Raw genomic sequence first — 72,089 nt, forward strand, 5'->3', positions numbered from 1 at the left:
AAAACACTACACAGTTAAGAACTAATGACGAAATCTTCTGTGTTTCACATTTGCAGCACTTTATATGACCAAGTCAGTGTATCATACGCTCAGTTAGGGTGGCTGTGGTCAGAAAAGTTAGGTGCTTGCCAGCTCCTCAGTACGCAAGCACCCCCGTACCTCGCATTAGAGATTAAATACCTGTCATTTCTTCGTAATCGAAACACAAGGTCCCTCTCGAACTACCCCCTTTGTGCCTATTCGTAAAATAAAAACAGTCACGAACTGCTTCGCTGTTGCTGCTGCCCACCTCTGGAACGAGATGCCCTGACTTTGCGCACAATTCAATGCTTGATTTTTTTTTAGAAAAAAAAGAAGCAGCTGTAGCACTTCTTTCACTCACCCTCAAAACGTTTCTCCAAAAATTAACGTATATGGGCAATATCCCCCCCCCCTGTCAAATAGCGGAGCCAATGCTCCTTAGGTTCTCCCAGTTCCGACTCCTCCTGTTTTCCATCCTCTAGAGCCACACCACTTTCTTCTCCATTACATTCACCAAGTGTGTGATATCACGTCCTCTTTTTCTTCCTCTTTCACCTCTTTCTCTGATGCCCATTTTTGCTCGCGCTCATAGTTGTAACCTACTTTCCGTAACTTCTATTTAACACTAACATAGCGTCTGCTGCTTCGCTCGAGTAGACTGTATGGTCTGCATAGACTTTTTTTGTTTTTCTTGAATCGCATTTTGTTTTTTTCGCTTACAAAATGGAACACCTTCTAAATTTTTCATGCTAAATAAGGTCATAGAAGCATGTTCTTTGCCGAATATACTACTGACCAAAAACCGATTCTGCTAGCTGGAGTCCAAGGTTTTTGTAACTTATGCCTTTTGCACTCTTGCTGTGCTACTTCCAAAGAAACTTCACTAGTAACACATATTTTTTTAATATCTAAGCGAGAACCGTAATACCATTTTTCATAGATTTACATTTAAACTTTTTAACGTAGCAAAATACTTTCTTAAAAATTTCCATCCCCCATTCCACCCCTTTAGGGACAGAATTTTCAAACACACCGAAACACGTTTTTTTTTATTCATTTCTGACTGAGAAGCCAAATACCAAATAGTAGGAGATTTAGCTTTCAAAATCCTTTCACAACAAAATATTATCATAAAACATTTCAACCGACCGCCCCCCCCCCCCCATTTCATCCCTTTAGGGGCTGAGTATCCAACAACAGTGAAATGTGAATTCTTTTACTTCTAACAGAGAAGCCAAATACACATTTTCATGCATTTATGTTGAAAAACGCTTGCATAATGAAATGTTTCCATAAAAATTCTCATCCCATATTTCACCCCCTTATAGGTGGATTTTCGAACAATCCCTTTTTAAACAACGCCTACGTGATAAGATCAACAACCTTTGCAAATTTCAAATTTCTATCTTTAGTGATTTGGGTAGGGCGATGATGAGTCAGTGAGTGTGTGAGTGAGTGAGTGAGTGAGTGAATGAGTCAGTCAGTCAATCAGTAGGGACATGCAGATTGTACCGTTCAAGAACGACTACAAAATGTGTGATTTTTATCTGTTCTACGGTTATGTTCAATGCGTAATGTTTAATTTCTAAATATACAGGCTGTCACAGGAGGAATGGTCAACATTCAAAGATGTAACAGGGACTTGTTCATGTTCAGTACTGTGAAACACATCTATTCTACTGATCAAACGCTCCCAGCTCGTAAGGTACGCGTTTTAAAGCTCTTGTTTACTTGACTTTTGCTTAGAAATACAGTTCCTGTCATGTCAATGAATATTGACCTTTCCTACTATGACGTCCAGTACATAACATAAAACGTGTAGAATGCGTCGTTAGATGTAAGACAGGGCCTTTATATTACCCCAATAAATAAATAAAAGCAGCGTAACGTGCGAGCTGCGCAGATCAACTGACTAAGCGGTTGCGTAAGACCTTGTAATACGTCGTGGAATGTTAAAATACAGAGCGATTGTGTAGGCCTTTTAAAACCAAACATCACAGCCAGAATAATTTTTATCGGATTTTTCTTGCCAACCTCTAAGTCCAGTTCTATGCGAGAAATGCTATGAAGTTTTCACGAAGTTAGTATTTCCTTGTATTGTCCATAATATCACAAAAATCGTTGGTTAATAACAACACATTTATACATTTCGTCATCGGAGTATTCTGTTCGCTTTTGTTGTTGTTTTCTTGCGGCAAATGCTCTAATCCCATTCGGCTCACCCGTGTCCGTCATGCTGTAATTGTCGCACTATTAACTATTGGACTTAACTTTAACATTTTGCTCGCTCGTTCCTTCGCATTTACCGTCCCCACTGTCACACTTTTCTCCTCCTCAACGTCAGCTAATTTGACGACGTTAACAGCAAGCCATTGCGGCTGCCAGCGTGGGCGTTACACGCGATCTCTCGCCGCGCTTGCACTGCGAGATACGAGCGCGCTCTACCGTGAAGTAAAGCGCGGCTGCGACTAGTCCTCTTACCAAGTTATTTCGCGTCACGGTCTGGTCTATGGGTAAGATCCCAGAGTTAGTTAGTTAGGTTTAAGGAGTTCTAAGTTCTAGGGGACTGATGACCATACATGTTCAGTCCCATAGTGCTCAGAGCCATTTGTAGCCATGTTGCTTAAGAAGTTATGTGCTATAACATTTTCCTCCTCAGGCGGGATGATCCACTAATATGCGAAGCTTGTGGAATGCCACTTTCCGGACGATATACAGTGTCCACATGAAATCTACTTGATTTCCAAATGTTATTAAAATGTAGTGAAGCTAGGTACTTGCGGTTTGCGACATTATGTAAAGGAACACACAAAGTTTTGTACAAAAAAGTAACACGCTTATACATGGACTTGTTTTGCAAACCCGTAAAACGTCTAAACGATACACTATCTAAAATCTCATTCTGGAAACATCCCCCAGGCTATGGCTAAGCCATATCTCCGCAATATCCTTTCTTTCAGGAGTGCTAGTTCTGCAAGGTTCGCAGGAGAGCTTCTGTAAAGTTTGGAGGGTAGGAGACGAGGTACTGGCAGAAGTGAAGCTGTGAGGACGGGTCGTGAGTCGTGCTTGAGTAGCTCAGTTGGTAGAGCACTTGCCCGCGAAAGGCAAAGGTCCCGAGTTCGAATCTCGGTCCGGCACACAGTTTTAATCTGCCAGGAAGTTTCATATCAGCGTACACTCCGCTGCAGAGTGAAAATCTCATTCTGATACACTATCTAACCCATGCGCGCTCAAACAAGTCCCGGGCGCTGGAGGCTATTGCATCCACAATTCTTCTGCAGAGTTCATTAAGATAACGTACACGTGAGGCATACATAATGCCTCTCACATGACCCCACAGGAAGAAATCCAGAGGGGTCTAGAGAAAGAAACCCAGAGGGATTATGTCTGGAGATCGCGATAGCCACTTTGTTTGTCCATTACGTCCTGTACATCGATGTGGAAATGTTCGGTCCAGGAAGCCACGAACATGTGAACTGCAGTGCGGTGGTGCACCACACCGATCAAAGGTCACACTTGCTTGAAGGGTAAGAAACTGAGGAATAGCAAGTTGCTCAAGCACGTCCAGATAAACGTTTACTGTTACTACTGCATTTGGAAATCAGTAGACGCCCTGTATTTTAACATGGGTTTCATAAGACAACTCTCTGTTTGGCAGTGAGGGCAGTGTAACGGGCATTTTAAAATGTTATTAAGTGTAGAGTTATTTATCTGAAGTGTTGTGGGGCAATCAGCTTTGAGTGGATGACTCGGATCCTGAATTGTTATTAAGTGGTCAGTCGTCCACACTGAACAGATAGTTTTAGAATCTGTATTCGCTTGAGTCTCATTCCATTAACTAGTATCTCGAATCTGGTGCAGTACAGTTTCCTTGGACTACGAAGACGCCAATTTGATTCGAGATGCAAACATTAACTGTGAGATGAAAAGCGATAAGGACCTTTCTCCAAACGATTCGTGGATTTTAATGGCGAAGTAACTGAATAACTGATGAGTGACGAACCACGTTTGTGTCGACATAATCATTCTGAGAAAACCGCTAATGTGTGTTCTTGTGGAAACGTCACAGCAGTTTCGTTTATGAGAATAGACAGCGTTCGAAGTATGGACGTGTGTGTTTGCAACACATCATTTCCTGGCCACCTGCACGTGCTTACCCCAAGCGGATACTAAAGTCGCCTCAGCCGGTTTTCGGCTGCAGGGGGATGAGGGGTTTTATTCGGCCTGAAGAAGATACGCCGGTTTTTCTCTAGTCGTCCTAAACAGGAGACTGATGGAGCCGATTAGGCCGATTTTAAGGCGACTAATTTCCACATGGCAGCCCATATTTTCAACATCTGTTGCAAAGACCTGCCAGAAAGCGGCACCTTGCAGAAGCGCTATAAGCAGGAACAGGGATGACCAATGAGAATACCTAAACATTGCTCGTGATTCTGATTGGTTGAAAGACCTGTATGTTATTTTCATGCAGCGATTTGAAACTAGCGAAGTCGGGGAGTCGACCGGTAGTCTTGGTAGGATTGCGATGCCATGCCTTGGGCCCTGAAGGGACAGAGCTTCTGTTTTAAGACGGTTACCATTTCGGGAGTCTGTTGCTAAGGATCGTCGTTATAACGGCGTTACTTCAAATGGCTCTACGCACTATGGGACGTAACATCTAAGGTTATCATTCCCCTAGACTTAGAACTACTTAAACCTAACTAACCTAAGGACATCACACACATCCATTCCCGAGGCAGCATTCGAACCTGCGAGCGTAGCAGCAGCGCAGCTCCGGGCTGAAGCGCCTAGAACCGCTCGGCCACAGCGGCCGGCGGCGTTACTTTTTTGGTTCGGAAAGCATTTCACACTGCTTTGTCGTGCGTGGGCATAGAATTCTGTTTTCTCGAGGAGTGTTGCGTATAGTCAGCTTGGACTGGTTCGGTAGAAAGAGGCCTCAGAACAGCGTGGAGCCACAGGCATCTTGAATAAAGTGTGTGCACGCCTTTTTTTTGTAACTAATCTGTGTGTTTTCACATAGTTCAATAAATTTCACCCTGTATTCAGATACTCGCAAACTAGTTCATCAAAATCTACTACTTTGGTTCTGATCGCGACACGAATGTGACTTCGCCCGATGTCAAGGAACCTCCGAGGGACGGACGAAAACAAACTTTCATGTTGATGCCCAGTAAGGTCGCTGATGATCACGATGTCGAGCGCCATAAATCCAAAATTCGCAACATCGTTATATGTGAGCCGTGGCGCTCGTTACTGGCGCGCCAGTCTCTTGGATGTCCGTTATCGATCCTTCGATGTTTCTTGTCTTTGCTTGCCTTGTTGTTTTCCGCATTCGCGGGGCGAGTGGCAGTTGACGTTTGCTCGGGCTACCTGCTGAGACGCCGCGAGGAACGAGGTGGAAACGTATATGTGGGGTTGGTTGTACGCGGTCTGCCGGTTCAGCATGGGGGATGTGTGTTGGCTGCCTGCCTGTCTGCTCTCCTGATTTTGCTCTCCGTGCCTTACGACCGCCTAGCTTGGGTTGCTGGCTGGTGTATCCTACACGAGCCATACCGGACGTCCAGCAGAAGTTAAGCAGCCTTGTGTTTCTTTAAAGGAAAGGAGCAAATGTGTAAGACCTTTTGTAACCAATTTTGGTGGCCTCTTAAGTGTGGCCTTGGCGTTTACACTGCCTTTGGGGAGAGCTAATTCTTTTAAATTTAAATAGTTGGGGTTCCCTGTGCTTTAAAATCTTTTGGGGGTTTTATCTGAATTTTCTCTTTGGGGTTCCTTCCTTGAGCTTGGTTAAATGTTTACTAGTATAGCGGGAAGTGACTCCTGGTTAAAACTCGGCGAAGGTGTTTGATGTTACTGCCGCTTCCGGTATTTTTCTTTTCAATTAAGTGTTGTCATCCCTTCGAGCGACCTGGTGTCACTCCTCGTTAATTAATGCTGGTTTATGTATACTTAATTTTGAATCGGCCATTTGGACTAATATTTTGGAGCGCAGTATAGTACTAAGGCAACTTCATTGTATATCACCTTGTCCCCGGTCTAGTACCTTAATTTTCAGTGGCTCGAGTTAGCTCCACTACCGGTTTTACCGATGTGTTCCCTTCACAATCTTGTCTTGTATAAGTTTGCCCCATGTGTGTCTGGGAACACAGAGATGAGCTTTAGTGCTAGTCAGTTAATGGAATCTTCATTTTGGCTTGGCTTCCACTGAGGAATTTGAGTGGAGCGTAGTGTGTTTGATTTGTTTTTCATTTAATTACTGTAAGTTTGTTTATTTAATGGGGAGCAAGACATTTAAAGACTGTTGGTATTAACTCCCCTAGTTGCGGGGTGTTGCTAATTCGTTCCAAATGGCCGACTACTTATTCAATGGCAAGGCTGTTGATTAGTTGGTTACTGTGAGTACAAATTCACGCTATTTATTTGTTACCGAAATTGCTGAAGTCTCTGTGTCGTGATTCAATCACTAGCTACGTGTCTGAGCTAAACTGATATAAACCTTACATTGCTTCCTTAAAACTTGTTGCCAGCAGAAACCCCTTAAGACAACTAAGTTTCGTCACTGCTTATGTTAACATTTACTGGGAGCAGTATTTCATGTAGTTAAATTTTGTCTTAAAATGTGCATTTCTCTGATGTAATAAGCGAGTGATAAAAGAAAAAAGCAAAGGGGCCTGGTCCTTCCCATTGTGTCCGGTTTGTAACACGTATCAATATGCTATATGCAACAATTAGCACTCCGTCTTCAGGCCACAAGTGGCCCACCGGGACCATCCGACCGCCGTGTCATCCTCAATGAGGATGTGGATAGGAGGGGCGTGTGGTCAGAATACCGCTCTCCCGGTCGTTAAGATGGTTTTCTTTGACCGGAGCCGCTACTATTCGCTCGAGTAGCTCCTCAATTGGCATCACGAGGCTGAGCGCATCCGAAAAATGGCAACAGCGCATGCTCGCCCGGATGGTCACCCATCCAAGTGCCGGCCACACCCGACAGCGCCTAACTTCGGTGATCTGACGGTCGTTGCCATATGAAACAATAGCATACATCTAATACCTAGTACAGAAATTACACGAGCCCAGAGTCGAAATTACAAAATTCAGCCCACGTGGCCTCAACGATGGTTGAGCACCTCAACGACAAACCAGTCTGCCGTACGTAGCCCGACTGTCACTAGGTTGGTTCTAGCGACGGTGTTGCCCAAGATTCGCAGGAATATCGTCGGCCCTGCTGGGAAGGAACGGCCGTGGCTTGGCTGGCGTGCGCGTCCTTGCCGGGTTCCCACGACAGCGTGAAGGGCGGCCCGGTCCGGCCAGCCGGCCTGCCTGTGAAGGCTGCGGCGGCCCCTGGTCTCGCTTAGCAGCAGCAGCGGCGGTGGCCGCTCTTTCCGGCGGCCGTCGTCGTCGTCGCCGCCGCCGCCGCCGCCGCCGCCGCCGCCGCAGGGGCCCTGAGAAACTCCCAGAGGACTCCGCCTCACCACACCGTGACGGAGGCCCTTCACAACCACTGCCCGCGGGCGAGCGCACGGCGGAGCTAGCCTGCCTCCCATTCATGCCGTCGCACAGTTGCGCAGCGTCTGACATGCGCTGCGATTCCCACAGTCTTCGGCACACGCCCTGCCGCGCGTTCGTCAACAGCGGAGTTAACTTCACCTTTGAGTGGGCAGGCAAAGTGAAACTGGCTAACAAAATGTTTCATTCGATTTAGATATGCAACCCGACTTACGCAACTGCATTCGGGGTGGAAGATGTGAGTTGGGTTGCCTATCTAACGTGGACGAAATACTTAGTGGGCCAGATTTATTTCGCCTACCCTATATTTAGGGAGCTTATTACAGCGCTGAAATCTTGAAAGCCGGCCGCGGTGGCCGAGCGGTTCTAGGCTCTTCAGTCCGGACCCGCGCCACTGCTACGGTCGCAGGTTCGAATCCTGCCACGGGCATGGATGTGTGTGATGTCCTTAGGTTAGTTAGGTTTAACTAGTTCTAAGTCTAAGGGACTGATGGCCTCAGATGTTAAGTCCCATAGTGCTCAGAGCCATTTTGAACCAACCGTTCGTGATGCTCCGCGCTGTCCTTGTGGACACTTGGCTAGCTGCAAACAACCCCACTTCCTGGGTCAAGGAACGTCATGTGGCTGTACCAGCATGAGATACGTTTCGGCTTCCTACATGCGACGTAATACCCTCTTCTCACAAACAACCGTCCAATGAAATATCTGAATGAGTAACCCAATGTGTCATTTTTCCTAATACAGAGTGTCCCAAGAGGAATATTCAGTATTCAGGGATATTACAGGAACGCCCATTTGAAGCAAAAAGCTTCACATGGGCATACGCGCTTTCCCGAATGGTTTCCGAGACGGAACACACTTTATGCACATGTGGTTTAGGGCTAGTGGCGAGCACGTATGTCTCTTGTCCATCCAATCTCTTTGTCGTTTTACTCTAGCCTAATGACCTAGCTGATTTCAGCCTCTTTGCTCGGAATATCTTTCTGCAGTATACTATTTCGTTAAACGCGCAGTTGTCCATGGTATCCTGCGAGCGAAGAAGTGTGACAGGTTGAGAGTATATCATAGAGAACCATCGTTTACCTGTGTTTCTACAAGCTCTGTCTAAAATCGGCAAGTTACACTAATGAAGAATATGGCGTAGTATGTTTATGGTGCCTGTGATGGTAGTGCTCTTGATGCTGTCGAAAATTACAGTCGGCGCTTTCCAACACGTCGAATTACTAATCGCAGAGCGTTTAGCAGCGTTCTCAGGACACTACGTGAATCATGTACTCTGTCGAGTTCCCAGTTCCCTCCTGAATGTGTGGCTCAGCAACCAATGCAGTAACAGCAATAAACTGCTGCAATGACGCTGTGTAGTCCCATTACCAGTATATGGCGAGTTTCTACAAGTATCAGTGTCCCAAGAACACGTATATGGCGAACATTACGTGCAGAAAACTTGTACCCACTTCAAATGCAGCATGTGCAGAATATTAAATGACAATCCTCGTTTGCTTCCGTTAATTCTATTGTTTACACAGAATGGAATCAACGAGACACGTAATAATGATCGATGGTTACCGAAAAATCCACATGCAATTTCCAAGTTCGTTTTTCGATCAGTGTTTGGTGCGGCATGACCAGTAACACGCTGTTAGGGTCAGCCACTTTAGAAAAGCGAATCACAGGACAGAATTATTTGCATTTTTTTGGAAAATTCGTTTGTTGAACACCTCGAAGAAATTCCTTTGGCCACGTGGACTGCAACATTCTTGCAACATGGCCGAGTCCATCAACATTTTACCACACGCGCAAGGGAACCGTCTGAACGCACCTGCCCTAATCGCTGGGTTGGTCGTGGTAATACAATTAACTGGTCACCAAGATCGCCAGACCTTGCGCCATTAGATTTTTGTTTATGGCGTTGGGTAACGCCTGACGCGTACAAACGAAAGGTGAATATTTGAGATGAACTGGTTCGTCGCACCATGGACGCCGTTACTGTTATTTGTAAATCTGACAACGTGTTGAATAATAACAGGAAATAAATAATAATGTACGTTAAATGTGTTCTATCTCTGAACTCATTCGAAAAAAGGCATACGTCCATATGAATCTTTTTGTTTGAAACGATCGTTCCTGTCATAATCATGAACACTGAGGATTCCTCGTGGGACATTCTGTATACAGAATGTAGATCGCGTTACTTCTACCCACTTTTGTATATTAAAATATGAAGTGCCCTTTGAGCCTATTTTGCGTTTGTTGTTTATCGTCTTCATGTCGTTGCAATTTCAATGCTAAGAAATATATTAATTAATGCGCCGACTCAACCGACCGTAAACGTAGCAAGATACCATTAATGAGTCAGGAAATGCGCCAGCAATAAATGAGCAATCAATGTTAAAACCGGTTAGCCTTCTCCTGTTTATACTCTGCACACGAGGTGTAAGTGTGCTGGTCGCCTAGCCTGCCTAATTGGTATTTCAAATTTTTGTTTTAGTTCTAATTTTTCACTTTAATATCGTTGTGCAATGTTGAAGTAAAGGGTGGCACAGTTACAAGTTTGACTTCTGAAATAGAGTAAACAGCTACAACAATGGATAGTTTTGTGCAATAATCGATTGTTAGCATTTTTCTGTGAGCATTTCAGTTTATTTCATAAGTGAAGTTAGATGTTTGCCTTCGCGGTCTGCAAAACGAATTTTTTTTAGAGGAAAGAATTGAAATAGTGAAAGCATATGTGAAAACAGGTTCGATTAAGGAAACTCGGGAAAGTTTCGGGGTCAAGTATCCGGATAAAGGATTACCGGCAAAGAGTGCAGTATAGAGTCTGTATAAAGACTAGCGCACCTACAGAACTGTGCAAAACGTAAAACGACAAAGAATTGCTTCTGTTCGCACACCAGAAGCTAACGCAGATATTTTCCGAAAAATTATTCAGAGCTCGAAGAAGTCTACACGTGAATTGGCCCAACAGAAGAATGCAAGTAGGGGGAATTGTGGCAGTTGTGCATAAATTACGGGAGGATGACGGTCAGAAACGTGTAGATTACTGCATGTGGGTGTTGAATGACGTCAACGATTGTTTGTTAGACCCATTCCATTACTTTACGAGTGATTAGTTTCATCTTTCCGATTATGTGAATCTGCAAATCACGAGGAACTGGGTAACCGGAGAACCCTAACATTGTGTGTCAGCAACCCCTCCGTCATGAAGAGATCGGTGTTTGGTGCTATGTAACAGGAGAAGTTTGTGGCACAACTTGACCAGAAGAAGGGATCGGTTGGTAGGACATGTTCTGAGGCATCAAGGGATCACCAATTTAGTATTGGAGGGCAGCGTGGAGGGTAACAATCGTAGAGGGAGACCAAGAGATGAATACACTAAGCAGATTCAGAAGGATGTAGGTTGCAGTAGGTACTGGGAGATGAAGAAGCTTGCACAGGATAGAGTAGCATGGAGAGCTGCATCAAACCAGTCTCAGGACTGAAGACCACAACAACAACAAGAACAGGAGCACGCATCACTGGACTGATATTTTTTGACACTGCCCTCAACACGGTTGCGCATAGGGATATTTTTGATACATTTTGTGCTCAACTCACTGAATATGAAAGGCAATGCTGCGTCTTCCACCAAGATGAGGCAACACGCCTCACGTCTATGGTATCCCTGGAACGAGGCTATGACGTCTTCACTGAGAAACGAACTGTCGGCAAACATTTATGGCCACCACGTCCGCCGAATCCTAACAACATGTGATTTTTTTCCTGTGACGTCACTTGAAGAGAAAGGTCTATGAAACAAATCCACACACAATACAGGAACTGGAAGACAATGCCAACCGTGAAGCTGGCGCCATCGATATCCGAACTTTACTGCGGTTATATCCGATTATGCTTAGACATACAGAACTGTGTATTGATGTTTCAGGGGTTCACGATTCACTGTATTTTTCACTGTAAATAAATGTTAAGTACATCTCACCCCTTCGTTTCTTTAATTTCACAGCACTTCCTTTATACGAGGGCTATCCACAAAGTACATTACGTTTTGAAATTAAAAATAAATAAAGTATTGGAAATTTTTTTTATTATATACAGATGAAAGCCACACTTAAATATTACTTGTCTACATAGTTGCCATTTAAATTAAGGCACTTATCGTAGCGATGGACGAGCTTGGAAATTCCTTCGTCGTAAAATTCGGCCGCCTGCGCCTTCAACCACGTAGTAACCTCTTCTTGAAGCTGTGCCTCGTCATCAAAACGCTGCATAGCCAACCACTTCTTCATTGCTGGGAATAAGTGCAAGTCGCTCGGTGCCAGGTCGGGACTGAACGGCGGATGAGGAAACAACTCCCACTTAAAAGATTCGAGAACTTCACGAGTGGCATTTGCCGTGTGGGCCCGGGCGTTGTCGTGAATCAGCAAGATCTTTGAGCCCAACTTTCCCCTGCGCTTGTTTTGTATTGCTCTTCTGAGGTTGTGCAGAATTTGGCAATATCTTTGAGAGTTTATTGTAGTGCCTCTTTCCAGGAAATCCACAAAAATCACACCTTTTCTGTCCCAAAAGACAGTCGTTACGTGGTTGAAGGCGCAGGCGGTCAAATTTTACGACGAAGGAATTTCCAAGCTCGTCCATCGCTACGATAAGTGCCTTAATTTAAATGGCAACTATGTAGAAAAGTAGTATTTAAGTGTGACTTTCATCTGTATATAATAAAAAAAATTTCCAATACTTTATTTATTTTTAATTCCAAAACGTAATGTACTTTGTGGATAGCCCTCGTACTTACAGGGCCTACACCCTGTCCTATTCATTGTGGCCTAAACGTGCAGAGTAGGACAGTCACACGAGAAGGCTGTTTGTTCCCGTAGCATGTGCCGACAAGGCCACAATGCACCGGTGTGGATAGCCAATTGCAAGCGTGGGAGTGAAAACACGTGTGTAGTTCTGTTTATTCATGGGTATGCTGTTTAATCTGTGCAGTATGAATCTGAAATTTGCTTGCTTATGTGTCAATGGGTGGTTTGATAGGTTGTGAATGGTGGTGCTTGTGGTCGTCGGTTTCCTGAATACGGTGAAGTTGTGTCTGTTGTTTTTTTTACAACTGGCGGACCTCACATCCAACAATTTTAACTGCAAACACGGCCAACACAAGGAGCTGCAAATCAAAATGATGAATCCTTCGTTAACAGCCTGCAATGGCTCATCGTGTCAAATGCTTACAGGAAATATAAGAATATGGAATCTGCCTGTTGCTCTTCATTCATAGTTCGCAGTATATCGTGTGAGAAAAGGGCAAGCTGAGTTTCGCACGAGCGATGCTTTCTAAGACCATACTGATTCGTGGACATAGGCCGCTTATTCTTTACTCTTTCATTGGACAAACTCCATTTTGGTGCCCAGATCCCCGCTATCCTGACGAGGTATCGTCCGCACCTGTACGTAAGAAATCAAGTGGCGAAGGCGCCGCAAATTGCCCGAGACAGAAAGACGCAGTACCGGGTGTTCTTCATCGGGCCCGCCGGCATACAACGGCGCGTAATACAGCTACTCGCGAGACGCGATATTCCGCGGCAGAAGATGTTTGAGAAACAGCATCCTTCAGTGTTGAGACTCTCGAGGGAGATAGGAGTCCTATCAGCAGCAGTTCTGCCAACTCCGCGTCTGCGTGGGCACGAGGCTGAGCACCGAGCCAGCAATTACTCAGCGGCGGCGCGTGTGTGTGTGTGCGTGTGTGTGTGTGAGTCCATGTGAAGGAAGGCGGCTTCGTTTATCGCGGCGCTGACAACAAAAGCGCCGCAGTGGAACTCGTGTGACCGGTGGCGGCCCAACTCCCCCTGCTGCCTGCCCAGTATGTCGTCCTTCGCGATGACCTTACGCCAACGGGCAATACAACCACTTGTCCCACATTCTGAATGCCGTTTCCGCGAAAGCTTCAAATTTCACTGAACATCGAAGGGTACGCTGCGGATGCAAAAACCGTTTTGTATCAGTATTACAAAGGTACACAGTACGAGAGAAAACGTGCCGTAAAACGCAAAATAGTCTCAAAAGAAGGAAAACACGGGAATGGTATACGTGTCGATTCACAACCTGCTATTAGGTTAATGTAACCTATGTCACGTCGCATTCAAAGCCTACAACGAACTGTATTTGTAGAGCCGTGGCAGATAGCGGAAGTGGGATGTAATCTCGCAGATGTCTCAGAACATGCATCAGGACTATCAATGGGAAGCCCTCTCAGTGGCCTATTAGCTGAAATATTTATCAACCATATAGAAAATAAAATTCTGACACTAAATGATAACATCACAAGCAAAGTTAAATTCTATAAGAGATATGTAGAAGACAACCTCATTCTATTTGATGGTACAGAGTATGAAGTGACAAACTTTTCAATAAATTCAATAGCCTACATAAAAATATTCAATTCACCCTTGAACAGGAAGAAGACAACACAATACCTTTTCTTGACATAAAAATATCAAAACAGAACCAAAAGGTAGCTTTCAATGTTTACAGAAAACCTACTGGCATTGACACCACTATACCAAACTCCTCAACACATCCCTCCTCCCACAAAAAAGCTGCTTATAGATCAATGCTGTACAGAGCACAGATATTTCCACTTCAACATACAGAACTCCAACAAGAAATAGAAACCATAACATATACTGCAATAAACAATGGATCTGAGCCTTCTCTAATTACTAGCATGTCACAACAGATAAAAAATAAACTGAACAAACAACATCAAACTACACTCACAACTGACAGTGCCCCAGATGTCAAATATGTAAATAGTATCTGAAAAATTAGCAAGACTATTCAAAAACACAGAAGTAAAAATTAGCTTCAGCACCAACAACAACCTAAGTAGGAAGTTTATTCACAATATAAAACTACCAGATACAAGTCTTGATGCATCTGGCATTTACAAAATTACCTGCAGCCAATGTAATAAATATTATATCGGCCAAACAGGCAGAAATTTCAGAACCCGATTCAAAGAACATTTAGACTGCTACAAGCTTGATAAATGTAACAGATCAGCAGTAGCAACTCACATTAAAGACACAGGCCACCCTTTGAAAATCGAAGACAACATTGAAATTTTACACAAAATAGGAAAAAGTAAAAGAATGGATATCATGGAAGAAATGGAAAATTTCATACATAACACAAAGCATGGAGATAAAATACTTAATGAAATAACCGTATTCAAAAACTCAAAATTCTTCAACAGTCTTAAGCCAGTTCTAACTCAATAGATTCACGAAATGTCAATGTAAATAATCGACTAAAACCAAGAACGTCGATACACAACCTCGATAATCGATACAGACTCACATACTAAAGTCCGCCATCTTGTGTTGTGTGTATAACATCGAAGCAATTTGTGCAGTGGCATTCAGTGACAAAATATAATGTGCAATAGTGTCATGTCAATCAACAGCTCCGCCATTACACCAGTGATACAAGTGAAGCAGCGAGAGGATGTAACTGTAAGTGATTAACTGCCATATAAAAGCCTTTCACACTATTTTCGTAACACATAACTGATGCAAATCTATCTGCATCCGATACAGGCTGTGATATACATAGTCAACAATAAAGAAGAAAACCAACAGAAGATATCACTGACTTCGATTTCTAGATATACACTGTCCCCCTCCTTCCCCCCAAATGCCACACCAGCAGCTACAGTAAAAAACAAAGTGTTCTAGATTAATCTAGTTTAGAACTGTTTAATTTTAAGTAACATTTCTCGCTGTATGTATGTACAAACGCTTGAAAATTAACAAAACATGTTCGAAACGCGTTGCATTGTGTTAGATTAAGCATAAAATAAAAAACGACTGGTAGCAGAAAATTGAAATAAATAATTTTCCCACACAGTCTCAGTTTAAAAACATAGTCATTATGGCTGAAAATAATTATGCATCAGAAATGTCTCGTATCCTTGTAAGGAACATCGAGCAGAGAGAAGAATGGCAAAGGAGATTCGTATCCTACTAACGGCTTTGGCGAGTGGTCCGAAGTAAGATAAGTGGAATGAAGGCGCGAGTTTCTTTCGGCTGGAATCAGAAGCGCTTGGAGAACGAAGACTCTCGCGGGCTATTCTTTTCTAAAATCTTCACGGTATCTAATTCTTGTTCGTTCTGAGTAAACAGCCAGACTTTTCACAGTAGCTCCATTATCAGCAGCAGGAAAAGATAGTGGTTCTCAAGTCCTGACGGTCAAGGCAAAGATAGTCTAGCAACCTAGCACGCATACCTATAACGGGGGCAATTTCGACAGGTAAAACGTTTTACTACTAGGAAGTCCTCATTAGATCGACAGCATCAAAAAATATATGCAGTCAGCTATGTCTGTATCTCATTTCCATTCTCGTTGCGGTCTGAAATATCTTATTTCATTTCACAATATCAACTTGAGAACCTGCCGATACGTTATCCGTTTTATTCCATTACAAAGCCGATGAGAATTGTTTCTCTAGAGCCAAACAGTTTGAAGAACACACGTGGTCGTAGTATCCTCACTTGAGGCACAGAATCAAGCTGTCCCTAACCAAATAACCACAGTGTGAGATGTGAACTCTTGCATAGTTCCATTCTCTGCAGATTTAACCCCCCTCTCCAGTCCTCACCATCTTCTCATCTAGTTGAGCTGCACTCCGTCTTCTACGACAGCACCGTACATTAGAAACTACTCTCAAATTTAATTTTCTTTCATCCCCACAAAAATGAAGAAAAAAAGCTCACTATTAGCTGGAGGGACAGTCGAAGCATCTAGCTTGTGACGCTGCACAGTTCACGCTGACGATTTACTATAGCCAAGCCATTGAAACAGGTCATACATTAACAAACAAAAATACTTCGCCATCGAGACGGAAATAAACTGTTATATAATCAACAGCATTGTAACTGCTACGGCCGAATGACGATATCCCTATTTCAAGTAATAGTGGGTATATCAAAATGCGGCAAAGTCGGTGCTTACGAACAAAACATACCAAGGAAGCATAATATGGACAACTACAAAAGAATCAAAAGAAATAGCCAATTACTTTGCATATGATGTTCTGTAGAACTATGAAGTGCATAGAAATTTGCCGTCCCGTGAAATACAAATCTTAAATGATACAACTTACGATGAGCAATCATAATAAATGGACAAATGCATTATTTTGGGCTTAAAATAAATATGTGCATAACTGAAACTTCCGCTACAGATGTACAAAGTTTTCATTACTCAAGTCTTACTCAACCCGGTTTCGGGATTTCAGTCCCATCTGCAAGTGCAACTAATATAAGTACAAATGCACAAGTTAAATTAAAAGACAGCACGTCTGCCGCGCACGTTAATCAGAGGGAGTATAGTTAAACTACCTTACAAATGTATTTGACGTAATATGTAGGAAATAAGTCAGGCATGTACAATATTTTTTATACAAGGCTGTGGATACACAGAGAAGACACACAAGTGCCGAAGACTGAGTTATAAAAACAGTTTAAGAAAGCAAAACTTCGTTTACAAGAAATTAGGATTCACACTGCGCCGTTCTATGAAGCGCTATGAAGTCACATCCTAATACGGTACAGCACAGAAACCATCAAAAGGTAACAGAAGGCAGCGTCCGAGCACGGAAAACCTGCCAGTCACGCACAAAACGACGCTAATTCCGCGCGGCTGCTTTCTCTGGAAAGTCCTAGAAGGTACGAGATTTCGCGCGGAAGTTAACGTACACACCTGGAGAGAGGCAAATGGTTCAAATGGCTCTGAGCACTATGGGACTCAACTGCTGAGGTCATTAGTCCCCTAGAACTTAGAACTAGTTAAACCTAACTAACCTAAGGACAACACAAACATCCATGCCCGAGGCAGGATTCGAACCTGCGACCGTAGCGGCGGAGAGAGGCAGTGGCCGTACAATAGAGCACGATAGAGTTTCTGTTCTGCTCAGTATATCCGTTTCTTTGTGGCAGTTTTGAGCCTATGCTAGTTGGCCACAGCAGCAAGTACACATCCTGTGAAGAAACATGAGGTTGGTTTAAATGGCTCTGAGCACTATGGGACTTAACATCTGAGGCCATCAGTCCCTACTTAAACCTAACTAACATAAGGACATCACACACATCCATGCCCGAGGCAGGATTCGAACCTGCGACCGTAGCAGAAGCGCGGTTCCGGACTGAAGCGCCTAGAACCGCTCGGCTACAGCGGCCGGCAAAAAATGAAGTTGTTGGAACACAGTGTTTACTTAACTGAGACAGCAGGATTTAGCCGAGACAGTAGGATACCCATCTGATTTCCGACATCAAGAAAAGTAGAGATTCCTAATTCTCACAGGAATGTCATGAAGTGCTGAGTACACCTTCATGATTACTATGCACTTAAGGGTTTGGCAGAGGGTTCAAAGAAACCACTTTCAGTATATTTAACTACCGTTCCTCTCTCGAATAGCGCGTGGGAAAGATGAACACTTAGATCGAGCTCTTATTTCTCTCATTTTATCATGATGGTCTTTCCTCCCCATGTAGGTGGCAGTCAACGTAATATCTTTGCGTTCTGAGGACAAAGTGGTTGGTTGAAATTTCATGAAAAGATATAACCGCAACGAAAAAGGCCTTTGTTTTAATGAATGGCATCCAATTCGCTTAGCCGTGGCACTGGTCCACATCTCGCGATAATGCAAAACAAGCTGCTCTTCTTTGCTCTTCGATGTGCTCCATCAGTCCTATCTGGTAAGGAATATTCCAGGAGAGACAGAAAATCGTGGGGCAGGTGGTCTCTTCAGAACATCTGTTGCAGCTGTTTTAAGTGTTCAGGCGATAAAACGCATCCTCTGATTCGTCTTCCCCACATTTTGTGTGCGATGGCTCCAATATAAGTTGTTCATAATTTTATTTCCTAGGTATTTAGCTGAAACGACGTTTAAATTTGCGTGATTCAGAGAGTAAACGAATATCTTTCTTTTGTATGAAAAGCCACACGCCACTGGTGTAACATGCTACAATATTTATTGCTTTTCAAACCTGTTTTCGATATTACGCGAACTTCTGATACGTAGATAAATAGGTGTGGCTCTGAACTTTTTTGTGGAATCATAGCTTTTAAAACTAGGTGCATCTACAGAGCGTCGCTGTTGGTTTTCGAAGACGACAATTCGACGACAGGAATTATTTCAGTAAAAACGGCGTAAAACGATTTGGCTTGGATGAAATATGATACATTAAATTATGAATTGTGTGACAAATTTACAACCATTATTCTGAGAACAAAAGTAATTGGAAAAATATACAGTACACTTCGGTGGCAAGATAGTCTGTAATATTGTTTTCGACCTGCTAAGCAAAAGGTTATCTTGATCTGTCAAACCCTTGCAGTTTGTCACCAAAATTTAGTACATAGTGTTCCATTCAGAAGAACTCCCACTACATGTCACTAGTTCATTTTTTAATGTTCCACTTATTTTTTCTAAGCTCTTTCTCATACACAAACACCAGTTGACCGGCGTCGCCTGGTGGAACGTTGCTGTGATGCCTCATGTAAGGAGGAGAAATGCCTACCATCACGTTTCCGACTTCGATAAAGGTCGGATTGTAGCCTTTCGCGATTGGGGTTTATCGTATCGCGACATTGCTGCTCGCGTTGGTCGAGGTCCAATGACTGTTAGAATATGGAATCGGTGGGTTCAGGAGGGTAAAACGGAACGCCGTGCTGGATCCCAACGGCCTCGTATCACTAGCAGTCGAGATGACAGGCATCTTATCCGCATGGCTGTAACGGATCGTGCAGCCAACTCTCGATCCCCGAGTCAACAGATGGGGACGTATGCAAGACAACAACCATCTGCACGAACAGTTCGACGACGTTCGCAGCAGCACGGACTATCAGCTCAGAGACCATGGCTGCAGTTACCCTTGACGCTGCATCACAGACAGGAGCGCCTGCGATGGTGTACTTAACGCGAACCTGGGTGCACGAATGGTAAAATGTCATTTTTTGGATGAATCAAGGTTCTGTTTACAGCATGTAGATGGTCGCATCCGTGTTTGCCGACATCGCGGTGAACGCACATTGGAAGTGTGTATTCGTCTCGCCATACTGGCGTACCACCCGGCGTGATGGTATGATGTACCATTGGTTACACGTCTCGGTCACCTCTTGTTCTCATTGACGGCACTTTGAACAGTGGACGTTACATTTCAGATGTGTTACGACCCGTGGCTCTACCCTTCATTCGATCCCGGCGAAACCCTACATTTCAGCAGGATAATGCACGACTGCATGTTGCAGGTCCTGTATGGGCCTATCTGGATATACAAAATGTTAGACTGCGCCCCTGACCAGCACATTCTGCAGATATCTGACCAGCTGAAAACGTCTGGTCAATGGTGGCCGAGCAACTGGCTCGTCACAATACGCCAGTCACTACTCTTGATGAACTGTGATATCGTGTTGAAACTGCATGGGCAGCTGTACCTGTACACGCCATCCAAGCTCTGTTAGACTCAATGCCCAGGCGTATCAAGGCCGTTATTACGGGCAGAGATGGTTGTTCTGGGTACTGATTTCTCAGGATCTATGCACCCAAATTGCGTCAAAAGGTAATCACATGTCAGTTGTAGTATAATATATTTGTCCAATGAATACCCGATTATCATCTGCATTTCTTCTTGGTGTAGCAATTTTAATTGGCCAGTAGTGTATATGCAGATTAGAAAGACAGGTGGCCTGTACCTTTTTCTTGGGGTACCGTAGGTTTCGCTAGCAATTGCTGCAGACTGTGATCCGTGCGGCTGGAAATCAGTGCGGCAGCATTTCTGGTGTCGCACTAGGAGCGCAGCACAGCAGTGGTTGGTGAGCCTGGCGGCGGAGCAAAGCTCAAGGCGGCGGTTATCAGCGGCTGCCGCGTCGGACAGGCCGGCCCCGCGACGAGCCGTTCAATTACGATGGCCAGATAACCGACTCAACAGCCCGCGTGCTTCGCCGGCTAGCCAACACCCGTCTACAGGCGCGAGCAGCGCAGCCAAAAGGCACGCGAGCTAGCTGCCGGTCGTAAAGGCTTTACGACACGATGGCGGCGGCTCTGAGGAGGGAAATGTCCTAATTTAAACAACACGGGCGCAGCGCCCGGAGCGGCGCTCGTTCGGCAGCGCTCTGAAGTGGAGAGCGATCGGTTTCTGCGCGGGCGGCGCGGACACCTGTGGGGCGGGCGGTGTTTGGGGAAGACGAGAAAGGCGCCAGTGAGCGAGCGTCGGCGTCGTGTTTGCCGGCGCTATTTGCAGAGGCATGTGTGGCCGCGGCCAGAGATAACGCACGCTCCCGCCACCACGTGTGCCGCGCCGCCGCTAACTGCCGCTCTGCATTCGGCGCGCCCCAAAACTCGTCGTACCGACTGCCGCTAGCTCTTCGGAACACTGCGCCACCTTCCGAGAGGCCAGCTACACATCGGCGAGGTATACAATGAAGTAAAAGGGATATGCACATATGCAGATCGCGGTAGTATTGCGTATTCTTTTGCTTGTGCCACTATCCCGCAATGACGCAAGGTCGGCATGGTTAATCGGATTTGGCAAGGTTAATTGAAGGGGTGGCCGGATGCCCTTCCTGCCGCCACCCCGTACCCCCCGGGACGGAATTAGTGCAACCCAACTGTCTGTGTCTAGTGTAATCCATGGAATAATGCGAATGTTTTCAGATGTCTGCGAGCCGTGTAACTGAGGCGAGACGTGGGGACCAGCCCGGTATTCACCTAGTGGGGTGTGCAAAACCGCCTAAAACAACATCCAGGCCTCCGTCGTTAAACCGCCGGGCGGATTCGATCCGGGCCCGGCGCGCCTACCCGAGTCCAGGAAGCAGCGCGTTAGCGCGTTCGGCTAACCTTGCGGGTTAGTGGTAGTATTGCGTATACGAGGTGTGAAAGGGCAGTCAGTGCATTGGCGGAGTTGTAGCTCACACTCAGGTGGCTCGTGTAAAAAAAAACGTTTACGACGTGATTGCGGCAGCACGCCGGGAATTAACAGACTCTGAACGCGGAACGGTAATTGGAGCTAGACGCATGGGACATTCCATTTGGGAAACCAGTAGGGGATTCAAAATTCAGAGATCCACAGTGTCGAGAGTGTGCCGAGAATAGCAGATTCCACGCATTATCTCTAACCACAGACAGTGCTAACAGACGAGAAGGTTAGGTTAGGTTAGTGTTGTTTAACGTCCCGTCGACAACGAGGTCATTAGAGACGGAGCGTCCGCAGCTCGTGGTCGTGCGGTAGCGTTCTCGCTTCCCGCGCCCGGGTTCCCGGGTTCGATTCCCGGCGGGGTCAGGGATTTTCTCTGCCTCGTGATGACTGGGTGTTGTGTGATGTCCTTAGGTTAGTTAGTTTTAAGTAGTTCTAAGTTCTAGGGGACTGATGACCATAGATGTTACGTCCCATAGTGCTCAGAGCCACTGGTAGAGACGGAGCGCAAGCTCGGGTTAGGGAAGGATGGGGAAGGATATCGGCCGTGCCCTTTCAAAGGAACCATCCCGGCATTTGCCTGAAACGATTTAGGGAAATCACGGAAAACCTAAATCAGGATTGCCGGAGACGGGATTGAACCGTCGTCCTCCCGAATGCGAAACAGACGAGAAACAATGCACGATACAACACCAGAAATCAATGTGGGAACGTGTTCATTTGGGCACTGCGACGAAGTTTGGGCCGGCTGGTGTGGCCGAGCGGATCTAGGCGCTTCAGTCTGGAACCGTGCGGCCGCTACTGTCGCAGGTTCGAATTCTGCCTCGGGCATGGAAGTGTGTAATGTCCTTAAGTAAGTTAGGTTTAAGTAGTTGTAAGTCTAGGGGACTGATGACCTCAGATGTTAATTCCCATAGTGCTCGGAGCCATTTGAACCATTTTTTGATGAAGTGTGATGTTAACGGGCTACGGCAGCAGGCGATCGACGCGAGTGCCTTTGCTAATAGCACGACGTCTACCGGACCCTAGACGAACGGAAAACTGTGGCCTGGTCACATGAGTCGATTTCAGTTGGTGAGCTGATGATAGGGTTCTAGTGTGGCGAAGACTCCACGGATCCATGGATCCAATTTCTCAACAAGGCGCTGTGCAACCTGGCGGGGGCTGTGGGCTGTGCTTACAAGCAAAGGAGTAGGTCCCCTGGTTCAACTGAACCGATCAGCGACTGGAAAAGGCTATGTTCGGCTACTCGGAGACCATTTGCAGCCATTCATGGATTTCATGTTCCCGTACAACGATGGAATTCTTATGGATGACAACGCGTGATGTCACCTGGCCACAATTGCTCGCAATTGGTTTGAAGAATATTCTGGACAACTTGAGCGAATGATATGACCACCCAAATCGACTGATGTGAATATCAATCATTTATGGGACGTAACTTGGAGGTCACTTTGTGCACAAAATCCTGATCGCGCAACACTTCTGGAAATGTGGACGGCTATAGAGGCAGCATGGCTCAATATTTCTGCAGAGAACTTCCAACCACTTGTTGAGTCCACATGTCAAGTCTAGTAACTGCATTACGCGGGGCAAAAGGAGGTCCTACACGATATCAGGAGTTAACACTCAGTGTAACCTTGCTCAGGTACAGAGCCAAGAGCTTTCAAATGCGACCTTTTGTGAATAAAATCGTCTAGACCCCTTAATGTACATGTCTTTATATATGACTTCGTTTCTGCCACTGCCATTATGAGAGAAACACTCAGAACTTGTAAAACGAAGTTCACAGTCAGTAACAATAAAATCTGTGTCTAATCGGTCTGAGGAGGGTGTTATAAAACGAAACTAGTAACCAAAATTTAAAAAAAATATAGCAATATAAAGCACTCCGTCGTCAGGCCACGAATGGTCTACCGGGACCATCCGACCGCCGTGTCATCCTCAGAGGAGGATACGGATAGGAGGGGCGTGGGGTCGGCACACCGCTCTCCCGACCGTTATGATGGTATTCTTGACCGAAGCCGCTACTATTCGGTCGAGTAGCTCCTCAATTGGCATCACAAGGCTGAGTGCACCCCGAAAAATGGCAACAGCTCATGGCGGCTGGATGGTCACCGATCCAAGTGCCACGGCCAATAGCGCTTAACTTCGGTGATCTCACGGGAACCGGTGTATCCACTGCGGCAAGGCCGTTGCCATAGCAATATAGCTTTTTATTAATTTACTAGCTGAAAAGCCCGGGTACTGTCACGTATTCATTTTGCGAATTTTCTATTAGAAACGAAAACACAAAACGAAATGTGTTTGTAGTGAAGTATAAGCTACGCTTTCTCAAAATTCTCCCAATACAACGAAGTCGAGCATTCGCCTTCCCTAATACCAACCTGACGTGCTCATTCCATTGCACATAGCTTGGAACGCTACGCATAAATATTTAATCAATGTGACTGTGTCAGGCAGCGCACTACTAATGTTGTAGTCGAACGGAACGGGACTGTTTTCCCCACTCATCCGCATTAATTTACATTCTTCTATGTTTAGAACTGCCATTCATCGCATGAACTACAAATTCTGTTTAAGTCACCTTGTATCTTCTTGAAGTCATTCAACGACATCTCTCAATCTGCAGTGGGCTGTGCGCTGATTTGAAACTTCTTGGCAGATTACGTGTGCCGAACAGGGACTCGAACCTGCGACTTCTGCCTTCTCGCGGGGAAGTGCTGCAGCAATTGAGCTATCCAAGCACCTTGCTTCCAGAAGTGCTAGTCCCTCAAGATATGCAGAAGAACCTCTGTTGAGTTTGTAAATAGCAGAAGAGATACTTCCGGAAGTAAAGCCGCCTGGGTGGGTCGTGATTCGTGCGTGTATAGCTCAGTCAGTAGAGAACTTTCCCGTGGAAAGCAGGCTCAGTGCTCAGTGTCGAGTCCCGGTCGAGCAGGCAGTTTTAATCTACCAGGAAGTTTCAGTACTTGCATCTGTTTGACTTCGCACAAGAAAAGTGAGAAGAGTGGAAATGAAAATGATAGCAATGTAATTTTTAACCGCTCTACTATCTTACGGACTCAGTTCTCAGTAACTACTTGCCGTTTATATTTAATGTTAGTTTCTTATCGCTGTTCCATACACAAAAGAAACACTGAAAGCGAGCTATTAACATGTGCGTTATTTCATATGTCACATGCTCGAGATGCTGCTACTGTAAGCTGTTTGCACCACTTGCTCATTGTACCTTCCTTCATAGTTTAGCACCGCGTGCCGATAATTACCTTTCTATACGAGACCGTTATATCTACTATCTTGTTATTACTGTCTTACTTCATTCATGGAATCAATGGATATCAGGATCGACAGAACATTACATCAACGAAGAGACGTTTCATCCATATATGCAGATAATTTGAAGGATGAAACCAGCTAACGGAATGTTAAATTTCTTCGACATGTCAATCATAATGCACAAGAAGGAAAGGACAGAAGACAATTTAACTTTGTAACAGTGATTTAACATCGGCGTATAGGCTACAGTTCGGCCACATAGAAAGTGCCCTCGTCGCCGCGGGTCTATTTAAAGCGAATTTATTCAAATCGCTAGGCATACGTAATTAATTTGCACAAACATATTCAAACGCTTTGCATAATTTCTAGCGCATCGTGTCTTGTGCGAATCAGCAAAATTTGCTTAATAAATTTAGGTTCTCTTTTTCTTGTGTGTTTTGTTTTTGTTTTGTTTCGCCAGCTATGTTTGTCCCATAGTCTTCTTGTAGGAAATCAAACGAGTTCCATGCCCATAAAATGATAATCTACGAGGATCGGGAAGTAATCCAGGCATATAGACAGAATGTGACCAAGGAAGTTGAGAAGCTGATAACTATCCGTCCACATCTTCACCTGTATGCTTCTTTATTCGTGTCGCAGTGAAGCGGCTTGCAAGTAGTAGCCTCCTTGTTATTTTCTTACAAGCAGATGGAGAGCAGGAAAAATGGTCAGTTGTGTGTTTACACAGATATCAATCTCGTGTTAAAAAGTGTCCATGTTACCGACTGACAACGTTCTCGTGTTAAAAAGTGTCCATCTTACCGACTGACAACGTCACTAAACGTTTTCTCCTACTCCACTGTAATTTAGCATCAAATAAATGCCGCAAATTCAAATTCAGGACAAGCTTTTGCCCTGTAACATATTAATCTTTAATGTAGCACAATTAACAAATAAAAAAACAAGATTTCACTACATTTTGGCTCTTCTCTTCCACTTAACTCTATACTGTGCTGAGTTTACAGTATGATATCTTCTTACGCACGTCTGAAGGCTATTAATCTTCTAACGTATGTCCTAACGAAGCCAATCGTAACTGAAGCGCAACCAGCAGTTACTTAATGGAGTACAAAGGGGCGCGGACTAGCAGGGAAAGGAAGGCGAGAGAGCAGGTGCTAGAACGATCTAAACACGAACGTGAGTACGGAAAAAGAGTAGGGAAAGATAGTGATGTCACAACTCGTCAGCGTTAGTACGAAGATATTTCAAGCATTTGTGAGATATAGCTCAAGAACACGTGCTGATAAATTTTGGCTCATGAGGCTCAGTTGTGACATCTCAGCAAAACTATGTTTTTTTACTAAGTATAAAACAGTTTAATCAGTGAGTTCGGGGCCAAATGTTTGTTCTATCGAGTTACATAATTGAAAAAGCAAACAATCTGCACGCTTGGTTATGAATGGAATACAATGTCTGACGCTTGGAGACAGACAGCTACAGACACGATGTAATTTTCTTTTCTTTTTCTCGATAACGCAGAGTATTCTGAACTGATAAAACAGCAAGTGATTTGGAACAGTATCCTCATTAGAAGGTTATGAATGAAGTTATCTGAGGACATAATCGAAACTAGGCCAAACTGCAGGCAGTCAATTTCTTTAAGGCAGAGGTATGTTTGCTGTAGCAACAGGCGTGTTTACTCGCTCTACACAATGCACACGTATCCGGTGTGTGGCAAAGCTTGAGTTGGTGGAAGAACATATCCACAGGCTAGGACAGACTACAGGGTTTCCCGTTCAAATATACGCTAACACTTCTAGCTTTAAATATTAATTATTAACAAAAGAACGTGATACGAAGCTAAGTCAACGACACAGGAACCTTTATTCAAACTGATGTTCCTATTTGAAATACTATTTTATTTTTTAAAAAAACTCTTCAGAATCTAACACAATATCTTTACCACGAGGGTCGGCGGAGATTGCCGATCATCAACGAACCACACCTTGCGCGGACATAGCCGATATACAGTATTAGAATTTTGCATTAAAGGAACTATAGAAGCTGTGAGAAGTGCCTTGGGCTACTGCAAGTTTTTCTGCTGGGTGCCACTTGCCTGACACTAACAAACTGATGTCGCTACACAAAGTGACTCTTGTTAGTGTAAGACGGTGGCAATAGCCGTGACAGGTGCGGGGCTCATAATTAGGGTTAGACACTGCGGACCTTAAATAAATAATCATTTATGTATGTTGCTGGCTTTCACGCGGTATTACGTTTACTACAACTCCAGTTACATGTGTAGTTCCCCTTATTTAGCACTGAAGGACGAATAAAAACTAGGACGGCATCCATTGTTAAGTTAAATGACATGTGGGAATTCACTTTGGAACCGTGTCAGCAACGCTGTTCAACACTTTTATTGTCAGTGTTCAGCTTTACATAGAGACAGGAGAGAGGAGGAGGGGGAGGAGGAGGAGGAGGAGGAGGAGGAGGAAATCCAATGAACGGAGGTAAGCAAACCTCTCTTCCAGTGCTCAGAGAACCACTGACTGCAGACTGTTCTGCTCTCGAAGTTTGTCCGACATAACCTGCTATATACAGCTTTTCATCAGCTACAACTTACGAAATTTGAATATTTAAACGCAGTGGCGCGTAAGGGTTGGTAATCGAATGCTATAGGATCTCTTGAGGATAAAAGTGTGCTTCACAGAGTTCGCTGTGTGGACCTAGTCGTAAAGTACAGACCACTGAGTGGTAACTTGAGAAACAGGGGATTGGCCCCATCGGGGCAAAGACAATTGGTTTTATAAAGGGTGTACCAGAAGCACGTTTTAAAAATTTGGGAGATTGTAAAGGATGAAATTTTGAACGTTTTGATATAAGGAACCTAAACCGGAAATTTGAAATAAGGTTTTTACACAACTATGCACTTTCTCCGCATTCGGTAGACTTAAGGAAACACCAGAAAACTGTAGTTTGGAAAACGCTTATTAACAATGCAGTACAATCAAATACTGCAAACAAAACCTGTGGCTACAGTACTGTAAGAGTAGATTTTTTAATGTGATGACCATGAACTTAGTTACATAAAGTGCAACCTTGATTTGTATGATTCTCTGTAAGATACAGCGCTACCCTCTAATAGTAACAAACGCTCTAAAGATGTCCCTACTGCTATTGAGTACAAGAATTTAGATGACGACAGAGTAAAAAGTGGAAGTCAAGGACTTGACCAAGGGACTGGACATCCCCTTCCAATTCGTCCCTACCTAAAGTTTTCTGTGAGGTGCACCCTTCTTGCCTTATAATCAAAGTGCTGTGGAGTACCATCGTTTTGAAATCACAAATAAGTGCGCAGTATCATGGGAACGTTCTCTAGAAGTTCAGGCACGGTATTCTCCAGAAATTCAAATATTATGCAACATTCACTCGATCCGGTAAGATGTGTGGTCCAATAAGGCTACATCCAAGAATTACAACCCAAATGTTCACCGAAAACCTCACCTGGAACTTCTGGTATCCAATAAGGCTATCTCAAAGAATTGCAGCCCAAATGTTCACCGAAAATCTCACCTGGAGCTTCTCGTATATCTAGTGCGCGAATTATCAACACCCCAGTGGCGACTATAGAAACTTTATTGGTTCAAATGGCTCTGAGCACTATGGGACTCAACTTCTAAGGTCATCAGTCCCCTAGAACATAGAACTACTTAAACCTAACTAACCTAAGGACAGCACACACATCCATGCCCGAGGCAGGATTCGAACCTGCGACCGTAGCGGTCGCGCGGTTCCAGACTGTAGCGCCTAGAACCGCTCGGCCCTGGGGACAAGTCTTTTCGTTATAATAAGGAGAATTGTTCGCAGACAAAACTATGATAAAGATCAGAATTAAAAGCACACTGGCAGCATACTCGTCTCGTGCGCCATCAGCCTGGCGGAATTCACTGTGCTGCCATCACAACTGATCAGTGAATACACATCGGCGTCGCCCCAGCCAATTCGCGGCCAGAGGCGGCTGCTCCCTTCAGTGGAAAAGTTCCAGGGGTTGACCTCTGCCACCTGGCACCAGCGGTATCTGCTGGAATTTCCGGGGCTAAACCCTCGCCTCTTGCCAACTAACACTGATGTACAACTAATTGGCTTGCGTAAGTCAGCACCATACACAAAGGCCCTTTTGATGAATTTGGCACAGAAACACATATCCTTTGCACATGCTCATGCGTTGTCCTTGGTGGTTGAACGCCCGGGTGTATTACGTAGCCTGTCTGCCCCTGCGTGGCTGTCTGTGCCTCGGATAGGGCCGGCCGCGGTGGTCTAGCGGTTCTAGGCGCTCAGTCCGGATCCGCGCGACTGCTACGGTCGCAGGTTCGAATCCTGCCTGGGGCATGGATGTGTGTGATGTCCTTAGGTTAGTTCGGTTTAAGTAGTTCTAAGTTCTAGGGGACTGATAACCATAGTGCTCAGAGCCATTTGAACTACACTCCTGGAAATGGAAAAAAGAACACATTGACACCGGTGTGTCAGACCCACCATACTTGCTCCGGACACTGCGAGAGGGCTGTACAAGCAATGATCACACGCACGGCACAGCGGACACACCAGGAACCGCGGTGTTGGCCGTCGAATGGAGCTAGCTGCGCAGCATTTGTGCACCGCCGCCGTCAGTGTCAGCCAGTTTGCCGTGGCATACGGAGCTCCATCGCAGTCTTTAACACTGGTAGCATGCCGCGACAGCGTGGACGTGAACCGTATGTGCAGTTGACGGACTTTGAGCGAGGGCGTATAGTGGGCATGCGGGAGGCCGGGTGGACGTACCGCCGAATTGCTCAACACGTGGAGCGTGAGGTCTCCACAGTACATTGATGTTGTCGCCAGTGGTCGGCGGAAGGTGCACGTGCCCGTCGACCTGGGACCGGACCGCAGCGACGCACGGATGCACGCCAAGACCGTAGGATCCTACGCAGTGCCGTAGGGAACCGCACCGCCACTTCCCAGCAAATTAGGGACACTGTTGCTCCTGGGGTATCGGCGAGGACCATTCGCAACCGTCTCCATGGAGCTGGGCTACGGTCCCGCACACCGTTAGGCCGTCTTCCGCTCACGCCCCAACATCGTGCAGCCCGCCTCCAGTGGTGTCGCGACAGGCGTGAATGGAGGGACGAATGGAGACGTGTCGTCTTCAGCGATGAGAGTCGCTTCTGCCTTGGTGCCAATGATGGTCGTATGCGTGTTTGGCGCCGTGCAGGTGAGCGCCACAATCAGGACTGCATACGACCGAGGCACATAGGGCCAACACCCGGCATCATGGTGTGGGGAGCGATCTCCTACACTGGCCGTACACCACTGGTGATCGTCGAGGGGACACTGAATAGTGCACGGTACATCCAAACCGTCATCGAACCCATCGTTCTACCATTCCTAAACCGGCAAGGGAACTTGCTGTTCCAACAGGACAATGCACGTCCGCATGTATCCCGTGCCACCCAACGTGCTCTAGAAGGTGTAAGTCAACTACCCTGGCCAGCAAGATCTCCGGATCTGTCCCCCATTGAGCATGTTTGGGACTGAATGAAGCGTCGTCTCACGCGGTCTGCACGTCCAGCACGAACGCTGGTCCAACTGAGGCGCCAGGTGGAAATGGCATGGCAAGCCGTTCCACAGGACTACATCCAGCATCTCTACGATCGTCTCCATGGGAGAATAGCAGCCTGCATTGCTGCGAAAGGTGGATATACACTGTATTAGTGCCGACATTGTGCATGCTCTGTTGCATGTGTCTATGTGCCTGTGGTTCTGTCAGTGTGATCATGTGATGTATCTGACCCCAGGAATGTGTCAATAAAGTTTCCCCTTCCCTGGGACAATGAATTCACGGTGTTCTTATTTCAATTTCCAGGAGTGTATTTGAACCTCGGATAGGCAGAGCCGACATCGAACTACAGGGTGATTCAAAAAGAATACCACAACTTTAAAAATGTGTATTTAATGAAAGAAACATAATATAACCTTATGTTATACATAATTACAAAGAGTATTTAATAAGGTTTTTTTCACTCAAAAACAAGTTCAGAGATGTTCAATATGGCCCCCTCCAGACACACGAGCAATATCAACCCGATACTCCAACTCGTTCCACACTCTCTGTAGCATACCAGGCGTAACAGTTTGGATAGCTGCTGTTATTTCTCGTTTCAAATCATCAGTGGTGGCTGGGAGAGGTGGCCGAAACACCATATCCTTAACATACCCCCATAAGAAACATCGCAGGGGTTAAGATCAGGGCTTCTTGGAGGCCAGTGATGAAGTGCTCTGTCACGGGCTGCCTGGCGGCCGATCCATCGCCTCGGGTGGTTGACGTTCAGGTAGTTACGGACAGATAAGTGCCAATGTGGACTCTCCATACAGTTGATTGTGGAATTTGCAGCTCTCTGCTAGCTCTGCGAGTCGATTTTCCTGGGCTGCGAACAAATGCTTGCTGGATGCGTGCTACATTTTCATCACTCGTTCTCGGCCGTCCAGAACTTTTCCCTTTGCACAAACACCCATTCTCTGTAAACTGTTTATAACGACGTTTAATACACCACCTATCAGGAGGTTTAACACCATACTTCGTTCGAAATGCACGCTGAACAGCTGTCGTCGATTCACTTCTGCCGTACTCAATAACACAGAAAGCTTTCTGTTGAGCGGTCGCCATCTTAGCATCAACTGACGCTGACGCCTAGTCAACAGCGCCTCAAGCGAACAAATGTACAACTAAATGAAACTTTATAGCTCCCTTAATTCGCAGACAGATAGTGCTTAGCTCTGCCTTTTGTCGTTGCAGAGTTTTAAATTCCTGAAGTTGTGGTATTCTTTTTGAATCACCCTGTATATTGATGCAGAACACGTCTAAATATCTCTTCCATACCGAAGCAGATGAAGCTGCAAGTTGGTCGCCGCGGAGCTACTGTTGTGCTTGTACCGAAAGGCCGAATTTTGTTGGGAACGGGAGCAGCGGAAGAGCCCTGCCATGACAGGGTACGGCGGAGAACGCGGGGCACGCGACCTCCCCCGAATAAAAAGCTGTCTGCTGCTCCACCAGGCCCTACATCTGCCGCGCACATTAGTATCCCCTCTCCAGTTGCCCTTATTATCCCAGCCACAGAACAGTGATCACCGGCAGGCGACTGCTGTGCGCCCAGCTTACTAGAACGAATAACTTGCAGCCTGAAGGGGAACTGGATGTTCCATCTACAGTATGTGGACGTCATTACTGAAAGAGCAAGCTACGAGAGGTGGGTAACAGTGCCTGGCTCGAGGTATTTTCGATCACTGAGTTCAGTAAATAATGTACTGCAAGGTGATTTTTGCGTCACAGTTGAGGTTCCGTTCGGCTCAGCAGGTGACGCTAAAGCTGCAGGATGCCGCAGCCAGTGCCGCCAAGATCCACGAACACTGCTTCGTGGAATGACGTAGCACCGGGTTAGGCTGTAGCGTGAAGTGGCTGGGAGCAAATACGTACAGGAAAGTGCCCTAAACACTGACCCCCCCCCCCCCCTTCCACGCAAAGCGGACCGCCTGGTTCTTGGCTCTACATTCTCCTGATTTCTAAGGGAACCAACTAGACCTCCACCACGCTGCAGCGGAGTACACAATTTGCCACCTACATTTGTTGCTCATCAGATCGCCGTTAAGTATGTGTTGACAATGGAAAAATTTTTTTGCACTAGCCTACATTTTTCGATATTACCCTAGACTTCGCCACGAAACCTTTCAAAACATTTGTGTTCCTGCACAGTAAGATTTAGGGTTAATTTTTATGATTAAGTGGTTTCATTTACATCTTTGGTTAAAAATTTATTTGGTTAACAAATGGTAGACTGTGGCCCCTGTCGTTTAAAAAGGCCCTTTTACTATTTAGCGTTTAAAATCTGTCTTTACTAGTACATACCCTTACTCTCTTTGAATCCAATTTCAGTTTTCACGAGAATAATGGAGAAGGTCGCTCAGAGAATGTGGATTTCATCTCAAAGAACTAAAGCTACTGATGCAGTTCAGAAAAAAGGAAAGTTTGGAGGAAGGTCAGTAACGTTTTTAATGATCCAAAAACAACACTTATGAGGTTGTGTATGAATGCATGGTTTTGCAGCGATAGGAATTAATAAAATTTTCTTGGGCTTCCAGCCGCATCAGGTGGGTAAAATCCCACGAACTTTCGACCGAGCTCATTCTTTCCACTTGACAGTAACTGAGGAGAGCTCGGTCGTAAGCTCGTACGATTTTAACCACCTGACGTGGCTCGAAGCCCGAGAAAATTTTATTGTCCACACTTCTTAGGTCGTCCAGCATGAAGTATGGTACACCAGGGAAAGTAGCAAAACCAAAATAGGCAGAACTACAATTCTGGGTAAAAACCTTGAAGAAGAGCTGATTTAGTATTGTTTTTGTATGTAAGCTTCTTTGTTTGAGCTTCTCGTAATGATTTGTGAAAAATGACTGTACAATTCACAGAGAGAAATGGTAGTGGACACCATTTCAAAGCCGTAATTGATAGGAAAGAATGAGTTATTTATTGTCTTAAATTTCATAGACCAAACTGCCATAACGACAGTTTGGTGAGGACCGAGCAGTCGTCAGATGCAAAATACATGCACATAGAAATATATAAGAAATGTCTTAGGATTTCCGGTGTGGAAGTGGGTGGTTGGATGACCTTGAAAAGTAGCTGAAAGTAGGTAGTTGAAAGCGAAGCGACCCCCTTTTCATACCTATATGATGGCGGTACTGCCTCTAATGGCTTAAATAAAGACTTATGTCCAGTTCCTAGGAAGAGGTGACTTAGGTTAGTGGAGGTAGCCCATGTGTCCTTTCTTTCCCACCATTTACTTAGGTTAGTAGAGATCGCCTAAGTGCCCTTTCTTTCCTGCCATTTTCTTAGGTTAGTAGAGGTAGCGCAATTGACCTATCTTCCCTCCAAAATTCAAACTTCCCGCCAGGGGGCGTGGCCATCTTAGATAATGGTACTCGCGTCATCAGCTGACGTCACGGCAGCCATCTTGAATGACGTATTTTGGGGTGACAGCGGCCTAGCCCAACTACTGACAGGAACGTTAGTAGGCAGCTAACAGAAAGGGGAGTGAGCTCACCACTGACCTCTGTACACCAGAAGGCCAGTCTGCGGCAATGTCGGATGGATTTGGCCATTGGATGTCTTTGACTGGAGTGGAATTGTCTTCAGTGACGAGTCCCGCTTCGAACTGAGTCCCGATGGCCAGCGGATACGTGTCTGGAGACGATCTGAGCAGTGGTGCGATACCAACCAAACTTTCGCCCTCCATACGGCCCGACTACCAGGAGTGATGCTCTAGGGCGCCATTTCTTTTCATAGCAGGCCCCGTTTGGTTGTCTAACATTTTTTGGAACATTGTTCCAGCGAACAGCGCTCCAATAATATTAAAATTTATTTAGTAAACACATGGTCGCATATATGTTGTTACTTTTCATTTGTGGATGACTGGTTTCGATCTACTACAGAGACCATTATCAGGTCTACATTCGTCGGTGACAGCAGTAATCGTCGGCGTGGAGCAGGCCTGTGCGTGCTGGTGCTGAGAACTCTGCTCACATGGTTGTCATCCGTGGCATCTTCACAGTGCAGCGGTACGTCGATGATATTCCCTGCACCGTTTTGTTGCCTTTCATGGCAAGCCATCATGGGCTTCTATTTTAGCAGTTGGATAGTGCCTGCCCGCACACGGCGACACTTTCTACTGCTCGTTTTCGTGCTTGCCAAACCCTACCTTGGCCAGCAAGGTCGCAGAATCTCCTGCAATTGAGAACGTTTGGAGCATTATGGGCAGGGCCCTCCGAACATATCCGGATTTGAGGATCTAACGCGTCAATTGGACAGAATTCGACACGATATCTCAACAGGAGGACATCCAACAACTGTATCAATTAATGTCAGGCCGAATCAACTGTTCGTGCATGGGCCAGAGGAGGACTGACTTGCTCAATCTGCGAAGCTCTTTCTCTTGACTAACTGATCTAATTTTGCTGAAATTGTAATCTTTTCTTTGCCCAACATGTGCATTATATCTACAAATTTCCGCCCCATTCGGATAACTCCTCAGTGGTGCGTCGTTTTTTTTTCTTCTTATTTTTGTCTTAGAGGTATAATAAGAATATGATATCCACACAGGCTAAATTTCAAGCAAAGAAATGAACAATTGCTGGCAACGAGTTCAGTAACATCACTACACAATAAGTGCACTCTTGTACGTCAGTTAAAGTATATAACATCCCACACTGTCTATTCAATGGAACTTCAATTGGAGAGGAGTGTTCCACTTTGGGACTGAACTACTGGGCCCAAAGTGCTAGGCACAGACACAACCAAGGGCGTACCCAGGATCTGAACTGGGGGAGGGGGGGGGAGGGGGGCAGGTCATACCAGTCTCAGGAAACAAGGACTCGAGACAACATACAGCGCTTCTTATTAAATAAAACAGTAAACTAGTGAAAAACTGCTTTCAGTAAATATTTTAAATATAAGAATGCACTGGTTTAAAAATACAACTTTTTAATTCAGTAATAATCTTCTAGGATTTGCCGACAGTAACGTGCCGAAGACGAAAAAATTACTCCCGGATCTGCGCGAACGAGTTCAAATATCTTATAGGGGGGGAGGGGGGGGGCAGCTGCACCCCCCCCCCCCCCATTCCCCTCGCTGGGCACGCCCATGCCAACAACCAGACTGTCGGCAGGCAGCAGCAAGCAAAGCAACCAGCACGCCCCCGCAGGCCCTGCTCTGTGCAGCCGGCGCCACTATCTCTAAGCTGAGCTGAGCTGCCAACTGGACGGCCACCTGCCGCCCAGTCGCTCACTCCTCCTCCCGATGAAGCCGCCAAGCGCCTTCCTCTCGCCGCTGTCAGGAGGCCCGCTCGTAACGCACTCGGCCGCTCGTGAACACCCGAGGCGCTGGTGCGGCGTCCTTTGATGATTCCAGCGCCAGCTCCCAGCAGCTTTGGCGCCACGTGCTGAGAGTGAATAGTGGGGCGCGTGTGTCCTGTTTCCTGTCCTTATTCTCAACAGCTCAGTTTCCGATTTGATGCCTATCGATCTCTGCCCACCACGAGATTCGTCGCAGATCTACGCCGGTTTAACCGACTTGCCTTGGTAGAAACGTTATGTTCCGTAATCGCAGCATGTACTTGCTTAATCTCTAGGAATGGAGAAAGGCAAGCACACTTTTGATTTGTGAAATAGTCACAAGGTAAGGGCTCAAACACGGCCAGTCGTTTCGGCTCGTGTTTGGTAAGTTGCTTGTAGAACCTAAAATAAGGTATTTTGAGCCAAAACCATTCCATTAAAAACACACCCGAAATTCATGGCTCGTCATCGTCTCAAATTTAACTGGATGGATAGATTGAGCATTCTTCGTCATCATACGTGGAGTCTGCAAACACGTTTTTTCGTAAAAATTGAGGACAGGAACTTTTACGGCTGTTGATGAATGCGTCGCTGGTGTACCGATCAAGGCACCCGAGTAGGAAGCACAGAACATGTATTCGATTCCAACATGACAATGTCTCTGCAGCTTCTTTTTTTGTCCGTATCGAAATGGCTTAGATAACGCAATTAATAAGGAAGAATAACATGGTAGGCAAATAAATTACTCAAACGACTTGGCTTAACAAAGAATTGCATTGTGCTTTCACACACTCTGGTACATGTTCTCACTATCCTTCGAACAACTAGGTGGAATAATAATAATGACGATAATAACAACAATAATAATAAACACTCGTGGTACCGAGAACATCTAATGCAAACCTCGCGCAACTACGTCGTTCCTTCCGAAGATTTTTCGGAAAACAGACTTGGTTTACATTGAAACCTATTTACTTTTCGGGAATTAACGTTAACGCTTACTGCGCATACTATAATATCGCCTGAAATATCGCTGCTGGAAGCTATGAATCGCTGTTGCATGTGCGCGGTTGTGCATATGTCCCTGGGTTTCCAGAAGCACGTTTCAATTTTTAAACCTCCACATGAACTTCTGTACCGCGCCTCGCTGTACTCGAATATCGCCAGGCTGGCTGTCTGTGGACCCCGTGACGAACTCGCAGCAGTCTCACTACGAATTGTTTTCACAAAACAATGCTTAAAATATTAATTCTTTCCTAACGAAAGCCGTTTGAGAAATTTATTTGCCTAACATGTTATTATTCCCTATTCATTACATTATGAACCCTCCTACTGCTACCAATTTCAGTACGGAAACAATTACCAACAACTGCAGAATGCGTATGGGAATCGAACACAGGTTCTCCGCTCCACACCCGGACGCCTTGGCTGCTACACCAGCGGCGCTTTCGCTGAAAAATGTTTACCTTATGGGTACACAAGCGGCATTGATAATAGTCTGTTTCCTCGATTTATAGGAAAAATATGCGTTTGTGGACACCGTAGACACTGACGACAAATGCTTAATTTTCAGTTATCTATCGATCCCGCCAATTTTGAGTCGATAACGCGTCGTGAACTTCAGGAGTGGTTTTCTCAAAAACAGGAAGGTGATGACCCAATGTATATTAGAGTCTTTCATTTTAGGTTTTACAGAATCGACGAATCTAGTATGACCCGAATCGGTTGGCCGTGTTCGAGGCATTTCCGTTCTCAGCATCCGTTATACAGGTTTGTTCATCGGCTTACGACCACGCTTCACAGCTACATAATATCGTTATATAAGCACTTCCAGGGGACGTCACGTTAATACCACGTAACTCCGCCTCAAGTCTTGGTAGCGACCTCACTTCGACGACGAAGAGCGTCCCCAAGTTTCTGATTCCACTCACTGAGCATCAGATCTCGTAGAGTTGTCAAGTAGCATGCGTGTTAAAATCTACATTTCACCTGTTGATCTAAAACAGTGCCAGTCATTTTCTATAGGACTAAGATCGGGCGATTTAGCGGGCCAACCGAGGAGCGGCAGAGCGCCTGTGTGTTCGTCATGCCAGGAATGTACGCGTTCAGCAGCGTGAACGAAGCTATTCTCTTCTTGCGAGATGGGAAGTGTCCACGGCTTACTCATCGTGAAAATGTGGAGGAAAAAAACAACGAGAATGTTGAAACTAAACTCCTGGCTCATGCTCACGATTACCTGAGTGAGTGATGTTACGAAACAACGCCCAATACGTTACAGAACCACCGTTGGTAACACTCTCCATAGAGGTTAAACGCCTCACTAAGCCGTTGGTGCAGTCGACGCCTTGAATCATTTGAAAAGCTGCGAAATAGTGAGTAGACGGACCAAATTACAACTACTATCTAATTTCTGTGTTGTTTGTCCCACTGTAGCCTTAAACTGTCAACACTCCGAGGAAGGTCGCTGCAACACGGCCGAAACGTCGGATATTTCAGTGTTCCAGTATTTAAAGTATTTTATAATGTGAAGCGGCAGAGCATTCAAATTGATTTTAATTAGACAACTCCTATCGAGGAAGCCTACGTATTTACAGATGAAATCTAATTCCACCGATAAAATTTTTGTTCAGCAATATACCCTGAGCTATTTGGTGTAACAGGCCCGCGGTCTCCGTGGCTCATTAACAGCATAACTGCATTTCGTTTGATTTGTTACCTCCATCTTTTTATCCGTATAGCAGCGAAAATGTCTAAATGAAAGTGCAAATGTCGACAGTATGCGCTGCGTGTCTAGTTTGGAAACTTTCGATTCGCTCGCTTTGCTTGCTCTCCACCTTTCCCCATGAAGCATTCATTCAGTACTATCAAAAATGGTTCAAATGGCTCTGAGCACTATGGGACTTAACATCTGAGGTCATCAGTTCCCTAGAACTTAGAAGTACTTAAACCTAACTAACCTAAGGACGTCACACACATCCATGCCCGAGGCAGGATTCGAACCTGCCACCGTAGCGGGCGCGCGGTTCCTCAATACTCTCGCATTTTCTCTACGTTAATCATGATACACAGCAATATGGATAGGTTTATTGATGAAACGTGCCACTCGTGTATGTGTTCACTGAACGCAATGGAAGAACGCCACAACGACGTATTCCGAGCTGTTTCCGCAGCGATAGCAACCACATCACAGTACTTTTGTCCGTACCAGAAACCAGAAACCAGATCCCATTTTATTTTGGTAATTATACACTAAAGCGCCAAATAAATTGGTACAGGCATGTGTATTCAAATACAGAGATATGTGAACGGGCAGAATACGGCGCTGCCGTCGGCAACGCCTGCAAAAGGCGACAAGTGTCTGGCGCAGTTGTTACATCGGTTACCGCTGCTATAATGGCAGGTTATCACGAATTAAGTGAATTTGAACGTGTTGTTACAGTCGGCGCATAAGGGATGGGACAAAACATCTCCGAGCTAGCGATGAAGTGGGGATTTTCCAGTACAACCATTTCATGAGTGTACCGTGAATATCAGGAATCCGGTAAAACATCAGATTCCGACATCGCTGCGACAGGAAAAAGAACCTCCGAGAACGGGACCAATGACGACTGAAGAGAATCGTTTAGCGTGACAGAAGTGTAACCCTTCCACAAATTGCTGCAGATTTCAATGCTGGGCCATCAACAAGTGTCAGAGTGCGAACCATTCAATGAACCGTCATCGATACGGGCTTTCGGAGTTGAAGGCCCACCCGTGTACCCTTGATGTCTGCACGATGCAGAGCTTTACGTCTCGTCTGGAATCGTCAATTGGACTGTCGATGAATGGAAACATGTTGCTGGTCGGACGAGTCTCGTTTCAGATTGTATCGACCGGATGGATGTGAACGGGTATGGAGACAACCTAATGAATCCATGGACCCTACATGTCAGCTGGGGACTGTTCAAGCTGGTGGAGGCTCTGTTATGGTGTGGAGCGTGTGCAGTTGGACTGATATGGGTCCCGTGATACGTCTAGATAAGACTCTGACAGGTGACACGTACGTAAGCATCCTGTCTGATTCCCTGCATCCATTCATGTCCATTGTGCATTCCGACGAACTTGGGAAATTCCAGCAGGACAATGCGACTCCACACACGTCCGGAATTGCTACAGAGTGGCTCCAGGAACTTCCGCTAGCCAGCAAACACCCCAGACATGAACATAACTGAACATATCTGGGATACCTTGCAACGTGCTGTTCAGAAGAGATCTCCATTCCTCGTACTCTTACGGATTTATGGACAGCCCTGCAGGATTCATGGTGTCAATTCCCTCCAGCACTGCTTCGGACATTGGTCCAGTCCATACCACGTCGTGTTGCGGCACTTCAGCATGCTCGCGGGGGCCCTACACGATATTAGGCAGCTGTACCAGTCTCTTTGGCTCTTCAGTGTATAAAGCAGCAGTTTTCACCGTTTTAAAAATATTATTACAGTTCGAAAAGAAATTGGGCTAAGAGGCCGAATACATCGTAATTACATTTCCATTCCTTAATGAGTCGTCAGAGGCAACGTGTTTGTTGTAGTGAAATAGAAAGCTTGTCTGAAAACACCTCCGAAATTTTACCGGTAGATTTGGGCTTTGCCCCCTATACGACAATCCAGTTCGTTACCCGGTTCCAACCCCCAGCCACGCGCCGTCCCTTGTCAGAACGACAGGAGGCAAAGATCGCAGTTGTCGGAGCCGGGCAGTGGGGACCTTGTGCGGAACGGAAACCGTTTACTGCCACAATGTCGGACAGCCGCGAGTTCCGCACGAGCCGCCACGGCCTCACTGTCCTTCATCCTCCGGATGGCAGCCCCCAAATACTGTACTGTACAGCGCAGCCACTGTGCCTCTCCTGCCTATTGTCTGATCCTACGTCCTGACGCTCCTTCCTGGCCGCCCTTCCGTCGCTTGCAATGTCATCTGTAGCTGGAGGACGGCTCGCAGCCTTCCCTGCTGCCCTTCAGTTCTGCCGACAGATAACGGTACTGATACAACCATCTTCTCCCGACAAAGTGACTGCCACGTGTAGCATCTGTTGAGTCCCAAACTACGCCACGTAGGTAATCGAGGAAACCATTTTGCCATCGTCTACTCTGCTATGGCGACTTGCATTACATGTTTACACAACTCATTTAATCTCTTCTATTCACTTCAAATGAAAAAATACTGCAACTGCTGCGTAAAAGTGATTAATAAATCACGACTAGTTTCATGACATTACCGTCGCATCTTCAGGTAACGAACTGTTGACGTAAAGAAGATACGACGGCCAACACCACGAGTACAATGCAGACCGAACATTCAGGCCCACGCCTAGGAACGACGCACAGCAGTGCGTGAGCAGAACCTGCGTATTCGAGATAATGGGTCAGAGGTCACAAACAAACGCGAAGAGCAACGGTAAAGGGCCAAACTAAAAAAATGTATAAATACGGGTAACTATTGGAAGATAGGGAAACCTCTGTACACAACAAAAAACCAGCACAGGAGGTCTGAACAGCTTTACAGATAACAAGAAGACATAACAATATCATAACACAATGTGACATAACATGCAAAATATCAAGCCACAGAGGGAAAATGACTGGGAAGAGGTACCCCCTATGTCCGGTAAGCTCGTTTAGATTCGGGTCCTTTTCCACGTCTTATCATGCCCGCTTTTATTCAACAATTTTTATCTACGGTTACGACTTTCTCTTCTTCCACTGGCTATTTTTTACGTGGCGGCTGTGTGCTCTACGACGCCATTTTTGTGCATCAAGATAAGGCACTTCTGTTACTTACCCACACAGAGATTTTAAAGGCATTATGTATTGAAAAATATCGACTGGGAGGTAATCACTACCTAGAGTGGTTCATTTTCTCATCTTGTCTATAGCATTTTTTGACTTCTGAGCGGAATACTTCCGGTATTTTGGAATCGGAGGCATCCAATTCGTCTAGAATTAAGATATCTTCATTGACTTTATTGTACAGGTTACTATAAAAATTTACAATGTATTAGAGTATTTCTTTCTTGTCTGTAATTCGGCCCTGGTCTGTGTCTAATGCTGTTATCTGATTCGTTCCAATCATAGGCTTGTGCTTGGTTATTTTTATACTAGATTTATTTTGAAGACTGGCTTTTAGCGTATCTTCTTCATACTTCTTGGTGTCATTTTTCATACTCTTTCTCAGAGCCTTGCACAGTTCTCTATATTCTGTCTTATTTTTGTCTGTTTCTACTTTCAGTTTTCTTCTCTTGTCCATCAAACTTATAGTTTAGTTTGTCAGTTTCTTTGATTGGTTTTGAGATTTGCACAGGCCACCCAGTTCTTCACTTGCTGTGACAGTATCTTTTCTACTGCTTCTGCTTCGAATTATTTTAATTTTCTCGAAAAAGTCATTTCTAAATTATATTGGAAAACAAATAGAATCCAATTTCGGGGGAAGAGATTAAACAACGTGGGGCTCGCTGGTGATATTATACCGTTTTCAAATAGTATAGACGAACTTATGGTTAGTCTACTCTGAAGTTAGCCTAAAAATGAACTATGATAAAACCAAGATCATGACGAATGAACGGACACCGAATGGAAATTTATCTGTTGGAAGTATGCAACTTCAAATGGTTACAGAATACGTTTTTCTGGCTCAACTGCTAAATATGAAAGAAGACCTAAAACCAGAAATGTTTCGACATATTAAAGTAGGCTGGCAAGCTTATGGAAGCTATTCCTCAGTTTTGAACTTCAAGCTGCCGGCCGAACTGAAGGAAACAGTTTTTGACCAATTTATAGTGCCAGTAATAACTTTTGGGTGTGAGACAAGGACTTTAAATGAACTCACTGTCAAAAAACTAATAGTAGCTCATAGAGGAATGGAAAGATTAATACCGGCTACATAAAGAAAGCAGCTGATATCAGACAGATAACAAAGGTTGGCGACATAATAGAAAGAGCGAGTACATTGCAATGGCAGTCTGTCTCTCGAAGAAACGATGGCAAGTGGTCAAAACAAGTACTTGATTGGAGCCCAAGTTACCAAAAAAGACAACAGGGAAGAGCACCGGACAGAAGGGAAAGACTTAACAAACATAGCCGGACTGAAGTGGCAACGGGAAGCTCAAGATCGGCGTAAGTGGAAGAATTTGCAAGGATCCTATGTTGCACGCCGACTGAAAAGGGCAAATCACCTAGTGGTCGAAATGGCTGATGATGAATTGAAAGTTCCGTATACCTCACTTGCTAAGCAAAGCTATACGAATTCGGCAATCCAGTTTTAAGATAGTTCTAATTACGATTTTTGTATCTTCTTTAGATCAACAGTTCCTTACCTAAAGATGTGAAACTGGTAGTGGTTAATAAACTATTTTGGCGGAGCTGTTTCTGTTTTTCATTATTTGAAACACAAGTGAACTTTAGTCTTCTATTTATTCTATAAAACTACAACTCTATATCATTCTGCACACAGATAAATGCTGTCCAATTATATTTCTGCTTCTGCATCAGATATGATGTTGCAGGGGAAAAATATGTCTGTCGAATTAGAAACTGAAATGAAAGCGGCTTTGTATTGACTGCAAAGAGATAAAAACCAAGTAAAGGCTGTTACGAAAGTACGGGTCACAAACTGGAAGTTCAAGGATATAGCTGCATGTCGTTGCGAAAAGGAAATGACAACCCGTTTGCACGGCATTCGTGGAAAACATATTTACGAAACCATCACAATAGTTTATCACGTAGTGTCTATTAGAACATTTATGCTACACACATTTATTAAAATATTCCGGGTTATTATGCTGTTTTCGGATGAATGCCTTACTAAACCCGAACGTTTCGTTTCCTCCTGTGGAGGACTTATTCAAGGGGGTTTTGTAGCTGCTTCGGAAGTCCGATGCACACTCCAGCTCTTGGAAAATTCATTTCCGATAATCTCGGTTTAGAATTTCTATCTTCTTCACAGTTTTGCCGCTGAAGGTTCGAGCACACGGTAGTTAATTTGGGTGTAATTCGATGTTGGATTTACAGTGGTATTACCCTTTATTCTCAAAGACGGATTAAGATATGTCACATAGCAATATTAATCGATTGCTGACAGTTTGTGATATATTGACAGTTATAAGCAGGAATAAATGAGTAACGAACCAAGTGTTTAAGTAACGAAAAAATTTAACGAAATGAAATTTAGGTCAATAATAGGAAAACCATAAGTGAACTTAACTTCTGTACTCCACCTTTACGGGAACAGAAGTGATATTTTTCGTCTCAGCGTTGAAGACGGAATTGTTTTTCCTCCTGTAGTTGTATGAGGGCTAAGCCTTGGAACCTCTCAGTCTGCAGTGGTAAAAGAAGAAAGAGTCTTCACAGCACTCCTACAGTTAATACGTGATGACTGAGTTGCGCTTTGGGCCGGACGCTGTGGCCGAGCGGTTATAGGCGCTTCAGTCTGGAACCGTGCGACCGCTACGGTCGCAGGTTCGAATTCTGCCTCGGGCATGGACGTGTGTCATGTCCTTATGTTAGTTAGGTTTAAGTAGTTCTAAGTTCTAGGGGACTGATGACCTCAGATGTTAGGTCCCATAGTGCTGAGAGCCATTTGATTTTTGAATTGCGCTTCAAGTCATCGTGAAACGTTCCTTTCGTTTGTGCTTCTAAACTTCTGTGGCGTGACGCGAGTCACACTAGTGACCGTGTCCAGAATACACGTTCTCCATCGTCGATGTGCGGCGCGCGAGACAAATTACGCAACTTTCGCTCCGCGGACTTCATCGGAAGCGTTTACTGACGGATCAGGATTAATTCACTGCTCTGCTACACCTTCGGTCTAAATTAAGAATCGCCCGTCACGTTTTAATCCGTTAAAAGCTCTCGCAATTCTAAAGTCAATTATTAGAAACCCTGTAGCTATCTAACTTCTTTCAAGAAAGATTCCAATATTCGACTACTGGACTGGAATAAGGTCACCGCTGAAAGATCAACACACTGCCGATAATAACCACAACAACAAATAGGCATTCAGTTTAAAGTCAGTACGGAGAGAGTCACAAACATCGCTTTCAAATACACACGGAAACAAAAAATGGTTAAAATGGCTCTGAGCACTATGGGACTTAACATCTAAGGTCATCAGTCCCCTAGAACTTAGAACTACTTAACCTAACTGACCTAAGGACGTCACAACATCCATGCCCGAGGCCGGATTCGAACCTGCGACCGTAGCGGTCGCGCGGTTTCAGACTGAAGCGCCCAGAACCTCTCGGCCACAGCGGCCGTCGCACGAAAACACATGAAATATTTATTGGCATGAGTTAACCCTGGCCAAGACTGTCAGTTTTTTCAACACCCCCTCCATCTAGCTAATGGCTCCAAGCTGTCCTCTGAGGCCTCTCTTATTACCGAAAAAGTACAAGCCTAGTAATCCGCAACATTAGCAGAGAATAGTAAGAAAGTGCCAAAGCAGAATTCCATGTCCGCGCCCACGAAACGCACTTCTGATTCTCTCAGTCTCCAGTATTGCAATAAGTAATGTGATCACGAAGGATCATCGGCTACCGACTTCAGAAATACACAATGAATACACCACCTCCGCTTCAGAGAGCAGACGACCACAACACCTCGCGAAGGCTACCGACCGAATTGTCGATTTCGCCGAGATCAACAACATTATTTCAAATTCAGGTCTTCCAGTGAACCCTATGCACGAGTATTTTCATCGGTCATTACCTAATAGCAACAGAGCTTCAGTAAGGTTCACCGTGCAATTTAATCAACCCAACAATACTTCCGTTTACATAAAGAAAAATTATGTAAATACTCTGTTTATAAAAATTAATAATTTCACGTCTAAATAATTATATTCCATGCAGGCTGTTTAAAACCATGTGGAAGCTTTAACATAAAATTTAATAAAATTATTAATTTTGCTGAACATGTACCAGTGAATGTCTGACAAAGATGTAAACCCCTTGTTTAATATAGTACCTCTGGTCATTTTCATTGTGTTCAGATTCGTCCGGCAGGGATTGTAAATGGAAGTCGAGTCGTGTTGTGAGGCTGCAGGAAGCAGACGACTTATTTGTTTTGTTTGTTCAAATTGTGCCGAGATAAAATCTGAAATTTTGCGGAGTGCAAAAGTTTTAATGTTCAGATACTTTACTTCATTTAGTATTTAGAGAATTACCCTATTTTTTACAATCCGTTCATCAGTTAACTTCCTCCATACTTGAAGAAAACCTGTGGACCTATGCCTCCAAAGAAGACGACGGACCCGATACCAAGATAATCAGCAAAATAAAATACGTAAATATGCCCTTCGATGTAATTAACTTCACAATAATGACTCGAGTCCGATGAAACGTCAAGTCATTGAAAACAGAGCACTGAAGAGGCACATTACAAGCGTGCTTACGGGACATTTACACCTTTTTCCGCAACGGGTGTCAGAAAATTGCGCCCATCATGGTGAATTTACTCGCCCTCACGATCGGCATATTCGCCTCAGACTACCACCCAATTTGAGGGGATTACGGAAAGCGACCCATGTTCTTCAGGCAGAGAGAAAGTCCTCTTCCAGCACTCAGCCTGAAACTGTCCGAGACGACTACAATAGCGAAAAAGGACAGCGCACACTGGCGGCCAGGTTTCGTTGTCGGTGTAGCTGTCTGACGGCTTGAATGCTTGGAGGATAATGGAGGACAAATAATCTTTAACATCTTGTTGGCGATGTGGTCATCGTACAAGGTGAGGTATGGACGGAGAAGCAGCTCAGTCCGGTCCTCTTCAAAGGAACCATCCCGCAGTATGTACAGAGATGCGAATAGCTGGAACGGCATTTGCTGGTGAGATCGGAAGAAGGGCGATGATACCATGGAGGTACAATGAGGAGAGTTGTGACGTCACAAACTTGATGCCGACGTCCGCCATGCTAGTATGGCCAAACATCGCCTTCTGGTGGAAGCGTTTTGATAAAAAAAAAAAAAAATGCAAGCTTGCACCATTTATAGGTGTACTACTCGTTCTGATGATAGTACAATGTAAAGGAATCTCTTTCATTTGCAAGTAAACTCATACAAGCGATATTTTCTTTAATGTACAAGAATTTTAGCTGCACTGGGTTCTTTTACTGTAGTAGTTTCATTTCAGATTTTCTGTCAATACAACCCGAAGAACGCTCTGGTTGAACGCTTTGAGAAGGAAATATTGCAAACTATCCAGACATAGCATAACATGGGGTTTCATCAGCCGTAGTAAGGAATGTGCTGGATTACGAAAACATCCTTTACGTATGACATACTTCGCTTCTCGGTTATTCAAAACGTTAACAAAAAGAATAGTGAGGCCAAATCCGTCGTATTACTGGATCAATTCTGTCCTTAAGACCGGAAAAAAACTTCTAAAAGTGCTTTCCTGACACTGTATCATTCACGAAAACACTTAAATATTCACTATTTAAAAGAAGCGTTGGTTGGACACGACAGAAATTTAGAACAAGAAGCAATTGTAAACATTTGCCTGTTTATGTTTGGCCCGACTAATATGGCGGTCCCGGCTTCGAGGCAATGTACAGCTAAGTCTGTAGTGCCACCTGCCCTTATTCTGCCTCAATGGATAAGTCAGTGGTGTGGGCGGGAAGCTGTGCGGTCCTCCTCCCGCCGCAGCCTGTGTTGTGTGCGGCCGGCCTTGGCGGCGCAGAGCAGAGCCTTCGGCAAGTGTCCGCCTGCTGAGGCCACAGCGGCCGCGTCCAAATATTTGCCCAGCTGCCGGCTGCCGGCTCCGATTGTTCAGCGCGCCGCGCCGCCACCTTGCCACGCGCTGCACCGCACACCCGACAGCGCGCGGCACCCATTGGCCGCCTTCCCTCACCCGCTTCGCATCGGAGTTCCTACAGTTCCTACCCGCGTAAACACCCGTTTCACACGTATGTGGTTGCATTCGGTTCGGTTCGCTTCCGTTTGCTACCGAAAACGATTGAAACCCTTTCAAGAATACACGGTTCATATTGGAGAATGTCAAATGAAACTCCTTTCAGCCGTCTAAATTTCCAGATTGTTATTGTATTGGTCTTCCAGTTTCGGCGATATATTACGCCTTCTTCAGGTCCCCTTGCCGCCGTGTAGGAAGATTTTCACCTCTGGTCCACTCAAAATAGGGGCCAGCATACAGTGACTGGTATCCGTATATTTTTGAGACAGCGATCACTTCAAACATCACCTTGTAATGGTTCTTTATTTACGTGACCATTACGGCACTCCAACCCCAGTTCTCGATACCAGTAATGTCGTACTACTTTTCTGCGAAGTAACAGACATATTTTTGTGACATTATTGGTTCAAATGGCTCTGAGCACTATGGGACTTAACATCTTAGGTCATCAGTCCCCTAGAACTTAGAACTACTTAAACCTAACTAACCTAAGGACATCACACAACACCCAGTCATCACGAGGCAGAGAAAATCCCTGACCCCGCCGGGAATCGAAGCCGGGAACCCGGGCGTGGGAAGCGAGAACGCTACCGCACGACCACGAGATGCGGGCTGTGACATTATTCACATTTGGTTTTATTAATGTATAGGTACTCCGATGTATCGATATATTACAGTGATATGGTTCTTGTGTGTATTCATTTCTGTGAGACTGTCATAATCTTTGACTTACTTGTAACCGTTTTGGCGCGAATGCGCACAGAGCAGTCTTTGTTTCACTTTGCAGGAGTTAAGTTGTTATTTCGCTTTGTAAAAGAACAGTCAAGTCTTGTGTTTGGTTAAAGCGGACATTAAATATATGAAGATTGATAAAAAACTGTTTTCTTGATGATGTGACAATTAAGAAGAAGTTTATGTGAATTTACAAAATGGCTCTGAGCACTATGGGACTTAACATCTGAAGTCATCAGTCCTCTAGGCTTAGAACTACTTAAACCTAACTAACCTAAGGACATTACACACATCCATCCCCGACGTAGGATTCGAAGCTGCGACCGTAGCAGCAGCTCGGTTCCGGACTGAAGCGCCTAGAACCGCTCGGTCACAACGGCCGGCCTCGAAATGAAGAAAAGATGGAAACTGGCCATTTCCTGATTTGACCGATTTCGCACATCGGCTGTTACATACGCCTCATGCTGTCAGCAGTAACTTCAGTGGGGTGCTTGCGGTATTGTTAACTGTTGGTCGGATTTATCTGCATCGTAGTGATAGAAGCAATGCGTATCAATTTATTGCATCGTAAAAACAAGAAATCGTATGTCTTCGTTTTAGAGTAGAGACCACAACTTCGGTTCGATGTGGAATGAAATCAATCGTGTCAGTCTCGAAGGAATCATTCCAACATTTTCCTTATGAGTTTTAGGGAAACTACGGAAACCTAAATCTGGATGATCTCACGGGAATGTGAACCCCAGTCGTAACAAATGAGAGTCTACTACGTTAACCACTGAGCCGTTTCTCAGGTACAACTTTTGACTCCCTCATTTCCGCTGTAGCACATCAAATCGATACATTTGCCCTTCTGTATCATACCTGATTACAATATCACCACACAAGCATGCTGTGAAAGCTGGGTGCAAGACAGGACAACACTCATTTCTACTCGAGCCGACTTTATACCTACGCAGTCGCACAGACGGTGAACTGTTTTAAACATCTTGAGCAAAGCATCACTGCTGCAAAACAATTCTGGGCACAACGTTATGAACGTCCGCTTTGTGACACAAAATGCTTCACAAATACTGTGTATAGACAACATTGCGCACATACGAAAGTGGCAGAAACAGCAGTTCTCGCGCCGGTCCGTCGGGAAGAGAGTTATCAGGCAGTGCCCGCAAACAGTGATTAGCGGACTTGCGAGGCAGGTAATGACGTCGCAGACACGTGTTGTCGCTGCTATTAGAGTTGCAAAACAGCGTAGCGCCCCCGTGTATACGCGGCAGGTCAGTGAGTCGCCGACTGTGCGAACAGCGCACGCGCACGCGCATGCGCAGCGCTGCCAGCCGCGGGCCGTCCAAGGCCTTCCACTGGCTAGCCGGCAAGCTGCGGCCGCGGCGCCCGGTTTATACTGACTCACACACCGACCGCACGAGAAGACCAGCCAGCGCCAGCGGACGGCAGATCGGGTGCCAAGCCAAGACTGCTTTCACCTGAACCCCCAGCTTCCGGAATACACTGCCGACTCCTAGTCGTGCCATCTCCGATACGAGATAACTTCTGCGTGTGCATTTGGGTTTACAAGGCAGGCCTCGGCAGGGGCATACAGGATTTTTTTTTGTTTTAGGGCTAATACAAAAAGGAAGAAAAACCAAATCTAAAACGTCAAGACGTTACGGAAGAGTATCTAAAAGACGTCGACAAGACACCTGAGCCACCAGATAGAAATCAAATCTCTTTTGTCATATTACTGCTCTTAAAAAAAACTTAAAACGCGAGCCAAAGCTCGCACGTCATCCGCTAAAATCTCCGGCAAAGCGGGCGGCAGCCCGACCATCAGACGTAAGTGGCTAAAATAAGGGCAGAGGATTAGGAAATATCTGACAGTTAATGGCTGGCTACAGAAAGGACAGCTGGGTGCAGGGTCGCCACTCAACAAGTTTCGGTGACTAAAGCGGCGGTGCCCTATTCGCAACCGAGCCGACATTACTCCCTCACGGCGAGACGGCCGGGAGGAAGTCGACCAGGCTGTTGGGAGAGGTTTGACTTCTCTGAGCTTGTTCCCACGAAGGTAGCACCCATAGTCGTGCCAATGTGACGTGATACGCCGATAGAGAAAATTAGGAATATTTTGCGAGGGAACAGAGTAAGAGGCGGGCCGACCGAGATGGACTGCGGCCTTGGCTGCAGTGTCATTCGCAGGCACACAAACGTGGCCAGGAACCCACATGGACATCACTTGGGCCCCCCCAAAAAAATGGTTCAAATGGCTCTGAGCACTATGGGACTCAACTTCTGAGGTCATCACTCACCTAGAACTTAGAACTACTTAAACCTAACTAACCTAAGGGCATCGCACACATCCATGCCCGAGGCAGGATTCGAACCTGCGACCATAGCGGTCGCGCGGTTCCAGACTGTAGCGCCTAGAACTGCTCGGCCAGCCCGGCCGGCTGGGCTCCCCCATCCGGGAACAAATGGAGGCAGTCCTGGAGCCGTCCAACGATGGAGTGGACTGGCTCTGGATCATGCAGACTCTGAAGGGCAGTGAGGGAACAGGTACACGTTTGAAAACTGGAAATAATTGGATATCATTCGGATATCCAGAATCTCACACCATTATAATGAGTGTGGTAAATACAGGTGTGTACGGAGAAACACTGGCATACCTTACAGTAACTAGCAGCTGCAGTTTAACAACTGGAAGAAGCGAGCAGTGGAAGAACGAACCATGACACCGTTCTGGAGATCTGTCAAATTTATGGCGTTGGTGCCAGGAGGGGAAGCCACGGTATTCCAGGCGAAAATATACGCTATCAGTGTGTGCTCTGAGAACAATACGCCTTCGTGCTGCTGCGTTTACATTTTTTCAGGCAGCCAAGCATCTCTGTATCAGCCCCTGATGGTTGCAAATTGACATGAAGCCCTTGGGAAAGTAGGGGAGAGCAACAGGGTCAAGCTGCTTTGGGTCCCTGGTCACTCAGGAATCAGGACCATAGCCATCACCAAGGCGATGGTAAAATCAAAATTATGTATCTGAATCAGGAGGCAGCACGTAAAATACTGGACTGTGATCTAAAAAATAAAAACATGGCAAGACAAGGTGTGGCCAAAGCCATGTTTCAAGGGAAACTTTGTAATTCTAGACCTGAACAGGAGACAGATTATACTGACGATAGAGGACTTCTGATTGAGAATGGGATCTTTAAACACCTACACACGGCGCATGTAGAGGAAGAAGCCCTAAGGTTAGGTTGTGAGGAGGATGAAACAGCACCACACCTAATCTTCTAATGGGAAGCGTTGTAGGCAAAAGAAACAAAATATCCGGGTCATTAAATCCAGATCTAATTAGGAACAAGTGACTGCTCTTGATTAGAATTACGCGGAGCGAAACCGCACAGAAAGCTCTGTATCGATGCGGGAAACAGTGAGGTCTACTGTTTTTGTCTTCCTGTGCAAATCAAATCCAATCAAATCAATGCAATAGGTTACGAAGAATGTCTACGAAAAATTTCCCAATAGCTAGGAAGATAACTGAGGCGTTATATGTACCCTATTGAGGAAATCAAAGGCTATTCTCATTGTACTTTTCCATTCAGCTGTGTTTATTGTTTTAATTTATTTGCAACCGACTGCGAAGAAAATACGGCTTCATCTTGAGGCACTTTAACTCTGTTATCGACGTATATACAACCACAAATATATTCTATTAATGTGCCACAGCATCTTCTAATGAGGGAGCTATTAGCTACGTGATTACTCTGCTATTCACAATAAAGTGCGTGGCAGAGGGTTCAATGAACCACCTTCAAGCTGTCCGCAGCTCGTGGTCTCGCGGCACGTTCTCGCTTCCCGAGCACGGGGTCCCGGTTTCGATTCCCGGCGGGGTCAGGGATTTTCACCTGCCTCGAGATGACTGGGTGTTTGTGTTGTCCTCATCATTTCATCACCATCATTAAAGTGGCGAAACGGGGCTGAGCAAATGTTCGGAATTTGTACGGGCGCTGATAACCGCGCAGTTGAGCGCCCCACAAACCAAACATCATCATCATCATCATCATCATCATCATCACCTTCAAGCTGTCTCTACCTTTCCACTCTCGAATGGCGCGCGGGAAAAACGAGCACTTAAATATTTGTGTTCGAGCCCTGATTTCTCTTATTTTATCGTGATGATCATTACTCCTATGTAGGTGGGTGCCAACAGAGTGTTTTCGCAATCGGAAGAGAAAACTGGTGATTGAAATTTCATGAGAAGATCCTGCCGCAACGAAAAGTGCCTTTGCTTTAATGATTGCCACTCCAATTCACGTATCATGTCTGTGTCACTATCTCCCCTATTTCGCGATAATACAAAACGAGCTGCCCTTCTTTGTACTTTTTCAACGTCATCCGTCAGTCCCACCTGATGCGGATCCCACACCGCACAGCAATACTCCAGAATAGGGCGGACAAGTGCGGTGTATGCAGCCTCTTTAGTAGACCTGTTGCACCTTTTAAGTGTTCTGCCAATGAATCGCAGTCTTTGGTTTGCTCTACCCACAATATTATCTATGTGATCGTTCCAATTTAGGTTATCTGTAATTGTAATCCCTCAGTATTTAGTTGTCCTCCTTCATGTGGGTGTACCTCCGTTGTAAAGCTTCTCCTGGCAAATATCGGTACGACCCTTTTTGCTCCTTGATCTCTGAGGGATCTTTAAAGAAATTTTGAATTGAAGTTTCTTATAATGAGAAATGAGAAGGGGCGATATGTACGTAATTTAAAGAAATTTTTTATAGCCAAGATCGCTTTAAAAACTGCTAACATCGCATGGGCAATGAACGCAGACTGGAACATGACGTACAACCCAAAAAATTTTTGAAGATCTGTAGATGAGATGTCCCCATTTATCAAAATCTCCCCGTGTTAAAGTGCCAGAAGACACACGCTTACTTTCTTCGAAATCGATTGCAAATGGCAGAATTCACGTAAAAACAAAGAATGTATAATACAGTTATAGCCACTAGACGGCAGACCTCACTGACGACAAATAAACAAAGAGAACGTCAGACGTAATTAACTGGCCGGAATGGCCGTGCGGTTCTAGGAGTTGCACTCTGGAGCCGGGCGACCACTACGGTCGCAGGTTCGAATCCTGCCTCGGGCATGGATGTGTGTGATGTCCTTAGGTTAGTTAGGTTTAATTAGTTCTAAGTTCTAGGCGACTGATGACTTCAGCAGTTAAGTCGCATAGTGCTCAGAGCCATTTGAACAATTTAGACTTAATTATGACAGCAAAGTGTGAGGTCCTGGGTACCGCCAAATTTATCACTGCTTTGACGAGTGACTGGTGACTGCCTCGACGTGGGAGAAACACCACCCGCTACACGAATCCTGCGTCGAGGCACACGTGTGGCGCCACCGAAAGGCCTAACGGTGCACAGTTAGGTGAAAGCTACGAACGGACCGGCGGCGCGCGCTGGCTGCGTCCCTACACCGCTACGGTTAACTCCTGTCCGTCCTTCTAGCAGCGCCGAGGAGAAACGTCTCCGCAACGACGATTGTTTTACTTACAAATCAATGAACGATCGAAATCGGGGCCACTAGAGAAAAGAAAAAGAGGCTGCTTTTGCCCAGAACGGAGAACTCAACCGTGGCCCTGTCAAAGAAACAGTACCGTTATTCAGCTGCTAAAGACGGGTAGATCACAATAGTCGGACAGTGATTTGACCTCACCAGCAGCCCACTACCTAACCTGCCTTCTGCGTGTCAGGCATCAGTAGGATAGGTTCGCTGTTTCCCTGAACGGCTGCAGCGAGTAACTAATGACTCACAGCCTGCAGCTCAACTTACTTTGCGACACGTGAATATACCATCTATTTCAATTACGCGTGCTGTACTGGCGACCACTCCACTCATCCCGGAACGTAAGCCTCAGAGTTCAAGATTCAAGTTCATTCATTCCCATAACTAGTGTACCTGGCGTACTGGCTAAATTTGGATAATGGACTACCTCTTCCGCCCCTCTGCTGACATCAGAACTTCGCTATTTTAATCCTCAACTCCGCTTAGCTCGTTTCTTCGTTTTTCCAGATGAAGACAATTTTAAAAGAAGTCAGTACACATATCAATAACAATATCTTGTAGGATAGAATTCAGAGTACGGAACAACATAGCCGCACTGCTTGCAACAATATCGCGATTCGTTTCTCACTATTTCATTGCTGGCTACTGTGAAACCGCAACAAACAAAACATTCTCTTTACAATTTTTCGTTTCGTTGGTCCACTTGGCTTACAAGAGCGGCACCATCCAGTAGCCAAAAGCATGAAACAAGCGTCTTGTTAAAGTGTTGGCCAAAGCATTCCTTTAGGAACCTCCTTTTGATTCCCTTTCATACACCTCCACCCCCCCCCCCCCCCCCATTTTCGCAGCCCCCAGTCCTTCCTCCTCCTTCCCGTTTTTACTTCGCCTCAATCTTACAATTTTTCTTCCGTCTTCTCTCACTTTTTTTATTGCCCTTCACGAAACTGCGTCCCTCACGGAAAAACCGACAACGACACGCGCTCCGCCTGTCATAAATTAGTTAGGCCACTGAATTCATTCCTTACAACGAAAAGTCTCAGATTACGGTATATTGTGGGAGAATAAAGCATTTTGGGCGGAAGAAACCCAAACGAAAATTTCTAACATCGAACCACATGCTTAGGACGTTGCCTTGGTCGAGAAAATGCGGAGACCAACCAGCACTCGTTTGATTTATTCCGATCTTGATGAAATTTTGCGCACTTTACCTTCAAGACAAGAGGCAGGTTATTGTCTACAAAAGATTTCGTATCTGACTTGAAAGACACATGTATGCAATATATAGAGAGCAAAGGTTGTTACCAAAAGTCTCTAAAAGTTCTTAGCCGATTTACTTCAAATTTATATATTTATATGAAAGAATGAAGAAAATTAATGGAAGATCAAATGCCTAACAAACGAAATATATCGTGGTAAAATGACTGTATTTCCTATCGCGAGAATAAATGACAGTGTCTTAGTACCTCGTCTCAGTACCACCAAATGTCACTCGATCGCGGGACGAGAATTTGACAGAAACGAGACCGCAAACTGTCAGTTACTGATTAGTTGCCATTGTTGCACATGCAAGCTGGCTGTGAAGAACCTTTTGCCGAACATAATACAGTCCACCATCATCACGGATTATGCCGCAGGCGAAGACGTATTCATTCCTCGCATTCCGTTGACACCCAGTGATTTAAAAGTGCACTTCGATGTACAGCAATTCCAGTTTCCTATGAGGCTTGCATTCGCTATGAGTATCAACAAGGCACAGAGCTAGTTACTTTGTGTGGCAGATATTAAACACTCTGGGCAGCGCCGTGCACTGCAACCAGTTCAGTATGTTACAAATTTAGTGATGCTACGGTATCCGTGAGTGTCATAACACCCACTATCGTGAGTACAATTCTTTTTTCCAACAACGCAATTTGCATCACTCATAGTTCCTTAATTATGGAAGGCAACTGACACCATTAACATGTTAAGAGCAGGCCACATAGCTACCAATAAAACGAAGTACCTGCTGAAGCCCATTTCCTCTCCTTGTGCGATTACTATGCAGGTGAAAAAGGGATACGGCATTTTTAATAGAAGGTGCAGAAAGAACAAATATACTCGCAGAAATACTACATTTTACTTTTATATACTTCGAACAAACTAGCCTATATATACAGGGTTATTACAAATGATTGAAGCGATTTCACAGCTCTACAACAACTTTATTATTTGAGATATTTTCACAATGCTTTGCACACACATACAAAAACTCAAAAAGTTTTTTTTAGGCATTCACAAATGTTCGATATGTGCCCCTTTAGTGATTCGGCAGACATCAAGCCGATAATCAAGTTCCTCCCACACTCGGCGCAGCATGTCCCCATCAATGAGTTCGAAAGCGTCGTTGATGCGAGCTCGCAGTTCTGGCACGTTTCTTGGTAGAGGAGGTTTAAACACTGAATCTTTCACATAACCCCACAGAAAGAAATCGCATGGGGTTAAGTCGGGAGAGCGTGGAGGCCATGACATGAATTGATGATCATGATCTCCACCACGACCGATCCATCGGTTTTCCTATCTCCTGTTTAAGAAATGCCGAACATCATGATGGAAGTGCGGTGGTTGAAAGATGAAGTCGGCGCTGTCGGTCTCCAGTTGTGGCATGAGCCAATTTTCCAGCATGTCCAGATACACGTGTCCTGTAACGTTTTTTTCGCAGAAGAAAAAGGGGCCGTAAACTTTAAACCGTGAGATTACACAAAACACGTTAACTTTTGGTGAATTGCGAATTTGATGCACGAATGCGTGAGGATTCCCTACCGCCCAGATTCGCACATTGTGTCTGTTCACTTCACCATTAAGAAAAAATGTTGCTTCATCACTGAAAACAAGTTTCGCACTGAACTCATTCTCTTCCGTGAGCTGTTGCAACCTCGCCGAAAATTCAAAGCGTTTGACTTTGTCATCGGGTGTCAGGGCTTGTAGCAATTGTAAACGGTAAGGCTTCTGCTTTAGCCTTTTCCGTAAGATTTTCCAAACCGTCGGCTGTGGTACGTTTAGCTCCCTGCTTGCTTTATTCGTCGACTTCCGCGGGCTACGCCTGAAACTTGGCCGCACGCGTTCAATCGTTTATTCGCTCACTGCAGGCTGACCGGTTGATTTCCCCTTACAGAGGCATCCAGAAGCTTTAAACTGCGCATACCATCGCCGAATGGAGTTAGCAGTTGGTGGATCTTTGTTGAACTTCGTCCTGAAGTGTCGTTGCACTGTTATGACTGACTGATGTGAGTGCATTTCAAGCACGACGTACGCTTTCTCGGCTCCTGTCGCCATTTTGTCTCACTGCGCTCTCGAGCGCTCTGGAGGCAGAAACCTAAAGTGCGGCTTCAGCCGAACAAAACTTTATGAGTTTTTCTACGTATCTGTAGTGTGTCGTGACCATATGTCAATGAATGGACCTACAGTGAATTTATGAAATCGCTTCAATCATTTGTAATACCCCTGTATATAAGACTCAGTAAAAAAGAAGTTTAAGGTTTATCTTTGAATGACGAAACGTTCAGTTTAGCTACAGTTGCAACAAAGAAATGTCATTTTAAAATTTTCAACATGTTCTATAACCTGTTCTCGAAGTGTCTTCAGTTTAATATTGCTGTATGTTATCATAATTTTGTACTTGGTAGTACGAGCTATTGCAGGTACACTCTTACAATAGATAAATAAAAAGAGAAGGCTGAGTGCCAGGCTGTATAACAACGATTGGTCCCGACAAAGCTCTGAGTAATTTCTTTCCAAGTCATAAAATATAAAACACAAGTCGAAGCAATTCCGTCGAGAATCGATATGGTACAACTACGCGACTTTTCCGTTACCCTGAATTTATTAAAGGCACGACAACGAACACTGACCAGAGAGAAGTTATTTAATTTGTTTATTGCCGTAATTGATTAGGAGCCAGAGGCACAAGTCTACTCGTTGTAAATTGTTGGCGAGATCCAGCAGTGAACGAAAACTTACAGGGGATCCCTGGTTACTGCTCTAGTACGTGTTGTGGAGGGGTGGAATCGCTGACCTTTCGTTCATAAAATAAATACCGCGATGCATCGTTAAACGAGGAGACACTCGATTTCTTTCCATACTTGTCCATTTCGAGCATGTTCTGCATTTTATGACGTCCTCAGGGTCAATTCGACATGAAACTCCAGTAGACAAATGCACAATTCTCGCTGAGAAATTTAATGTATTACTTGATGGTAACGTCATTCGTCCTTTCAAGACCTCAAGACGTAAAAAAGAAAAACCTTCATTAGGATATTAAAAAACAGAAGTTGTCGTGTTTTTCACAGAAATGCATAATATAGCACAGAATCACGTAAATAAAGCGTACCATTTATGAAACTGACCATGTTTAGTTCATAAAGTAACCGTAGTATTTATCCGATAAGTTCAGTTTATGTGCAAAGAATGTTTTTACTACGACCACTCACTCAAAATGTGGTGGGAAGACACGAGCTTGAGGAATTACAGCAATGAAGACACTGGACGTGTACTGGAAACTGTTACACAGCGGTGCTGGAGGGCTTGGAGGCCGTCTGGCCCCTCTTGATGGTATTTTCAATCTGACGAATACTGCTCAGCCTTCAAATTATAGCGTGCGTAGTAACGGGTCACAGGAACACGGCAAACAGTATGGTCCGTGTAGGCCTCGCTGTTGGGAGTCTCGTATAAATACGAGTAAAGCGACATTTAAGCTCCTACTGATGCTCTGTCTCAGAATTTGGCCCTCAGCTGAGGTCAACACTTTTAGCTTTACACGACCAGCTCGGTTTGCTCGCCGAAATGGTAACCGTGGAGGTAGCTTACATGCTCACTTATTAGCCAAATTCAGAGAGAACATTCTGCCCAGAAAAGCCAAGGTCTAAAAAAAGATTAACTGATCAAGAATAACACGCTTTTGTTCGCGCTGGAAATGGGAGAACACGTTTCTTGAGCGACTTGGTATTACAACCACCACAGATTTTGGAAAGAAAATAAAATGTCGTCGAGACAGTCTTCAAGGAAGACATGAAATTAGTCTGATACAGAAATAGCCAAAGTTGCATGCTTCCATATCGAAATGGTTAACAGAAGTTGCTGTCCTGAAAGTTGTCCAGCATGCTGGAAAGCCACAAAGCAGTAAAAATTATAGTTCTTGGGCCTTAGTTCTAATTTAACTACTACTAGAGACACTTCGCAAGTCAAATTATATACCATGAACTTAAGTGAATTTAGGTGTTGACTGCAGTGTTGCAAATTTAGTGGCTTGCATAATTTCTTAACTTTCTAAACGCCTTCCATCGTGGCATATTCTTTTATTTTGACTTCCCGACTATCCGATATTTCTCGCAGTCGAAAGTGCAGGAAAGGTCGGTCGCCACCGACAAAACGGGAATATTGTCTCGCGACTGCTTCCTTCGCAAAATACTGCAAGCTACGGGATCCGTGAACAAATAAATATTAACAGACTGGACTGGACTGGTAGGACAGTACAGCATAGTTCTCAGTGTATGCTAGTTGATGGCGTTACCAGCCACACATTTTCAAGTGGTGGGTACTGTGGTACTTCAAGTTTCCCTAATGTAAATGTTATAATTTCCGTCGGATTTCCACCCTCCAATCAACGTGGGACACATATAATTACCATGTGGATCTCTTAAATGCGATTCGATCTCCTTCAGGCACTTATAAAGCCGACCTGCCGATGTAACAACATACGGCGTTAACTGCAGCTCCTTAATCATTTTAAATTTCAACTGTATAAACTCCGTTTCGAAATGAAAATTATGAACGTCAGTCATTTCACTGCACACTTGCCGACAATTGGATGGTTTGGCAGTAGCCGACGGCACAGCACTTACACACACACACACAAAAAAAAAGTTTTGCATCACCCCGGTTCCCAGAACTTCTGAAGATAGACGTTGACTGTGGATATTGTATCACAGACATGATCCCTTTAACTGTTCAGCGATGTCACTAAACCCAACCAAAGATGTAAATAATCATGCATAAGGAGCGCCTATTAGACGAAGGGGGTCCGACAGGCAATCAGTTACAGTCGTTACAGCAGGAACGAGGTACACACGGCTCGTGTTGTCTGTAGTTCAGCCACGCCTGGACGGTCAATACTGCTGTTCGATCGCGTCCGCATTCTTACTTAGTGCCAGGAAGAGCTCTCGACAAGTGAATTGTCCAAGCGTCTCGGAGTGAACAAAAGGGATGTTGTTCGGACATGGAGGAGATAGATAGATAGATAGATAGAGAGAGAGAGAGAGAGAGAGAGAAACTGTCGATGACATGCCTCGCTCAGGCCGCCCATGGGCTACTACTGCAATGGATGACCGCTACCTGCGGATTATGGCTAGGAGGAACTCTGACAGCAACGTCACCACGTCGAATAATGCTTTTCGTGCAGCCACAGGACGTCGTGTTACGACTCAAACTGTGCGCAATAGGCTGCATGGTGCGCAACTTCACTCCCGACGTCCAGGGCGAGGTCCATCTTTGCAACCACGACACCATGCAGCGCGGTTCAGATGGGACCAACAACATGCCGAATGGACCGCTCAGGATTGGCATAAAGTTCTCTTCACGATGAGTGTCGCATATGCCTTCAACCAGACAATCGTCGGAGATGTGTTTGGAGGCAACCCGGTCGGGCTGAACGCCTTAGACACACTGTCCAGCGACTGCACCAATGTGGAGGTTCCCTGATGTTTTGGGGTGACATTATGTGGGGGCCGACGTACGCTGCTGGTGGTCATGGAAGGCGCCGTAACGGCTGTACGATACGGGAATGCCATACTCCGACCGATAGTGCAACCATATCGGCAGATATTGGCGAGGCATTAGTCTTCATGGACGACAATTCGCGCCTCCATCGTGCACATCGTGTGAATGACTTCCTTCAGGAAAACGACATCGCTCGACTAGAGTGGCCAGCATATTCTCCAGACATGAACACTAGCGAAAATGCCTGGGATAAACTGAAAAGGGATGGTTATGGGCGACATGACCCACGAACCACTGTGAGGGATCTATACCGAATCGCCGTTGAGGAGTGGGACAATGTGGACCAACAGTGCCTTGATGAACTTGTGGATAATATGCCATGACGAATGCAAGCATGCGTCAATGCAAGAGGACGTGCTATTGGGTATTAGAAGTACCGGTGTGTACAGCAATCTGGACCACCACCTCTGAAGGTCTCGCTGTATGGTGGTACAACGTGCAATGTGTGGTTTTCATGAGCCATATAATGGGCGGAAATGATGTTTATGTTGATCTCTATTCCAATTTTCTGTAAAGGTTCCGGAACTCTCGGAACCGAGGTTATGCAAAACATTTTTTGGTGTGTGTATTTTTAATCCTCAACTGAAAGTTATAAATTTAATTTCTGCCCAAAAAGCATTAGTTTTAGGTTTCCGAGCTTTCGCGTATGTGGCCATTCTGCACGTCGCCTCATCAAGACCGACTACCGTAGCGTCATGAGCTCGCTGCTAACGGATACTTGAACAAGCACTGTGGGGTGCCACAGATTTACAGACAGCCATTGTCTGCAGCGGCCGACAAAGGCGCATGTCTCAGCGTGTGGTTTACCAGCGGCATAAAAACGTTCCCTATGGCGGCGCGGTCCGTGGGGTGAGGGCAAAAACCAGCGACGGCGGGTCCGTGGGATCTCAATTAGGGGGCTTCGGAGGACGTGCAGTTGCGCCGCATCCATCAGCCAGCGGCGGCGGCGGCCATAGCGGCAGCGCGTGGCATCCGCTGGTCTGGCGCGATCACTACTGCGACCTCACGTTTCTCCAGCTTCGGCGAGGACACTGGGCGACTCTGCATGCGCCATCACAACTTCAGTTTTCTGCACGCAGAACTGTTATCAAACACATACTTTCACTGCCACAGCTATCAGTCTCTGCTGATGTACACTGATGAGCCTGATCGCATTGCAGGCACGTGACGTGATAAGGTAATTATAGGATTATTCATAATTACCTCCAGCGTTTCGGAAAGACGACAGCGCGAAAAATACAAGACATGAAGGATAACGACGCGTATCAGTGGGGCATCTATTCAAGTTTTGTTCTTTAATACACGCTATGGTGGAGTATTAAGGGCATGCGTGTCAGGACAAGCAGACTAACCATCTGCTACGTGTTGTGGTTCTAGTCCCTTTAGTCCGGAACCACGCTGCTGCTACGGTCGCAGGCTCGAATCCTGCCTCGGGCATGGAAGTGGGTGCTGTCTTTCGGTTGGTTAGGTTTAAGTAATTCTAAGTTCTAGGGGACTGATGACCTCAGATGTTAAGTTCCATAGCGCTCAGAGCCATTTGAACGATTTTTGAACGTATTTTGGTGTCGAAATTGTTGCATCTGCAGATAGGCAACACAGTGAACAGATGCACAAAGTGGGCTGATGTCGTTACGCCTTTCCAAGCAATCCAATGGATTGTACGTGTTGTTCTGCCCGTACCGAGGAAGGAAGATAGGATTTAACATCCCGTCATTATCGCGGTCATTAGAGACGGAGCATAAGTTCGGATTGTATCAAGAATGGGGAGGGAAATCGGCTGAGCCCTTTCAAAGCAACCTTCCCGGCACTTGCCTGGAGCGATTTAGGGCCATACGGATGGACGGAACCGGGTTTGAACCTTCGTCCTCCCGAATGCGAGTCCAGTGTGCTGAAGACTGCGCCACCTCGTTGAGTGCTGACATCTGCCGCATTGTAAACGGTCCCCATACTGAGAATTTGTAACCTCAGTTAAAAAGTTGAAGAGATGCTCTTTCCATTGATGTGTGTCTATTTTCTATATGTTGTGTAGCTTTCGCGCAGTTTACGGAGTATCTATGAATAATACTGTATATTATTCGAGCAGAAACAAATGGAGAATAATTCTAGCGACAATATGATTCGAAAATGGTGAAATCCACTGACATAAATGACTTTGACAAAGGAGAAATTGTTTCCCTCTGGCAACTGCGAACGCATATCATCAGCTGTACTCATGCTACTGTCGTGAACACCAATGGAAAAGCATTGAGAGATGGTACAACCACGAGTAGTCGACAAGGTGTTGGAAGTCCACACCTCATCACAGAACGTGGAGGTTGGAAGTTTGTCCACTTCTGTGAAGCGAGATAAGTGCCCATCTGTGACAGATCTGACACCAGAATACAATTATACAGCAGGGACAAGTATTTCGGACCACACTGTCCTGTCCAGCGCACACTGTTCAACATGGGGCCCCGCAGCATGCAACCTCTACATGTTTCCACATTCAGCCACCGACATAGACAATTACGATTACAGCGGTCACCTGATAGTACAGATTGGACCATGGATCAATGGAAACATGTAGCCTGGTCGGACGAATCACGTTTCTTGTTACACCATGTTGATTATCATGTTGGGATATGCCGTCTCCATGTATGTGGCTATTCGAAACATGCACTGCGAAATAGTCGCAGGCTGGCGACGTCAGTATTTTACATATTATCGGGGATATTCACTTGGGCTTCCATGTAAACTGTGTTAGCAGTTGAAGGCACTATGACAGCTATGGACCACGTGAAAATCATTGCGGATCATCTGCTTCTCTCAAGCTTGATGTCTTCGGGGATAGCGACGACATCTTCCACCGGGGTCACCATCTATGTCGTAAGGGCAGAATCGTGCTACCGTGATTTGAAGACCATGATAGTGAACTCACTTTGCTATCTTGCCCACCAAATTCGCCAGTTATGGCCGCGACATAACACGCTATAATGTGACAGCTTCGTGCCAAGAAACTAAAGGCCCGTAATTTACGGGCATTGCGATACCTGTTAGTAGACATTTGATACTACGTTCCTTCGGAAGCCTACCAAGGACTTCTCGAAACCGTGCACCTCGAATCGCCTCTGTACTGCGTTAGTAAGATGGAGCGAAAGAGTACTAAACAGACTATAATAATGTTTTGGCTCTTCTGTTGATGTACTTTCATATATGTCACTGTTCCCACGCTTTGTACGACTGTGTACATCGGTGCGAGTGGGAGAACACACTGTAGTATGAAAGGAGTTCGTGAAATACCCAGAAGAAAAGTCATTCCAAAATTAGGGTTATATAACGTACAGCGAAAGTTTTGCTCATAATCGCTCTGGTTTGCCTCTTTGTCTGTAGCACAGTGGACTCGCATTCGGGAGGACGACAGTTCAATCCCGCGTCCGGCCATTCCGATTTAGGTTTTCCGTGATTTCCCTAAATCGCTCCAGGCAAATGCCGGGATGGTTCCGTTAAAAGGGCACGGCCGACTTTCTTTCCCGTCCTTCCCTAGCCCCACGAGACCGATGACCTCGCAGTTTGGTCTCTTCCCCGGAACAACCCAACCCAACCCTCTTTGTCTGCTACCATCCGTATTCCCGCCTACCCTCTCCTCCACAGCTTAAACCTAACTGCATACCTTTGTTTATACTCTCTATGACCCTAAAGAACGTTTGACCTTCCCTCTCATGCCGCTTGTCAGTGCAGTTACTTATACATAGTTTCAAACTAAACAGTCAACAGTTTTTTTTCAATGAAAACCATAATTTAATAGTTTTAAAATATACTCATGTCCAGGAAAAAACAGAACACCTTGAACGACTAGAGATAGGACGTTCATATTCAAAGGACATGTACATTAGAATGTTCTGCAGAAATGATTAGCATTTTCACCATGTCGGCTCGCGTGTTCAAGGTCAACGTCGATATCGCGGCGCAACAGTATCTACCGGTAAAATGTGGCCACGGTTCTCGTTGTCGCTATAAACCGAAGGTAATGGGACAATGTGACTTTAGCAGACGTGCAGGATGCCTCGCAAACGTAAGCACGAACGGTACCGTCAAATCCGGGAAATTGAAAGAGGGCGCATTATTGGTACGAGAAAACGTGATGCATCCATCCGGTAAATTGCTGCTCGCGTGGAATGAGGACGACGTGTTTCCGTAGGGCAACGGGTGTGTGCCCAATGGTGCACGGAAGGCCCTAGAGCACGTGGAGATGGCTCAGCTCGCACCACCCACAAAACCCCCAGAGAAGATCGACACCTCATCCAGATCCGCGTCCTGCTCGGCTCTGCCGCAACACTGGAACAGTGTAACACATCGTGCACTATCAGGGTTGACAGTCCGTCGCCGTTTATTACGGCATGAGTTAAGTGCGCTTCGTCCTTTTCTCCACCCACCTCTTACGAATGTGCAGAAACGTTCTAGACGGCAATGGCGTGTGGAACGACGTCACTGGAGACAGGAATGGCATCAGATAGCGTTTTCGGATGAATCCAGGTTCTGTTTATTTGAAAGTAAGGGCCGCCTTTTTGTTTGCCGCAGACAGGGGGAGCGGCATCACAGTGATTGCAGCGCCAACTCAAGGCCTTAAGGTATGGGGTTCTATTGGGTGTAACAACAAATCACAGTTGCTGCTTGTGCAGGTCACTGCGACCGGTGTGACCTACGTGAATGCCGTCCTGCGACCCGTAGCCATACCCTTTCTGCACAACACCCTAGACGCCATTTTTCAGCAAGACAATGCACGACTACGTGTTGCTGCACGAACATGCGCCTTCTTGGTGTCACAGGATGTCAGCCTTTTGCCCTGGCCCTCCAGATGATCAGATTTGTTGCTAATCGAGAATGTGTGGGATAGGGTGAAACGACAAGTACAGGGCTATTACAAATGATTGAAGCGATTTCATAAATTCACTGTAGCTCCATTCATTGACATATGGTCACGAACCACTGCAGATACGTAGAAAAACTCATAAAGTTTTGTTCGGCTGAAGCCGCACTTCATGTTTCTCCCGCCAGAGCGCTCGAGAGCGCAGTGAGACAAAATGGCGACAGGAGCCGAGAAAGCGTATGTCGTGCTTGAAATGCACTCACATCAGTCAGTCATAACAATGCAACGACACTTCAGGACGAAGTTCAACAAATATCCACCAACTGCTAACTCCATTCGGCGATGGTATGCGCAGTTTAAAGCTTCTGGATGCCTCTGCAAGGGGAAATCAACGGGTCGGCCTGCAGTGAGCGAAGAAACGGTTGAACGCGTGCGGGCAAGTTTCACGCGTAGCCCGCGGAAGTCGACGAATAAAGCAAGCAGGGAGCTAAACGTACCACAGCCGACGGTTTGGAAAATCTTACGGAAAAGGCTAAAGCAGAATGCCAGCTCGGCATTTCTTAAACAGGAGATTGGAAAACCGATGGATCGGTCGTGGTGGAGATCATGATCAGCAATTCATGTCATGGCCTCCACGCTCTCCCGACTTAACCCCATGCGATTTCTTTCTGTGGGGTTATGTGAAAGATTCAGTGTTTAAACCTCCTCTACCAAGAAACGTGCCAGAACTGCGAGCTCGCATCAACGATGCTTTCGAACTCATTGATGGAGACATGCTGCGCCGAGTGTGGGAGGAACTTGATTATCGGCTTGCTGTCTGCCGAATCACTAAATGGGCACATATCGAACATTTGTGAATGCCTAAAAAAACTTTTTGAGTTTTTGTATGTGTGTGCAAAGCATTGTGAAAATATCTCAAATAATAAAGTTCTTGTAGAGCTGTGAAATCGCTTCAATCATTTGTAATAACCCTGTACAGCGATGTGACCCAATGCCAGCCACCACAGTTGATCTTCGGGACCAGGTGAATGCAGCATAGATGGCACAGGACGCCATTCGTGCCTTATACGCCTCGATGCCATCACGCACGGAACAAGTTACCAGTGCCCATGGCGGACCCTGTGCCTACCAGGCAACAGGACACATGCCCAACCGCAGTGACTGAAATTCGCAGAACATACTAATGTACATGTGCTATGAATATGAACGTCCTATCTCTAGTCTGTGCTGTTTTTTTTCTTCTGAAAATGAGTGTGTTTTAGGTGTCTCATCTCTTTAATAATAATGTTTCGATTTTATGTATTTTAAGTTAGTGAGGCTAAAGCAAGATGCTTGTTCTTTTGCCTATGCGACAGCATGACATTACTTCGAACATTTATACTTTTATAGTTGTATTTCATCTCCTCACTACAGTCGAGATTTTAGAACTCAGGCATAGACTTACCGCGCTGAGATATTTCTATCCAGCGACCAAATTTGTGATACTTTACTAAGAAAATCCTAATTGCAACTAATATGTCGATCCATAAGGAGAATATGAAAATGAAAGTACAAAAAAGTACATAAATAAGACAATTAGTGGTTAATAGTGGTCCAAGGTACCCTTTACCACGCCAAACACGTACCTGTGAAGCAATGCATAGCTTTCACAACAGTGTCCTTACTGTGATCGAAGAGGGAGAGTGGGGAACAATATTAGCTGCAGCTCGGAATGGAACTGGAAGTTTCACGTGCTTCTTTTAGCCGCGATAGTTGTGAAGAAAATTGCAGAATCTTGCACAAAGATCGAACCCCTTTACTTTCCTGCAAAACAAATCTGTACCTCAGTTTTGTACGCTTGAATTGTAAATATCGTATGATTACGCTCCAAACGTTTATCAATTTAGTGTATCCTGTTAAAACGTTCAAGGGCCACCTGCGTCGTTAGGACGCTGAAACTAACATCTAAAAATAACCCACATAGCACTGTGCAGTCAGGAAGTTCGTCCGGTACTTGTACTCGCTCACTCAGCCTCAATGTCACGGGGAGAGGGAGAGAGAGAGAGAGAGAGAGAGAGAGAGAGAGAAATTATATATTCTGGTTTGGCCTCAGAGAGTAGCAAAATAACTAACAGTCCGTTAGCAGAGCCAAGCGTCGACCTTTGAAACTGTTGCTTCATAAAGACAGTTATTCGTATGTGTGGAAAGCTATTATTTATGATAGCAGCCGAATGAACCAAAATTGGAGAAGCGCCAGACCCTACATGCCAATCGGAGCAACGATTGTTGTCTGGATTGCATACGTCAGTCTATGATTTAAGGGTAATTTTTTCTGCATATTAAATACACATCAGGCAAGGAAGAAAGACGCAATATGCTCACAGATTACCTGCTAGATGTCCCTACGTCGTTGATGCAACACGATTTGCAAGGTAAAGGGGTAATAAGGAAAGACTCTATTAGTGGAGGAAAGGAATATATGGAGCACCCTTAGCAGAAGAATGGGTATATTAATGGGACATGTAGTACGGCATCCAAGAATAACTAAGCGCTCGGAAGAGAAGCACAGGGATGAAATAGTACGAGGGGAGTATTATTATGGCAGGCCAAGTAACTATTCTATCGAATGCTACACAGAACTTCAAAGTGGCACAGATCCATGACACTTTTTGGAAACATTGTCACCAAGTCACTCTGTAAAGAACGGTGGCAGTTTTCTACCAGTAGTTCAATTCTTACACGACAGAAGTCAGTTCCTCTATCATGGAGCCATTCGAGAACCCCTTTGTGAACGTCCACATAGTTCAAAAATCTCTTCCCCCCCCCCCCCCCCCCCTCTCCCCCGCCACGGGTGGTCTTTTAGCTTGCCGAAAAGTTGGAAATCGCACGCTGAAAAATCCATTTCCCAATCAGCACCACTGGCGTCTGTGCGGCCTTGGTCAAATTACTGGCACAGTTCACTACGTCTGGACGTGAATCTGCATTTTGTCCACATGTCGCCTGAATTTCTTGGTGAATCCGTGCAGTTCTGACGTTTTGTCCACAAAAAGTTCTGGGTACTTTAACTAAGGAGTGGATTTCCATTTACCGCGCCTTTTCAGTCGTCATTGTGATGGTCCTATTAGCCGTACCGCAGTACGAATGTCTCTGCGGGAAACTGGAACATGTTCCCTCCTCTGACAACGTCAGCCTCTTGTTTCTCAGTGGCCTTAGCGTGGGAATACATGAGTAACTTGTAGTATGAAGTCCTTACGTGGGTGCAGACCAAGAGTAGAAAATGCAATACACATTATATAGGATGTGGAGTGTAGTAGTTACGTACAGGCCGGCCGTTGTGGCCATGCGGTTCTAGGCGCTTCAGTCTGGAACCGCGTGACCGCTACAGTCGCATGTTCGAATCCTGCCTCGGGCATGGATGTGTGTGATGTCCTTAGGTTAGTTAGGTTTAAGTAGTTCTAAGTTCTAGGAGACTGATGACCACAGATGTTAAGTCACATAGTGCTCAGAGCCATTTGAACCATTTTGAGTTACGTACGGGTTTGAAGATTAAGAGAAGAGAGAAAAAAGATAGAGAGCAACACACTGCTAGTCGAGCAACAGACGCCTTAAAACAGTAGGTCAATAGTGCGAAAGAATCAATAGCAGCGTCGTTCCATCCAGCATTTCTAGAATCAGTGGATCTCAATTGGAAGTTACAGTGAAACTATATATATTTTCTGATTGAGTATCAGGTAACAACAATAAAAGAAAAACAAAAATCATGAATCAAACAAACGGCTATGTTGATAAGTACAAAAAAGAGGAAAATGAACAATGCTAGACAAATGAATGGAGATATGTGAGAGATACACGTGACGCCTTTAGAGGGGCGTGGTCGGAAGGGACTCGACGACATCTGGACTAGAAAATAGTCTCATGAAACAGCACAAAACGTTTTGAGTATCAGTTGATTTAGTTGCCAGGAATGCGAGTCACGAGTAAATAAGAAAACGTTCTGAAGATGATTCATATATAGATCAAAAACTTACTGGTCTTGTAATGGAATGTGGGATCTATTTCCGTGGTGTAAACTGCTCGCGGGTAAAAAAAAAAAAAAAAAAAAGTTGGCTGACTAAGCGAACTTCAGGAATCAGGCATGAGGCATCTGACGAGGCGCCAAGCGTCCGCTGACAGTGAGTCAGAACGCAAGCCACGAGTTCAGAAGCGCAGCGGATGTTCTGCCAAGTCACCGCCGCAAAGAGATCACACAGGTTTCGTGGAGTGTCGAGGAACACTGCAACAAGTTCATACAGGGTGAACATTAATAAAACAGATAAACTGCAGGGACGGATTCCTCACTGGAAATGGAGGAGTAAAGGTTCTATGGACATGTGCCCGGAAATGCATCGTTGCCACGGTACGTGGCGCTGACGAACGAACTGCATGATTGATGCAGCGTACTGCAAGCCGCCAGATGGTCTAGTATTCATGTTAGGAACAAGCAGAAATGGTTCAAATGGCTCTGAGCACTATGGGATTTAACAGCTGAGATCATCAGTCCCCTAGAACTTAGAACTACTTAAACCTAACTAACCTGCCCGAGGTAGGACTCGAACCTGCGACCGCAGCAGCAGCGCGGTTCCAAACTGAAGCGCCTAGAACCGCTCGGCCACTCTGGCCGGCGAACTAGCCGAGATGGTGTCTGTGTTCGGCCATGGCAGCACGGCTACACCAACCAACAACCACATTACACAACATTTTAAGCCCTTTTTGGACGTTTGTGTGCTCACGGGTCCTTTCAGGCAGACGAAACTGCAGGGATGCGACGGACTATGTGTACAGCTGATTTAGAGGACCGAGTTTTGCAGGGTATGGAGACGAACTCTTGTACAAGCTCCAGGCAAGTGGTCCGCCGACATGGTCTAAGCAAAGTAAGGTTATGTGTATCCTACATAACAACAGCTACCACCCCTACCATTTGCGTCGAGGCTACTATGCCTGTCACCTGCAACGATTGAAAGGATTATCAGCAGCGATTTCCCTCTATGGGAAGGATTTATTGATGATTTTTGCACCAGACCATCGTAATTATCAGATTTCTGTCATCAGTCCTCTTTACCGACGAAGCCATCTTTACCAGAACTGATGTCATCATTCTGAATAATCGTCATGTGTGTGAGGTACAGACACGGCACGTGGCCAGAGGAACTTTCATTCGTCAGTGCCATCTACCGGGGAAACGATGCATTTCCGGGCACAGGTTCATAGGACCTTTTTCCCTCCATTTCCAGTCAAGAACCCATCCCTGCAGTTCATCGGTTTCATTACTGTTCATCCTCTAAATAAGGAAGAGAACCGCCTCAACAAACGCGTGGCATCCCTGCTTCCACAATATTTTGGAATTCAGTCTGGGAAATGACGAAACGAGGAATTGAGAACACTCAAAAATGGTTCAAATGGCTGTGAGCACTATGGCACTTAACATCTGAGATCATTATTCCCCTAGAACTTAGAACTACTTAAACCTAACTAACCTAAGGACATCAGACACATCCACGGCCGTTGCAGGATTCGAACCTGCGACCGTAGCGGTCGCGCGGTTCCAAGCTGAAGCGCCTAGAACCGCTCGGCCACACCGGCTGGCTGAGAACATTCGTTTACGGGGAAAAATGAATAGATCTAGTCTGCTGTTTTGAAAGCGTTCTGTCCCGACGGTACCCTGTTAAGATGTTGTACATGAAATTTTCATAAGATGACGGCGTCACAGCACCGTCTGGATGTTAAGTGACCTTGCATTTGCTGTATAATGTGTGTTGTACTCTCGTCACGCAAACCATATCGCGACACGCTAGTATGTAACGTACAATGAATGACGTGAAACGTGTAAACAATGCGTGCCGCATGTGTTTGTAGAGGAAGGCGATATAGTCTCAGTGAAAGTTTACGTGGGATGACATATTTGATATTTGTGACAACTTTTAAATAAAAAAAGCCGTACACTGAAGATTCGTGATTTTTTTCTGGAAAGGATGCTCGTGGCGCTACCGAGTTCTGACCGTTAAGAAAAAAAAAAAAAATGGTTCAAATGGCTCTGAGCACTATGGGACTCAACTGCTGTGGTCATCAGTCCTAGAACTTAGAACTACTTAAACCTAACTAACCTATGGACATCACACACATCCATGCCCGAGGCAGGATTCGAACCTGCGACCGTAGCAGTCGCACGGTTCCGGACTGCGCGCCTAGAACCGCGAGACCACCGCGGCCGGCGACCGTTAAGACAAAATATCGAGCCTGTAGTGTCTTTTCCTACACCTGGAGCTTATTTCGTAGACGGAAGCGTAGTCTTGTTTCCTTTTCTCCTTTCTTCGGTAGACTGCTCGCAGGACGAAAGTGGTTTAGGTATTGAATTCTGCCTCCCCAGAATCCAATTTTTTTTCAGATAAAATTTCCCGTATACATCACTGTTTTTTGAAAATTGGCCCTATTTATCCTGTCGGACTTGATACGAATTTTTGCATGTCAACAGTACAGAGAAACAAAACAAGCATATTTTTTAACGTAATGCCTTCATTGTTAAGACAGATG

Source organism: Schistocerca piceifrons, chromosome 4, assembly GCF_021461385.2.
Source record: "Schistocerca piceifrons isolate TAMUIC-IGC-003096 chromosome 4, iqSchPice1.1, whole genome shotgun sequence".
NCBI classification, from domain to species: domain Eukaryota; kingdom Metazoa; phylum Arthropoda; class Insecta; order Orthoptera; family Acrididae; genus Schistocerca; species Schistocerca piceifrons.